Raw genomic sequence first — 72,089 nt, forward strand, 5'->3', positions numbered from 1 at the left:
AAACCACGTCCTTTGACCCCAGATATATCCCACATCATCATTTGTTACTGCTTCATTAAGACGCAAATTAAGATTTTTGATTGATGTGAGTTCATCCTGATCATCTTCAGCCTCGAGTTCTGAGTCTTCTTCATGTTTCTCTTATTTTAACCATTTTTCATCCACATTATCTCTCTCTACAGTGGGACGATGCCTTTTTTTACTGCTTGGAACCATGGCTCTTGCCTCAGGGGGGTGACTACGTATAAACCCTCTATATCACATGCATTCAAGGCCTATATTTAAAATCCCTTATCTGTAAAATTTTTCATTAATAAAATGTACCCCTTTTCTATACAAATCTGTAAATTTTTTCCAAAACTATTTTAAATAGTCCCTTATGTATATTTATTTCTGTAAATTTTAGAAATAAAAAATATCCTTCTGTTGAACTCACGCTCGGGGGGGTCACTCATCATATGTAACCCTATCACGTGAGTTCAACAGAAGGATTTTTTTTATTTCTAAAATTTACAGAAATAAATATACATAAGGGACTATTTAAAATAGTTTTGGAAAAAATTTACAGATTTGTATAGAAAAGGGGTACATTTTATTAATGAAATTTTTTACAGATAAGGGACTTTAAATATAGGCCTTGAACGCACGTGATATAGAGGGTTTATACATAGTGACCCCCCCGAGAACTCACGTGATAGGGTTACATATGATGAATGACCCCCCCGAGGCTCTTGCAATACTAGCCTTTTGCATTTCACGTCGTGGTTTGCTAGCAAGAGCTTCTAGCATAACTGTAGTGGATCGACCTTGATCTTCTTCAATTTTTTTTAATTCCCGTGCACTCAAGGCTTGTGTTTCATCATCCTTAGTTACATCCACCATTTCTTGCTCTGGAAGTTTGCACTCATGTTCTACACGTTTGTGACAGTGTGCGTGTTCTTCTTGTCCCTGCATCGAAGTCTGAGCTTTTTTATCTCCTTCATGTGAAGATCCTTGAATATGAGGAGCATATTGTGCATCCTCAAAGTACTCAAACATTATCTTTGCATGCATCCTTTTTGCCACCACACTAGGAAATTGCTCCCAAGTATATGCAAGAGCCTCCAATGCACTTTGCAGCTCTGGAAACTTTGATGGTTGAGGAGGAGGCATCACAAAGGTCTTTGAGACTCTCCTTGACACAACAATATGAAGACCGCCAACTTCAGGATCTGAACTCTTTGTGAAAATATCCATAAAAGTCTCTTTTGTCTCTATCATTATGCCTACTACATGGCTTGAAGTCATATCTTTTTTGAAGAAAGTAGCATCCCATGGATCTTCAACATCATTGAACTCCCTTTTTGACATAAGTAGAAAGAGTCTCTTTTCCTTTTGATGAAGAAACCAAGCTCTTTTGCCCATGTGATATCGAGTCCACCTACTAAAGCCATTGGGGCTATATGAACCAAACTAGATGGCTGGTAGCTAGCCAGCCTGATGAGTTTGTAAGAGCTCGTCTTGAGAGCATTTTGTTTTAGTTGTAAGTTGGTTGTTTTGATTAATATATAAGTAGACCTATTCAATTTAAAAAAAAACTAAGGATGGATTAGGTGGGAGAGCAAACATGGTATCATTCATGTGTTTAGAAGGTGGGGACAAGGACACATGTCATCATTCAATGCTTTGAAATCTCCAAAAAAGGGAATCCAATTTTGGCTTGTAGGGTCTTGAGACCATGATCTAGGATGGGAGAGAAAGTTTTTATTCCCATCCTAGACCCATCTTGGACCACTTCGTCTAGGATGAGAGTAATGATGACGAATGGATTCCCATCCTAAACGCTTAACGATTGCTACAAGTCCATAGCTGAAACTATTCAACATATTGATAATGTCTTGAGCCACACACCTTGGCACTCTCGGGGGGGTCACTATGTATAAACCCTCTATATCACGTGCGTTCAAGACCTATATTTAAAATTGCTTATCTGTAAATTTTTTCATTAATAAAATGTACCCCTTTTCTATACAAATCTATAAATTTTTTCCAAAACTATTTTAAATAGTCCCTTATGTATATTTATTTCTGTAAATTTTAGGAATAAAAAATATCCTTCTGTTGAACTCACGTGATAGGGTTACATATGATGAGTGACCCCCCTGAGTTGGCACTATAGGGCGGGGGAGGACACACGATACCATTTCATGTGTTGGGAACAAGTATACATGTCATCATTTCAAATCCGAAAAAAAGGGAATCTCTAAGGGTGATGGCATTGTTGGTTTATTGACTCACATCATCCTTTTGTTAGTGACTCTTTTTGTATGGTGGCTCCCTACTTCAACACTTACAATGGGAGGGAGAGGCTAGAGAAAGAGAGAGGTGGCAAAGGAGGTGCGAAGCACGGGAGATGGTGACAAAAGGGCAATGCAGGGGAGTTAATGGGGGGACAATAATTTAGGTTAATTGGTGCGAGCAATGATGAACCATTATTGCTTCAAGTGCACATCCGAAACTATTCATGGCACCTTGGCAACCATAAAGATAGTTTCCACTCGAATTCACTCTACACAACTTTGATCGAAGAATTTCTCGTCTGCACCACACATATCATTGCTCCTGCCCACCCTTGTAGTTCCTACATTGGTCATCACCTGCAAGATGGAACCGCAATCTGGATGTTGAACTACCGGCTTGTGTGGATGCTTTGAGGATTGTGGATCATATAAGAGAAAAACACTAGCTGCTTCTGTAATTGCCCTGGCATTTGTTTCACCGAAAACCATACGTCATGTTGAGCAAAATTCTGATATTGACATTGCAACCCACATATAAAATCTAAGGGGTGAAACTGCCAGGAGATGCTGATGATCAAAATATATGCCATCGGATGTGCAGGCTTGTGCATCACCTGCTGTCCTTGTGTTGTTGTGGGGCGCGTGGTCAGCATATTGGATCGCGGACAAACATGTGAGTCTCCTGCAATCTAAGTTGTAGAGGCTTCTGGGAATATACAACTGGATCACCTCGCCTTTTCGTGTTACTACTCTAGCATTCTAACTTTTGTTTGTATGGAATGACAGGGTGATCTAGGTGTGATTTCCTAGAATGCTAGAGTTCACTATACGCTCATACAACCCGATCGCATGTACACTCAATTGCTACTACTAGAATAGGCTTACCATCAAATCAAGGCTTTCTCATTAAGAAGGACAAGCAGCTGACGACTGATTTGAATTTTCCCCTCGATGCAGCTTGCTATGCTGGAGGGACGATTTACGTTCTTTTGCAGTACTTTACGGGTCTGGGTTGCCTTTATACGTGTAGCTACAGATCGACGTTACGGCAAAGTTATAGCCTTCGCGAAGAGCCTTGCAACGACGTCTCCATGGATTGCTTTTGTCTATGCTGCTCCATCGCGCAAACATATCGTGAGCTGAAAAATCAGAATGCGGATAAAGAGCTAGGTGTGTTTGCCGAAGATTGTAGATTATCAGATGGTAGAAAATGGGGAGTTTCAACTGATTATTATGTTATACAGATTATGCAGGTGGAAAGGCAAGCTTCAACCCACGCCATCTCAGGCCATGCAGAAATGAACTTTTACAACATTCTTTATAAACATTAGGAGTCATTAATGATGTACCCACAAGGACAAAGGAATCTTCATCGTGAGGTTATTTGCATGGATCTAATGGCATTATAGTTATTTACTCAATGGTACTTTGCAACTACAAGCCTTTATGCATGGACTTAGACTAGTTGCTCAATCAATTGAAGGAAAGCCTCCTACGACCCTTTATCCTTAGTCTACTTGGCAATTGCCATAGTTTATACTTTGGCTAAGGAAATATTTTAGCTAGCTGACTTGACTCTTGACTTGACTCTCCACTCTTTGAGCTCTTGTAGGGCTATGCCCATCCTTTTTGTCTACTTTAACAAATTACCTTTTATTTATTTTTTTATTTTTAAAAATTTCTAAGATGGCTATAATAGCCAAATGTTGGCAATGGTTGTATACTCAAACTTGGAAATACATTAATAAAACATTAAATGAAGAATTTTATCGATTGTTGCAATAGGTGAGAATGATAATCAGTTGAAAGGGGGTGAAGAGGGTGCCTCAGGGGTGCTCCTTAATTATGGCAACATGAGCCTTCAAAAACTTCCAAAAGAGATCATTATGGTAACCTTATGACGTACAATGTTCCAATCGTCCTTTACCATCCCGAGACCATCTCGTGTCTTTTTCCTTATGAAACTTTCCTTTTTTCTATAGTTGTGTCCATGATGTATGGAATAAGTAATGTTATGAAGTGCAATTTACTACAATGTATTCGGCAATTTCAAACACTAATACCGATGAAATTTGTGAAGAAAAAAAAAATTTCAAGTGTAAAAGCATATGTACATCCATTTGTAATTGACCACTGGCATATGCATGCTGCATCAATAAAAATACTAACGGAATTACCAACGAAAATATTAGCAGACACTATAGGGTGATGGTTATTTTCTGACATCTATATTATCGATGAAAAATACATTTGAATTTTAACTTTGGAAACAATAGTATGTCCATCGACGGTATGTTCATGGGAAGAGACACGTTGGTATGTGCATCAGGCATGGATGAAACCTAGAACATCAAATTTTTCAGTATGTTTGTTGATATAGCCAACAGAAACTGACAATGTGTTTTCTATATTAAAAAAATTTTGTGGAGGAGAATGGGGCTTGTTTCAGTCCCTTTCTACCTTACTATAATTGAAAGCTATTGTATCATATAGTTTAGAATTTTCCTTCAAAAGAGGTACAAAAATGAATATGTATATGCCAAAAGAGAGCTACACAATGACAGAAATACTAAATAAACTCTCACATCATGTATACAATAGTTTACTTAAAAAGAGGATAGTACAAAATGAACACATGGCAAAAGAGAGCTTCAAAATAACATATTGGTCAAAAGGTGACTATGTTCAAGATCATAGGTAAAAGTATCTATATATCTAAGTTAACAAATCTATTGATCATCCGGCTCATTCTCCTCATCATCCTCATCAAATTAGAGTTATGCGAATCTCCACCCTCACCTCTTCCCTTGTCGAAACCCTCCCTTTCAGCTCCAGATCCCAAGCCCTCACTTGTGTCCTGGATGGGTTGGCTAGTGCCCCCCTTGTGGCCTCATAACGTTGCATGTAAAAATGTAGAAAATACAACAAAATCTTGCCAAATGGGAACCCGCTAGGGTAACCATTTTGGCTACCCTCATGGAGCAGCATCAGAGAGCCAGTAAGGCTCTCAACATTAGAGTACATCACGGAATCCCATGCACATCGGCTATACCGATGGCAGATGCAATTGCTTTCATGGTCGGTACTCTAGGTGTGGCTGAGCACATGATAGAGAGGGCATGGCGAGTGGGGAGAGACCCCAACCGAGATCATACGGTTCCATGACACTCAGGCATGACTTTCATCTCTATGGTGCACATTTCTTGAAATTGAGTAGTCTAAAGTTAAGGATTATTGTAACATGACCCCATTTGGGTTTGGCAATTACCCCGAGGTCACTCATAAACATGTAACATAGCTCTTTAGTGCATTGAGGAGTATTTTTTAGTGGGGGGACTAACATGCTATTATGTGCATGAGGGGATTTACAAAATAGCAACTTAATGTAATTCGTATATGTAGATTTATGAAGGAGTGTCACAATTTTAAGATTCAAAATGTAACCACGTATAGGGGTTTAACCATTTACATGAGAAAATGTAAAAATGCAAGAATAGGGGTAATTTTTAACACATGCTTGCTTGCACATGCTTTATGGGTTTATGAAAAGTGATCCCAAGAGTGCAATTAAAATGTAGAGGATGTTAACATTTTGGTTTTTTTTTTCCAAAATAGGTAGTGTCTTCTTGCTCCCTATTATGGGAAACCTTACTTTGGACTTGGTGCAATAAATTGGACATAATTTCACAAAATTTATATTCTGATGCACACTTTTTTTTTAGATGGTGCAAAAAGGCATGATATCTATCTAAATCATGCCTTGTTATTTGATTTGATATGTAACATTATGCCATTTATATTTGACAATCAAAAGATGCAGGGATGTTAAATACGCATCTTTTTGGCCAAAACAATCAAATTTTGACATCTTGCAAAAATACAAGGATGTTAAAATGTCCTCTTTTGGGCCTGAAATGGGGGATTTCTAATTCTTTTATTATTTTTTATCGCTTGCTTTTTTTGGCTCGCTCGCTTTTTTGGAAATCCTCTCTGAGACCTTGTCCTGCACCATTTGGAACTGTAATGGTACCTTATGGTCAGAACCAAGGAGCTTCTTGGAATCCTATACAGATCACCACAATCAAAGACTTATACATGGTCATGAAGCTACCATCCAATCGATTGTAGTTCCCTCATGATCCAGCTTCTTCAAAGGAGTTTACATGCCCTGCTACTAGTATGCATAGTTATACTAATTTTGTTTAAAAAACTTCCCAATCGTCGATTTCTTTTGAACCAAATTAAAAAACACTACTACACACGGATCCTATTGCAACGTTTACATACTGATGTTTAGCGCCCGCTTAGCGTTAATCGTCGGTATGAAAAGCAGGTTTCGTAAAGCGTCGCTATATAGCGACGCTTGCTAAAAGTCGCTATATAGCGACTATTATAAAGGTCGCTATATAGAGACTTTTAAGTGTCGCTATATAGCGACACTGATATACTATTTTATAGCGACGTTTTCCAGAGAGGTTTTTTTTTAAATATAGGCCTTAAAAGTTAGTTTTTCCCAATGACAAATTTTTTTAAATTTTCATACATGTTTGATCTCATAGAGAATAAAAAAATGAGAGCATGTACATCAAGCCTTTTAAGCTCATATATTCATGTCCAAGTTTGAGATGAGGAAAATCAATTAAGAGCATTTACATCAACTGTTTTATCTTGAGCCAAGTCTAAGGTGCCAAACAAGTCTATTTCCAACTCTATACTGAGTTGATCTCCTATATCATCATCGTACTCTAGCATCGTACATTCACCTAAAAGTATTTGATCATCTTCTTCAATAAAGTGTGGTGATTCTTGATGATCGTTGTCTGCTTCCTCAATATAGTGATCTCCATCTTCCTCCCGTGTGATGTCATTATGCGCATCTTCCTCTTGGCTCATATGGTGATCTACATCTTCTTTGCTAGATTCATCAATTGGATCTGGCATTGGTAGTGGCATCTCCATATCCACATCTCGATCTTCAAAAATTTTCTTACTTTGTGGTGCAACTTGAATCACGTACCACCATCTTGGATCAGAACGATCCGGATGAAAAGCCACCTATATTGAAGATGGGTGCCAAATGTCGTCAATTATATATATGAAATTATGCTCAAGTACATGTATCAATGGACTTTAAAAATGAAAGCTTCGATTAATTAAATCATTAGTATGCACCTGCTCACAGTGCTCGGGAAGAACAAAAGTATCACTTTCATGAGTCCAATGTTTGGTGGAGTCTATTGCAAAGAGACCGCTACTATCTTTTCTCACTGTCGCATGGGGACTGTTGTAAATAGTTCTAAACCATTTTACATCAAGAATGAAAATACTAAATCGTCTGAAATCAACTTCATGGATGTCGTGTATGGTTCCACAATAATTAAACTGTGAGGAGAGAAGATTGGTATCCGAAGCACTTGCTCGGCTATCTTGTGTGAAGTTAGCCATGACTCCACAATCATACGTGACTCTCTTTGAATCGATGCGTTCCACGTGAAAATGTCGTCCATATGACCATAATGCGCTGTACTTTTTGTACTGTAAAAGAGCATCATTAAAACAATGAAGATGCATCTATTTTATAGCATATATTGCCACAAATAATTACTTAATTACGTCAAGAGGTAAGAAACTTACATGCACCATACATCCAGATGATAACTATCGCTCGCGTTCGTTTATTGTCTCTCCATCATGTTCGGCTTTACGTAGAGCCAGTTGTAGCCAATCAAGTGACATGTGAGTAGGGAAAAGAGCCAGATCCTGTGGATATGGTTGTGATCGCTTGTACATTACTTTGAATCTCGTCCTTGCATTTATTCTTTCTACTTTGGCCACTTCATATCTCTCAATCCACTTCTGCATCTCAGGGCTATTGAGGATACAAAACTTATTGAATTTCTCCATTTGCTCTTCGCTCATCTTTCTTTCAATCCCTTTTCCTTGGGGAACCTCGCCAATGATGCGATCATCATCCTTGTTATGCCAAGCTTGCGGCATATCGGGATCCGTGGATGCAAGAAACTCTGTGATATATACTAATGACTCTTGCACAAGCCATCCCTCTGCCATGCTTGCTTCCGGTCTTGCTCTTTGTCTTACAAATCCCTTTAAAGTTTTCATAAACCGCTCGAGAAAAAACATCCATCGACTATGAACGGTACCTGCTATAGCCACCTCATCAACTATGTGCACACGCAAGTGGACTTGAGTTGTCATAATGCTCGAGGGAAAGTGCTTCTCAAGCAAGCATACGGCTTTGATGGATTCCACCCTAGCCTTCTCGATGCTCGATATGGAGATCTCTTTTTGAGATATCCACCTATTTCACATGTCCATGTAAGATATTTTCATAATGAGTCTACAGATTAATCAGCTTAAATTGAAGAAAATACATTCAATGCGATTTGATAGAAAGCATACCTCACAATACCACAGATCTTGAATATAGCATTTCTAACATCTTCTTGTAAGCACCCTTTTATTGTAATTGGGAGGATGAACTATCAAAGCAACAATGAAGTCATGTCAACAATATAACATAATAATAATTATGCTAACGCATCACGATTATCGGTACACTAATTCTACTTAGAATACCTGTAAGACCTTGTGCCAATCATGGGACTTGAGCCCACTAAGCTTATTGTCCTTTGAAAATGCTCCTTTCAAGCAACGCATGTACCCTGTCGGTGTTTGAAAAGAGGCAATGTCTACCTTGGCCGCTGCCTCCTCCCTCGTAGAGAGGATCCCTGTTACTTTCGGGAGGACAACTTTTCCCGAAGCATGCACTTGGGGCCACAAACGAGACATCCTATTCATAGCACGCAAGTCTTCTTGCACTCCTCTCGAGTCCTTGGAACCAACCAAGTGTGCCCAAATAGTATCCCCCACATTCTTGAAGATATGCATGGGATCCAAGAGATGATTGATTTGTAACTGACCCCAATAAGGAAGCTCGTGAAAGATCGATAGCTTCTTCATACCAGGAGGAGGTTCCTCTCCATTCACCCTCCAAGCTTGATTCCAGTCACTTGCCTTCAAATATGATGGTGGTGGATCAAGCTAACCTCCATGTACGAGATGGTCGAGCGGAAGGTATCGAGCATGACCTTCATAAACATTTTTCCTCATATGTTTGGAGTAGCGTGCAAGCAATTTCAGAGCCGGTCCACAAACAGGACAAGCATGGTACCCACTTGTAACAAGTCCTGCAAGCGTGCATGAATGTGTTAGTACAAGACATGTGTGCGAAAGAGAGTCAAAAAAGCATAATCCCTCATTGTACATGTAAAGACACAACCACGTGCCTGCGCACTCTCCATATCCTGGGTAGTCATGCATGGTCCACATCAAGATACCCCTGACCAAAATATCATTGGTATGTCTAGGAGCTTTGGAAATATCAGAGACCTGCACTCCTCTCCATAATATCTGTAACTCCTCTATCAAAGGTGCCATGTACACGTCCATATTTTTTGCCTTGTACTTTCCTGGCACAAGTAGTGCAAGCATGAGGTGTCCCTTTTTTATTGTTAGCCATGGTGGGATATTGTAATTCACCACGACTATGGGCCATGTCGACCAAGATGTCGAGCGTAACTCGAAAGGATTCACACCATCCATGGCTAGCCCAAGATGTAAGTTGCGTGGCTCCCTCGCAAAGTCTGGCCACTGATTATCTATGTGCTTCCAAGCTGCACAATCTGCGGGAATCCTCAATGTGTCATCAGTGGACCGATGAGATGCATGCCATGTCATCAAATCTGCTATGGATTTGCATCGGAACATGTGTTGTATTCTTGCAATGATGGGAAAGTGTCTCAAGACCTTTACCAGTATCCGCTCACCCTCCAAGTCATCTCTATATCGTTGTTCCCCACACTTTGGACAACTAGCCAAATCTCCATGCTCACGACGAAAGAGAATACAATCATTACGGCAAGCATGGATGGTATCATAATCCATACCCACCATTGTTAGAATCTTTTTTGCTTCATCTCTTGATGCGGGCATGGTATTTGGTGTAGGAAACATCTTCTGGAGCAACCTATGACAATTCAAAACATACATAGGCTTCAAACAATGATGATTCGATATACACTATCCGAATGATGATTCTCAAAACAAACAATATCCAAATAATGAGTCAAATTAATGCAAGAGCTAACCTCGTTAAGGCCGAGACACTTGTATCCGACCACCCATACTTTACTTGTAGATTCAAGATTGAGAGACAAGCATGTAGTTTAGACATCCTAGCACCCTCGTACAATTGTGTTGATTGCAACTCTCGCATTTTGACCTCAGACTCTGACATCACGTGTACATGGGATGTAGTGCCCCTAAAAATGGAATCCATCATGTCGACCATACCCTCGTCATCATTCGGGAGACTATAGTCTTGCTGAAAGTGAGAAGGTATATGTGTACCCTCGTCACCCTCCTCATCCTGTTTTAAGATTTTGTGTAAATATAAGATCTTGTATTTCCTGGTATACAATAAGACTACAAACTTAAATAGCTTTGACTTACCGATGGTCCATCAACACGTGCAACACCAACAGTGGGTACTGCCTCCCCATACATCCGCAAGTGGTGCATGATAATATGATGTTGATGTCGTACTTCTTGCTTGCAATGAGCGCAATGACAGTATAACCTCTTCGTAAGCCACTTCGTGCTCCCAGGCATTGGCGCATCATCAGACGAGCTTCCACTCGTCCCTTCCATCTACACTTATAAAATCACAACATAAGCATGAAGAAGAGATATTAACAGTTATAAAATAACATCTATGAGCTTTTTTTCATGCTACAACAAAAAAGTGACTGTAAGCGTCGCTATATAGCAACCTTTTTGCTCTGTTCCGTCGCTATATAGCGACGTTTTTAATTAAAAACATCGCTATATAGCGACGCTGTGGGTTAAAACCCGAGAATCTTGTCACGCGGCGCTTTCTTTATCCTCTTCTCTAATCTCTCAAGTAAGCAATCCAATCTCTCCTCCCACCTATTTTCGAGGACCTCCCACCTATTTCCGACAATTTCCCACTCTATTCTCCACTCCTCACCCTTCTCCTAGCTCTTGTACTCCCTCTCTACCCTTTTCCCTCTTTGGTTTCTTGAAAGGAAGTTCTTCAAGAGGTGAGTTTGTTTCAATAATGTAGGTTGTTTGTTTGTTAGCTTTAGTTTTGTGAGTTCTTCTCCTTGTATTGCTAAACCTGTAAGCTAGTTTTCATGCTTGTTTTCAAAGGATTGAAATAAAAAACGAGATTTCAAGAAAGAAGAAAGACTCACCTCTTTTTTCTGTATTTCTCTTCCTTCTCTTTCTCCTTGTCTCCTCAATCTCCTCCTTTCCTTGTCTCCTCAATCTCCTCCTTTTCTTGTTTTCTCAATCTCCTCCTTTCAAGAAGTTACTTTTGTAATCTCCTCCTTCCTCTAACATCTTATTTGAAAAAATGGGTTGTTTCCTCTCTTTTGTAGGGCCAGTCCACAACACCGAGCGGGACGTACTATTTCAGGTAACTGCTTCCTCTTTTTTCCATTTATTATTTTTGTTATTTGCATTGGCCTGCAGCTAGCACCTTAAGCGCTAGCTGCAGTGATGGGCGTAGGAACCCTCTCTTCCCCTCAAACTCTTTCCTTCTTCCCTTCTTCAATCTATTTCCTCCTCTTTTTCCCTCTTTCCTTTTCCTCTTCTTCTCTCTTTCATTCCCTCTTTCCTTATTCATAAGCGAAGTAGACATATGCTCATGCATAAGCATGAGCATATGTCTCTTTTTCCCCCCTTCTCTTATTCTCTCTTTCCCCCTTCTCTCTTTCCTTTCCCCCTCTTTCCTTTCCCTCTTTCCTTTCCCTCTTATTCTCTATTTCCCCCTTCTCTTATGCTCATGCATAAGCATAAGCATGAGCATAAGAAAATGAGACATATGCTCATGCTTATGCTTATGCATGAGCATAAGAGAAGTAGACATATGCTCATGCATAAGCATGAGCATATGTTTCTTTTTTCCCCCTTCTCTTATTCTCTCTTTCCCCCTTCTCTCTTTCCTTTCCCCCAGTTTTCTTTCCCTCTTTCCTTTCCCCCTTCTCTCTTTCCTTTCCCCCTTTTTCCTTTCCCCCTTCTCTTATGCTCATGCTTATGCTTATGCTTATTCTTAAGCATAAGCATGAGCATAAGAAAATGAGATATATGCTCATGCTTATGCTTATGTATGAGCATAAGAGAAGTAGACATATGCTCATGCATAAGCATGAGCATATGTCTCTTTTTTCCCCCTTCTCTTATTCTCTCTTTCCCCCTTCTCTCTTTCCCCCTTCTCTCTTTCCTTTCCCTATTATTCTCTATTTCCCTCTTCTCTTATGCTCATGCATAAGCATAAGCATGAGCATAAGAAAATCAGACATATGCTCATGCTTACGCTTGTGCATGAGCATAAGAGAAGTAGACATATGCTCATGCATAAGCATGAGCATATGTCTCTTTTTTCCCCCTTCTTTTATTCTCTCTTTCCCCCTTCTCGCTTTCCTTTCCCCTTTCCTTTCCCTCTTTTTCTCTATTTCCCCCTTCTCTTATGCTCCTGCATAAGCATAAGCATGAGCTTATACTTATGCTTATGCTTAAGCATAAGCATGAGCATAAGAAAATGAGACATATGCTCATGCTTATGCTTATGCATGAGCATAAGCGAAGTAGACATATGCTCATGCATAAGCATGAGCATATGTCTCTTTTTTCCCCCTTCTCTTATTCTCTCTTTCCCCCTTCTCGCTTTCCTTTCCCCTTTCCTTTCCCTCTTATTCTCTTTTCCCCCCTTCTCTTATGCTCATGCATAAGCATAAGCATGAGCTTATGCTTATGCTTATGCTTGAGCATAAGAAAATGAGACATATGCTCATGCTTATGCTTATGCATGAGCATAAGCGAAGTAGACACATGCTCATGCATAAGCATGAGCATATGTCTCTTTTTTCCCCCTTCTCTTATTCTCTCTTTCCCCCTTCTCTATTTCCCCCTTCTCTCTTTCCTTTTCCTCTTTCCTTTCCCTCTTATTCTCTATTTCCCCCTTCTCTTATGCTCATGCATAAGCATAAGCATGAGCTTATGCTTATGCTTATGCTTAAGCATAAGCATGAGCATAAGAAAATGAGACATATGCTGATGCTTATGCTTATGCATGAGCATAAGCGAAGTAGACATATGCTCATGCATAAGCATGAGCATATGTCTCTTTTTTCCCCCTTATCTTATTCTCTCTTCCCCCCTTCTCGCTTTCCTTTCCCCTTTCCTGTCCCTCTTATTCTCTATTTCCCCCTTCTCTTATGCTCATGCATAAGCATAAGCATGAGCTTATGCTTATGCTTATGCTTAAGCATAAGCATGAGCATAAGAAAATGAGACATATGCTCATGCTTATGTTTATGCATGAGCATAAGCGAAGTAGACATATGCTCATGCATAAGCATGAGCATATGTCTCTTTTTTTCCCCTTCTTTCTCTCTTTCCCCCTTCTCTCTTTCCTTTCCCTCTTTCCTTTCCCTCTTATTCTCTATTTCCCCCTTCTCTTATGCTCATGCATAAGCATAAGCATGAGCTTATGCTTATGCTTAAGCATAAGCATGAGCATAAGACTTATGCTTATGCATGAGCATAAGCGAAGTAGACATATGCTCATGCATAAGCATGAGCATATGTCTCTTTTTTCCCCCTTCTCTTATTCTCTCTTTCCCCCTTCTCTCTTTCCGTTCCCTCTTTCCTTTCCCTCTTATTCTCTATTTCCCCCTTCTCTTATGCTCTTCTCTCATTTCCCTCTTCTCTTATGCTCTTCTCTCATTTTCCTCTTCTCTTATGCTCTTCTCTTATGCTCTTTTTTCCCCCTTCTCTTCCTCTTATGGTCTTCTCTCATTTCCCTCTGCTCTTATGCTCTCTTCCTCTTCTTCTCTTCCTCTTCTTCTCTCTTTCCCCCTTCTCTTATGCTCATGCATAAACATAATCATGAGCATAAGAATGCTTATGCTTATGCATGAGCATAAGAGATTCCTCTTCTCTTAAGCTCTTGTCTCATTTCCCTCTTCTTCAGATTCCTCTTCTCTTCCTCTTCTTCTCTTCCTCTTCTTCCTCTTCCTCTTCCTCTTCTTCCTCTTCTTTCCCTCTTTGCCTATGCCTATGCTTATGTTTGTTTTTTTGTTTTTTGTTTTCGTGTTTGTGTCTATGTTAGACATGGGATCACGTCGCTCATCCGATGAGTATGGACAGCCTTGCAGGAGAAGAGATCATGATCTTTATGCTCCAGAGGACTTTGATTCCTCTCAGGCAACTACCCCGAGGACTACCCCTGGTTCGACTCCTCTCGAACCTAGCACTACGACTACCCCTGGTCCGACTCCTCTTCCACGTAGCACTGCGACTACCCCTGGTCCGACTCCTCTTCCATGTAGCACTGCGACTACCCCTCGGGGAACTCCTTTGCTAGCCGTGCATGGCTTTGTCGGGAGTCCCGATGAGTTTGTAGTGCAGATGAGCGATGAGGAGGCAGCGAGATTCTTCTCTCTGCTATCTCAGAGGACCTCAGCAGTTCCCTCCCCTACACCGACAGGTGGACGTACTGCCCAGCCATCCCCTCGTGCCCCTTCGACCGAGTTGTCATCACCTGCGCATGCCTCTCGTAAGGGAAGGAAGAGTAGGAAGGGCAGCTTATGTTGTGCTGACTCGGGAGATGTAGACGAGTCAGCACACTCACGTTCCTACAGGTCTCCACTTGGTCCAGAGACACAATATTAGTCAGGTCCCTTTCCCTCTCCTACTCCCACTGCTACTCCTCGCTCCAAAAGTGCTGGCGCAGCTTCCACTCCTTCTGACTCTGCTACCGTCAGTCCTTCTTACTCATCAGGGGATCTCTCCTATCAAATCACAGCTGTCGAAGAGATAATAGAAGATAGAAAGGGCAAAGCAGTGATGGCCACCATGAGGAGGTTGATGAGCCATCACTCCAAGAGTGGCATTGCTACCAATTGGCGGTATCAAGATGGCCAAAAGAAGCAGGCGGTCATCGATGAGTTAAAACAAAAATACCCTAACCCGCCAAATTGGGAGTTTAATGAGGATTATATGCGAGAGCGCATGGGTTTGGTCTTGAAGCATCATCGATCAACAATGCATACTTCCATCACAAAGGGGTTGGCTAAACCCAGCTAGGCAGACAAAGTTGATTGGAAGTTCTTCAAGAAGCAAAATAGGGACCATCTTGAATTGTTCGAGGGTCAGAGGAGGGCTGCGAAGAGATGTACTACATATTACATGCACTTTAGCTAACTCTAACTCTCATAAATTGGATCCACAACAAGCTGCAATGGGTCATCTTCCTACAGATTTAGAGATGCGGCGCACATTTCGGATAGGAACAAAGCCGTGGTTTATTGAGCAAGAGGCAATGGGAGCGACGGTCGATTGGGCTGAGGTGGCTGCTCGCACAGTATAAGTTTACTTCTAATTGTAATCTCACTTTTTAAATTGTTTTATTCTTTAAGTTCCAATCTAATTTTTGATTTATATGGTTCACTCTTAGGGTCAAAGCTCAAGCGTCCCATCATCAGAGGTGAGCGATCAACAGGGCTAGGGATCAGATGCACGTGATGAGGATGAGGAAGAAGACGTAGCTAACGAGGACCAAGGAACAGGCCAACAAGACGAGGACAATTCAGATTCAGATGAGTAGTAGTAGTAGTAGTGGTAGTAGCATTTTCTTCGCCCTGTATGTCATTTTGTATATGCGCTCGTTTGAGCAATTTTGTATCGCCCTTTTGAAAGGGTAATTTTGTTACAAACAATGTTATATATGTCCATGTATATGCTTTTGTTGCTCAATCATTTCATTTGAACGATTTTGTATCACCCTTTTCGCAAGGGAAATTTTAGTATAAAAAAACTTTGTTTTGTAATTACCAAAAAAAAAAGGATTAGTGGGGCTAAACAGGGCCATAGCAAGCCCTGTTTAACCCCACTGACCCTTTTTTGTTAGTTCTGTTAATCATCGCTATATAGCGATGTTTACCAGTGTCGCTATATAGCGACGATTAACAGTGTCGCTATAAAGCGACGGTTCTTTTCTGACACTTTTAGCGACTCTTATAGCGACATTTGCACCCATGAAAAATATAATTTTAATGTAAAAAGCGTCGGTATTTTCGTCGAAAAATGGCCTATGCCTTATAGTGAACATTAGATGGAATGTACTCAAACTAAACTAAAAGTTACAAAACAAGTATGTAGCACACATGCTTTCCACGCATGCTTTGGTTTTGGGTCTCCATCGCTCGTGAGGTCATATAAGGAGCTTGGCTCTTTTTGACACACATACGGACACAAACACATTAGAATAATTTTTTTCTAAACATGAAAACATCAATAACTAATTCAGTATATCAATTGGAATGAGCATGTCGCTATGTTTCTCTATATGTCCATCGATATGCTTGTCAATATTCTCGTTGTTGGTATAGTCATCAGTATACACATTGGCATGCACATCGGTATGCATGTCATCACTAAATACCAATGCCATTTTATTTTTATGTTTTAAAACTCATGGAAAAAAATAGGACTTGTTTCAGTATTGGGTCAACGTTTGCTTGGGTGTAGCCAATCATGAAACTATTTTTGGGCCCAAACACAGTATTAGATAAAGTGGGACGAAAGTTGCATTTTGGGAACGACACCATTTTCTATGCTCTGATACCAAGCAAGCTCTCCTGTGCTTTGATACATACGCTCTGTGGAATCTTGATCTTCTTGGGTCTATTTATGGATTTTGATGTCCATGACCAGACAATTGCATCAATACAATCCCATACCTGTGGATCCAACCTATTCTCTGCCCAATACTTGTTCCAACAATCAACATAGGCATCTGCATCACTGAGCCCCTTTCTCTTAACTGATGGTGCCCAATACTGAATTAATAATTTCTTGAAATTAGGAGAAGCAGCATCCATCTCGGCACTTGATATGGCAACCCCAAGCCATATGGGGTATATAGGATCTGATGGCCTCACCAAGACGAAGTCACCTTGCTTAACATCCACCATTGGTCTAAACTCTTCCCTCGGCTTACCTTTTAGAGGCCCACAATAGTGATCATTCCATTCCTCATAGCCTTGGAAATCATTAATGCAAGCATCTATATCATCCTCCTCATCAGGAGATTGTGTTCTTGGCCAAAACTCTCTGTACACTCCTATCTCTGAGATGTTTTCCTGTTCGAGCTCACCGATCATGGTTTTCCAATAGTCTATCACTGGCCTAATGTAGGACTCATAGGATGCATTCTTTCCACTTGCACATTTCTCCCAAAACTTAATGTAATCCTTTATCCCTGATATTACTTGCAAGTGATCTCTCACAAATGCAGCCATTGGCAGTATATTCAGACAACCTGTTGGCAACAATGATTGACCCTCACTATCTTTCTTCCATAGCTCGATTCCCCCTTCAATGGGCATCCAATTCGGTGATTTTGGATGCACCTTGTATTGCATCATTGGTATGTCACCTTGCATGTAAAATCAAAATTGTAATGGCTTTGCATGTCCAACTAGCATTTCTTGCCCATCACATAGGTAGCCATCTACATAATCCTTGAAGTTAGGAACCCGTGTAAGAACAAATGGTGCCGGTGAAGATGATGTACATTTTTTGAATGTATCCATCAGATGCGGGAAAGTGAATGTTTGTCCCACCCGCAAGCTCTCAGAAAACCTGCTGAACATTGCATCAATGTCCTCATGTGTGTGCCCTACCATCAAGAAGCCCAATTGAACTGTCTTGAAAATGCCCCTTGCTACAAGAAGAGAAAGGTATGCAAACAAGTATCTATTTTTGTTCTCAAACCCACAATTATCTAGTTGGAGTAGCAAGTTCTCTGGCAACTTTTGGAATGGTGGCTCAATAGCAACACTCCCCTCTAAAGAGGGTGGGTTTTCTCTTGTATTTGATGGAAAAAAATTCACACATGTGTCTGTAGCCCTTGCAATGGAAGTTGGCATGGCCTCCGTGATAGACTTTGCGCCACTTTTCGAGACAGTTTCTAGATTTGCATTTGTGATCGTGACATCTACATTTTCAGACAAGCTAGCTCCACTTGTGGAAACATGTGCACCTTTAGAACTGTAATGGGAGTCCAAAGCGTTTCTTGAACATAGAGCATTCAAAAGGCGAGCATTGCTTCTAGGAATCCCATTGGTAGCAAGGTCTCCAAGGTCATGCATATCCATCCCCTCGAGGTTGCGCAAACAAATTGAGAGTGATCCAATCGACGGTTAGGTTGGGATCAGATGGCCACAAACCATTGAGGGTGAAGTGTCCATAATGACCATTTCCATGCCCATGGGTAATCATTCCAATGAGTGAAACCTGTAATTGCCATGCAGAATCGGTGTCCTTGGACCTCACCCGAAGTCTTGGAATTGCCGTCTTTTTTTGGTCCATCTTATCATGGATTATGCATACATACTTTTTTGGATCCATCTCGGAGTACCTACGCCATGCATAGTATAAGTTCCTACAACTTTGTTGCTGTATCATATGCATATTTCTCTCTTCCATCAGCGAATTGCGCTCATCTTGACTTTTTGTGGCTGCCAATTGAGAGCCTTGATCCGGCTGCATAAGCTACATTTAGAGAATTCACTCGTCTTAGCAAGGGCTACATTTTTTAAGTCTGATTTCCAAATCCTGCCAAATGTGGATGTGGATAGGCTCTGATAACCACGTTGATTAAGTGAAGTGTTGACCTCACGTAGGATGTCTATCTTCTTATACACTTCAGGTATCACTTGCTGTGTCTCTCTGGAACCATCCTGCATGGTTCTACTCTTGTGAGGCATTAGTGGTAATGTGCATTCTTCTATGTAATGATCACTCTCTCCGCTATGCAGAGATCATATGGAATTGTGCCAATCTCTGTGGAGAATGCCACAAGTGGAGAATGATAGTGGTGCCAATCTCATACCATGACCTGCAAACATGCACAAGGAATCCTATACACACATGTGCATTGGCACTTTTGCCATTATCCTACTGCCATTCTCTGCTAGTGGTAATGTGCATCCTTCTATGTAGTGATCACTCTCTCCGCTGTGTAGAGATCATATGGATTTGTGCCAATCTCTGTGGAGAATGCCACCAGTGGAGAATGGCAGTGGTGCCAATCTCATACCATGACCTGAAAACATGCACAAGGAATCTTAAACTCACATGTGCATTGGCACTTTTGCCATTACCCTACTACCATTCTCTGCTAGTGGTAATGTGCATCCTTCAATGTAGTGGAATGTCAATCTATAGGTTCAGTTTGTCTAGATTACCACTAGCGGAGACTGGTAGTGATGCCAATCTCATGCTTGCAACTACACTATGACACCACTCTCCTATGATCACTGGAATACCCCTCCTAGAATAGTAGGGTAAACATTTGTACAAGTGGAGAATGGGAGTGGTGCCAGTCTCTTATTAGGCCCCAAGAAATGGCATTGAGAAGCCTAAATTCACATGTGCAGAGATCACATGGAATTGTGTCAATCTATGTGGAGAATGCCACCAGTGGAGAATGGCAGTGGTGCCAATCTCACATGTGCATTGGCACTTTTGCCATTATCCTACTGCCATTCTCCGCTAGTGGTAATGTGCATTCTTCTATGTGGTGGTATGTCAATCTATAGGTTTAGTTTGTCTAGACAACCACTCAGGGGGGTCACTCATCATCTCGGGGGGGTCACTCATCATATGTAACCCTATCACATGAGTTCAACAAAAGGATATTTTTTATTCCTAAAATTTATAGAAATAAATATACATAAGGGACTTTTCAAAATAGTTTTGGAAAAAATTTACAGATTTGTATAGAAAAGGGGTACATTTTATTAATGAAAAAATTTACAGATAAGGGATTTTAAATATAGGCCTTGAACGCACGTGATATAGAGGGTTTATAGATAGTGACCTCCCCGAGCTCATCATATGTAACCCTATCATGTGAGTTCAACAGAAGGATTTTTTTAATTTCTAAAATTTACAGAAATAAATATACATAAGGGACTATTTAAAATAGTTTTGGAAAAAATTTACAGATTTGTATAGAAAAGGGGTACATTTTATGAATGAAATTTTTTGACAGATAAGGGACTTTAAATATAGGCCTTGAACGCACGTGATATAGAGGGTTTATACATAGTGACCCCCCCGAGGAAAACCACTAGTGGAAAATGGCAGTGATGCCAAACTCATGGTGGCACCTACATAATGACACTGAGATCATCAGACTCACATGTGGGTTGGAATCGGACACCACTCTCCTATGATGATTGGAATACCCCTCCTAGAATAGTAGGGTAAACATTTGTGCAAGTGGAGAATGGCAGTGGTGCCAATCTCTTATTAGGGCCTAAGAAATGGCATTGAGAAGCCTAAAATCACATGTGCATCCTTCTATGTAGTCATCACTATCTCCACTGTGTAGAGATCATATGGAATTGTGTCAATCTCTTTGGAGAATGCCACCAGTTGAGAATGGCAGTGGTGCCAATCTCATACCATGACCTAAAAACATGCACAAGGAATCCTAAACTCACATCTGCATTGGCACTTTTGCCATTATCCTACTGCAGCCAATAAAATTAGTGGAATGTCAATCTATAGGTTTAGTATGTCTAGACTACAACTAGCGGAGAATGGCAGTGGTGCCAATCTCATGCTTGCAACTACATGATGACACTGAGATCATCAAACTCACATGTGGAATGGAATAGGACACCACTCTCCTATGATCACTGCAATACCCCCCCTAGAATAGTAGGGTAAACATTTATACAAGTGGAGAATGGCAGTGGTGCAAATCTCTTATTAGACCCTAAGAAATGGCATTGAGAAGCCTAAACTCACATGTGCAGAGATCATATGGAATTGTGCCAATCTCTGTGGGGAATGCCACCAGTGGAGAATGGCAGTGGTGCCAATCTCATACCATGACCTGAAAACATGCACAAGGAATCCTGAACTCACATGTGCATTCTTCTATGGAGTGATGACTGTCTCCGTTGTTTAGAGATCAAATGGAATTGTGTCAATCTCTGAGATCATCATCACTCACATGTGGAATGGAATAGGACACCACTCTCCTATGATCACTGGAATGCCCCTCCTAGAATAGTAGGGTAGACATTTGTACAAGTGGAGAATGGCAGTGGTGCCAATCTCTTGTTAGGCCCTAATAAATGGCATTGAGAAGCCTAAACTCACATGTGCATTCTTCTATGTAGTGATCACTGTCTCCGCTGTGCAGAGATCATATGGAATTGTGTCAATCTCTTATTAGGCCTTGGAATGTCAATCTATAGGTTTAGTTTGTCTAGACAACCACTAGTGGAGAATGGCAGTGATGCCAAACTCATGGTGGCACCTACATAATTATACTGAGATCATCAGACTCACATGTGGATTGGAATCGTACACCACTCGCCTATGATCATTGGAATACCCCTCCTAGAATAGTAGGGTAAACATTTGTACAAGAGAATGGTAGTGGTGCCAATCTCTTATTAGGCCCTAAGAAATGGCATTGAGAAGCCTAAACTCACATGTGCGTTCTTCTATGTAGTGGTCACTATCTCCGTTGTGTAGAGATCATATGGAATTGTGTTAATCTCTGTGGAGAATGCCAACAGTGGAGAATGGTACTGGTGCCAATCTCATACCATGACCTGCAAACATGCACAAGGAATCCTAAACTCACATGTGCATTCTTCTATGTAGAGATCACTGTCTCCGCTGTGTAGAGATCATATGGAATTGTGTCAATCTCTGAGTTCATCAAACTCACATGTGGATTGGAATCGGACACCACTCTCCTATGATCACTAGAATACCCCTCCTAGTATAGTAGGGTAAACAGTTCTAATGGCAGTGGTGCCAATCTCTTGTTAGGCCCTAAGAAATGTCATTGAGAAGCCTAAACTCACATGTGCATTCTTCTATGTAGTGATCACTGTCTCCGCTGTGCAGAGATCATATGGAATTGTGTCAATCTCTGTGGGGAATGCCACCAGTGGAGAATGGCAGTGGTGCCAATCTCATACCATGACCTGAAAACATGCACAATGAATCCTAAACTCACATGTGCATTCTTCTATGGAGTGATGGAGTGTCTCCACTGTGTAGAGATCAAATGGAATTGTGTCAATCTCTGAGATCATCATCACTCACATGTGGAATGGAATAGGACACCACTCTCCTATGATCACTGGAATGCCCCTCCTAGAATAGTAGGGTAGACATTTGTACAAGTGGAGAATGGCATAGGCCCTAAGAAATGGCATTGAGAAGCCTAAACTCACATGTGCATTCTTCTATGTAGTGGTCATTGTCTCCGCTGTGTAGAGATCATATGGAATTGTGTTAATCTCTGTGGAGAATGCTAACAGTGGAGAATGGTAGTGGTGCCAATCTCATACCATGACCTGCAAACATGCAGAAGGAATCCTAAACTCACATGTGCATTCTTCTATGTAGAGATCACTGTCTCCGCTGTGTAGAGATCATATGGAATTGTGTCAATCTCTGATTCATCAAACTCACATGTGGATTGGAATCGGACACCACTCTCCTATGATCACTGGAATACCCCTCCTAGTATAGTAGGGTGAACATTTGTACAAGTGAAGAATGGCAGTGGTGCCAATCTCTTATTAGGCCCTAAGAAATGTCATTGAGAAGCCTAAACTCACATGTGCAGAGATCATATGGAATTGTGCCAATCTCTATGGAGAATGCCACCAGTGGAGAATGGCAGTGGTGCCAATCTCATACCATGACCTGAAAACATGCACAAGGAATCCTAAACTCACATGTGCATTGGCACTTTTGCCATTATCCTACTGCCATTCTCCGCTAGTGGTAATGTTCATCCTTCTATGTAGTGATCACTCTCTCCGCTGTGCAGAGATCATATGGATTTGTGCCAATCTCTGTGGAGAATGCCACTAGTGGAGAATGGCAGTGGTGCCAATCTCATACCATGACCTGAAAACATGCACAAGGAATCCTAAACTCACATGTGCATTGGCACTTTTGCCATTATCCTACTGCCATTCTCCGCTGTTTAGAGATCAAATGGAATTGTGTCAATCTCTGAGATCATCATCACTCACATGTGGAATGGAATAGGACACCACTCTCCTATGATCACTGGAATGCCCCTCCTAGAATAGTAGGGTAGACATTTGTACGAGTGGAGAATGGCAGTGGTGCCAATAGGCCCTAATAAATGGCATTGAGAAGCCTAAACTCACATGTGCATTCTTCTATGTAGTGATCACTGTCTCTATTCTGCAGAGATCATATGAAATTGTGTCAATGTCTGTGGAGAATGCCACCAGTGGAGAATGGCAGTGGTGCCAATCTCATGCCATGACCTGCAAACATGCACAAGGAATCCTATACTCACATGTGCATTCTTCTATGGAGTGATCACTGTCTCCACTATGTAGAGATCATATGGAATTGTGTCAATCTCTGAGTTCATCAAACTCACATGTGGATTGGAATCGGACACCACTCTCCTATGATCACTGGAATGCCCCTCCTAGAATAGTAGGGTAGACATTTGTACAAGTGGAGAATGGCAGTGGTGCCAATCTCTTGTTAGGCCCTAAGAAATGGCATTGAGAAGCCTAAACTCACATGTGCATTCTTCTATGTAGTGATCACTGTCTCCGCTGTGCAAAGATCATATGGAATTGTGTCAATGTCTGTGGAGAATGCCACCAGTGGAGAATGGCAGTGGTGCCAATCTCATACCATGACCTGCAAACATGCACAAGGAATCTTATACTCACATGTGCATTCTTCTATGGAGTGATCACTGTCTCCGCTGTGTAGAGATCATATGGAATTGTGTCAATCTCTGAGATCATCAGAGTCACATGTGGATTCTTCTACAAGTGGAGTCTGTCTAGACTACTACTAGCAAAGAATGGCAGTGGTGCCAATCTCATATGTGCATTCTTCTATGTAGTGATCACTATCTCCGCTGTGTAGAGTTCATATGGAATTTCAATCTATAGGTTTAGTTTGGCTAGATATTCACTAGTGGAGAATGGCAGTGATGCCAAACTCATGCTGGCCCTAAGAAATGGCCCTAAGAAATGGCATTGAGAAGCCTAAACTCACATGTGCATTCTTCTATGTAGTGATCACTATCTCCGCTCACATGTGGATCGGAATAAGACACCACTCTCCTATGATCATTGGAATACCCCTCCTAGAATAGTAGGGTAAACATCTGTACAAGTGGAGAATGGTAGTGGTGCCAATCTCTTATTAGGCCTTAAGAAATGGCATTGAGAAGCCTGTGTCAATCTCTGTGGAGAATGCCACCAGTGGAGAATGGCAGTGGTGCCAATCTCATACCATGACCTAAAAACATGCACAAGGAATGCTAAACTCACATGTGCATTCTTCTATGTAGTGATCACTGTCTCCGATGTATAGAGACCATATGGAATTGTGTCAATCTCTGAGATCATCAGACTCACATGTGGATTCTTCTAGTGGAGTCTGTTTATACTACTACTAGCAGAGAATGGCAGTGGTGCCAATCTCACATGTGCATTCTTCTATGTAGTGATCACTGTCTCCGCTGTGTAGAGACCATATGGAATTGTGTCAATCTCTGAGATCATCATACTCACATGTGGATTCTTCTACAAGTGGAGTCTGTCTAGACTACTACTAGCGGAGAATGGCAGTGGTGCCAATCTCACATGTGCATTCTTCTATGTAGTGATCACTGTCTCCACTGTGTAGAGTTCATATGGAATTGTGTCAATATCTGAGATCATCAGACTCACATGTGCATTCTTCTACAAGTGGAGTCTGTCTAGACTACTACTAGCGGAGAATGGCAGTGGTGCCAATCTCATGCTTGCAACTACATGATGACACTGAGATCATCAAACTCACACTACAGCCAATAAATAATCCTACAACAGCCAATAAATATAGTGGAATGTCAACCTACAGGTTTAGTTTGTCTAGATTACCACTAGTGGAGAATGGCAGTGATGCCAATCTCATGCTAGCAAATACATAATGACACTGAGACCATCAAAGTAACATGTGCATTCTTCTATGTAGTGATCACTGTCTCCGCTATATAGATATCATATGGAATTGTGTCAATCTCTGTGGAGAATGCCACCAGTGGAGAATGGTAGCATACCAAGACCTTAAAAATGGCACAAGGAATCCTAAACTCACATGTGCATTGGCACTTTTGCAATTATACTACTACAACCAATAAAATTTGTGGAATGTCAATATACAAGTTTAGTTTATATAGACTGCCACCAGTGGAGAATGGAAGTGATGCCAATATCATGCAGATAACTACATAATGACACTAAGATCCTCAAACTCACATGTGGATTGGAATCGGGCACCATTATCCTATGATCCTTGGAATACACCTCTCAAAATATTAGGGTAAACATTTGTACAAGTGGAGAATGGCAGTGGTGCCAATCTCTTATTGGGCCCTAGACAATGGCATTGTGATGCCTAAACTTAGAATAGTAGGGTAAACATTTGTACAAGTGGAGAATGGCAGTGGTGCCAATCTCTTATTAGGCCCTAAGAAATGGCATTGGGAAGCCTAAACTCACATGTGCATTGGCACTTTTGCCATTATCCCACTGCCATTCTTCGCTAGTCGTAATGCGCATTCTTCTATGTAGTGATCACTGTCTCCGTTGTGTAGAGATCATATAGAATTGTGTCAATCTCTGTGGAGAATGCCACCAGTGGAGAACGGCAGTGGTTCCAATCTCATACCATGACTTGAAAACATGCAAAAGGAATCCTAAACTCACATGTGCATTGGCACTTTTGCCATTATCCTACTCGGGCCAATAAAATTAGTGGAATGTCAATCTATAGGTTTAGTTTGGCTAGATATTCACTAGCGGAGAATTGATGCCAAACTCATGCTGGCCCTAAGAAATGGCATTGAGAAGCCTAAACTCACATGTGCATTCTTCTATGTAGTGATGACTGTCTCCGCTCACATGTGGATCGGAATCTGACACCACTCTCCTATGATCATTGGAATACCCCTCCTAGAATAGTAGGGTAAACATCTGTACAAGTGGAGAATGGCAGTGGTGCCAATCTCTTATTAGGCCTTAAGAAATGGCATTGAGAAGCCTGTGTCAATCTCTGTGGAGAATGCCACCAGTGGAGAATGGCAGTGGTGCCAATCTCATACCATGACCTGAAAACATGCACAAGGAATGCTAAACTCACATGTGCATTCTTCTATGTAGTGATCACTGTCTCCGCTGTGTAGAGATCATATGGAATTGTGTCAATCTATGTGGAGATTGATATTGTGTATATTTGCTTGCTGTGTTGGTATAGTTTTTCATAAGGCATATATAAGTTGCTTCGCCTTGGTTATTTTGTTAATAGAAGTTGCATTGTGGTTGTAATATTTCCTACTACAGTTATGATTTTCTATTATACATTTTCATTGTGTCCTTGGTTCTTTTGTTAACAAAACATTGCAAGAATGGCTAGCAAGGGAAAGCGAAAGGTTCGAGAGTTGTCAGTTTATGATGGAGTTAGTTCTGGAAGAGGATGGTTTTTGGATATATACAATAACGAACTCCAAAAACTTCATAAAGTGCATTGTTTTGTGAACATCCAAGGAAAAACTTTTGAAGATGTTGGACAAGTTCAAGAGATGGAGGATACCAAGAAAGACAACGTTCCTTGTCTCCAAATTCATACATTGGGAGGCAATGTGTATCAATTGGATCCTGCTTATTTTGATCATGCGAGGATGAATGCTACTGGGGAGGACATGATGATATCTAGGGGTTGGATTAATGAGCCAGAAAATTATACCAACCAACAGATATTAGAAAGCTTTGATTTGGTAACAAAAGGGATAAAGCAAGATTTAAAAAAGAGTAGAAAAGTTTCGAAAAGAACCAAGAAAAGTGATGTTGTTGGATCAAGCTCTCAAGTGTCTCAGAACACATTGAAAGAGAAGGCTAGAGAGACCGGTGAGGAGGAAACAACAGGTGAGAAGGAAATAAGGTCAGATGGAAAAACAAGCATTGGGGATAAACTAGATGCTAAAGACAAAGAGACAACTTTAGGAGGAAAACAGGGAGGTACGGGAATAGTCACTGATGGAATTGGAAGTGGAGGTGATGCAACGGGGAGTGGTGAGACACATATAACAGGACATGGTGAGAAATCATCTGAAGCAACTATCATCCTATATAAGAAAATCCAGCCAGATGTTGACTTTAAGGCACTACAAAAGAAATTGGAAAGGAAGGACACAAGTATGACAGGCTTGATGGAGTACGTAGAGTACTTCCCATTTGGTTTGGAGTTGGAGGTGTTGATCCCAGTGATGAATTTCTTTAGAGCACCAAGCCAATATGTGTACAGGACGTTGACCCTCAGCTATGTCAGTGACTTGGTCAAGAGTTTTGCTATGAATGCACGACCTCCTGCAACATGTGCATATCTTATGCCTTACCACATAGGCACAAATACTCCGATGTGCAAGGAAGAGACAAAGTTGGGATGTAAGTAATAAACTTTGTTTTGTATGCATTTTTTATTTCAAGAATGTTTATGGCTTTGTAAAAGAAATGATAGTAGTGTCAATTCCCTGATGTGAGAATGGCAATAGTGCCATTCTTCTAGTTACCAAGTCATGCTTTTGACATGGTAATGGGAGAATCGCACTAGTGTCATTATTATCTCTATTACATGATTTGGATTAGAAGAATGTCTAAGATGATTTTGATTTTTTTATACAAAATTTTGTAGGAGTTGTAAGCGTATCGATGGGCGCAAACTTTGCTACCAAGGACACACACATGGTCACATACGATGATGACATCTACGAATAATGGATTAGGATTTTGACATTGGTGAAGCAGGGTGATCTTGAGGGTCAAAATCCCACAATAACATATATGAGGTGTCTGCTAGGATTGGAAGACGAAGATGTACGTGCACTTCAAGCAGAGATTGAGTCTAAAGAAATAGTCTTGGTCAAAGCATAGACAAGGACTCCATTGAAATGTCTCAATGGGCAATGGAGATTAAGCATGATAGAGCCCTGAAAGAAGCGCTCATCAAGGAGTTCAACTCACGTCACCCTTCGCCCCAACATCAAACATGGGATGCCCTTGCAACTTACTTCAAAATTGATTCAATTGTTTATCAGAGCTTCAAGGGTTCATGTGAGTCATGGGTCAAAGAGAAGCTGCAAGTTGGCAAGTCCACACCTGATTTCCCAAAAGCCGCATCAATCTATGTTTATTGGGTGATTAGTTCAATAGAGGGTAACAAGTCTACATCGCAATCTTGTTTTCCTTGGACAATTATTCAAGTGAACATGGAGATGGAGGGGGAGAGCTTTCTAACACGTCACTCCAAGGGACAACTTCCAATCAGCTTGTGTGTGCTTGACACCTCAGAGTTATCTGCCAAAGGCATGTGTTGGGATAAGGCTGCCTTCAAGAAGTTGCTCTGTGGCTTGATGGAGACCATTGCCACTCCATCACAGTATGTATTGCTATCATTTATGACAATGACAGAGATGGTAAATCTCAAGGAAGCAATGATAGAGGCTCGATTTTGGCATAGAAGGTTTGTGGGTGTTATCCATGAATCGGATAGTGCACAAAAGGGTTTGTCTGAGACCTTCTGTTTTTTGTCATTTGTCAGCTCACATGATGGGTTTGATGGATTTGAGCACATGTTAGAAATCACAAGGCCATTCCATATAACAAAGAAAGGGAGGCTCTCATTTGCATAATTTTGTAGCTTTCCTACCATATCAAGTACGTTATGCTCCATCGCAGTTGACCAGATACCTACATTAAATCTTTGTAGCAAGATTTTAAGAAATTCTATGCACCCAGGACGAACAACCATATAACTATTTTTGCCATGCATAATAGACGGATGTATTGGAGACTTGAATAGGCAGCGACTTAATAATAGGCCATTCAAGTCTAATATGATTGTTAATCGTGGCATATCCAAAGAAATTGTATGTGGATATAGCTAGATCCAAATTCTCCTTGAAGTTGCTGGCTTCTGACTCATTCAAATTGTCAGGTGCTATGATTTCATGCATGTTTGCAACAACAATAAGATTATCTAGTTTTGTCCCCAATGTTGAGACAGTACGTTCATCCATGTTCTCTTCTAAGAGTATAGGATTCGTGATATTCCTTGCAATTTTCTCCATTTTTGGGGTTATGTTTTCTTCTATACCTCCTGCATCCATCACGTAATTGATAGTCCCCATAACTGGTGGTATGTTGTCCTCTACATTCGATGTCTCCACATCCTTCCATGCATCATTGGTCCCTGTGGAAGTTGAGGAATATAGAAATATTTTGATTCTTTAGAGTGTATTCAACAATGTCGAAGCACAAAAGCATATAAAACTAATAAATAACAATAAAGTATGAACATTATCCATTGTCGTTCACTGATTCCATTGTATTTTCATTGCAATACTCATGGTTATTAATTACACTCTACATTTTTTAAACCGTGTTTTGGAGATTTTCAAATGAGAATGCTCACAACAAAAACGAGTCTCAATATCAATGGAAATTCCAAAATTATGAAGGTGTTTTTGAACATCACTATGGCTCACGAGATGAATCTAACTCAAATGGGTTTCAAAGTTTATTATTTTTTTGATGATAACGTAGTTTAGACACTGATATTCTATTTATTATTTGAGAATGTAGTTGATATTTCACACTTCATGAATGGCTATCTAGTCTATTTTCACATATTTCTCCTATTTTTTCATTGAGGGGAGCTACAATTTCTTCCAAAACTGCCATTCTGGAAATTGGGTTTTTCCCCGAATTGGGAATTGGAAATGGCATTGAGAAGCCTAAACTCACATGCTCATTATTCTATGTAGCGATCACTGTCTCCGCTATGTAGAGATCATATGGAATTGTGTCAATCTCTGTGGAGAATGCCACCAATGGAGAATGGTAGTGGTGCCAATCTCATAACATGACCTGCAAACATGCACAAGGAATCCTAAACTCACATGTGCATTCTTCTATGTAGAGATCACTGTTTCCGCTGTGTAGAGATCATATGGAATTGTGTCAATCTCTGAGTTCATCAAACTCACATGTGGATTGGAATCGGACACCACTCTCCTATGATCATTGGAATACCCCTCCTAGAATAGTAGGGTGAACATTTGTACAAGTGGAGAATGGCAGTGGTGCCAATCTCTTATTAGGCCCTAAGAAATGGCATTGACAAGCCTAAACTCACATGCTCATTCTTCTATGTAGTGATCACTGTCTCCGCTGTGTAGAGATCATATGGAATTGTGTCAATCTCTTATTAGGCCTTGGAATGTCAATCTATAGGTTTAGTTTGTCTAGACAACCACTAGTGGAGAATGGCAGTGATGCCAAACTCATGGTGGCACCTACATAATTATACTGAGATCATCAGACTCACATGTGGATTGGAATCGGACACCACTCGCCTATGATCATTGGAATACCCCTCCTAGAATAGTAGGGTAAACATTTGTACAAGAGAATGGTAGTGGTTCCAATCTCTTATTAGGCCCTAAGAAATGGCATTGAGAAGCCTAAACTCACATGTGCATTCTCCTATGTAGTGGTCACTGTCTCCGCTGTGTAGAGATCATATGGAATTGTGTTAATCTCTGTGGAGAATGCCAACAGTGGAGAATGGTAGTGGTGCCAATCTCATACCATGACCTGAAAACAAGCACAAGAAATCATAAACTCATGTGGATTTTCAGTTTTGCCATTATAGAATGCCACCAGTGGAGAATGGCAGTGGTGCACAAGGAATCCTAAACTCACATGTGCATTCTTTTATGTAGTGATCACTGTCTCCGTTGTGTAGAGATCATATGGAATTGTGTCAGTCTCTAAGATCACATGTCGATTGGAATCGGACACCACTCTCCTATGATCACTGGAATACCCCTCCTAGAATAGTAGGGTAAACATTTGTACAAGTGAAGAATGGCAGTGGTGCCAATCTCTTATTAGGCCCTAAGAAATGTCATTGAGAAGCCTAAACTCCCATGTGCAGAGATCATATGGAATTGTGCCAGTCTCTGTGGAGAATGCCACCAGTGGAGAATGGTAGTGGTGCCAATTTCATATCATGACCTGAAAACATGCACAAGGAATCCTAAACTCACATGTGCATTGGCACTTTTGCCATTATCCTACTGCCATTCTCCGCTAGTGGTTGAGAGTTTCTTTGGAATCATGATTTATTTCAGGGATTTCAATGGTGTATCAACAAGTTGTTATGTTTCAATCCTAAAGTGTACTTTTTTACTTTGCAATGAGTAATCAACATGACATGTAAAGTTATCATTTTACAATAATGATAGTCAGTCCAAAAATTGAAAGTGCACAATAAATGATTGTCATTGCCACCTAAATTACATCAAATGCTTGTCATTGCCCATTGATTTTCCATCAACTACATATCTTGCATACATTCTCCTCAACTACATATCTTGATTTTCCATCAACTACATATCTTACTAAGTTAAAGAGCCTGTGCATTTTCATTGCAATACTCATGGTTATTAATTACACTCTACATTTTGTAAACGGTGTTTTGGAGATTTTCAAATGAGAATGCTCACAACAAAAGCGAGTCTCAATATCAATGGAAATTCCAGAATTATGAAGGTGTTTTTGAACATCACTATGGCTCACGAGATGAATCTAACTCAAATGGGTTTCAAAGTTTATTATTTTGTTGATGATAACGTAGTTTAGACACTGATATTCTATTTATTATTTGAGAATGTAGTTGATATTTCACACTTCATGAATGGCTATCTAGTCTATTTTCACATATTTCTCCTGTTTTTTCATTGAGGGGAGCTACAATTTCTTCCAAAACTGCCATTCTGGGAATTGGGTTTTTCCCAAATTATCTAATACGGTCTTCCCATTTTGGGGCCGTGACGCGATGCACTTCTGGGTGAATATTTGAATTTTGTATAGACCAGCACTCTCATGACCGGAAATTTTCATGATGTCATGAAGGCGAACTGACGTAATAATGAGACACAGTCTTTTTGTTCTGAACACCACATAGCTCAATAGATGGCATCTTTGCACTGCTTTGCACAGTGCAATCTCTGGCCTAAGCCGCCTGACCACTTATCATTACGCTGCCTTTTGCTGCAGCTTTTCCACCTGTCATGGCTTAGAGAGACCACCACGATGGTTCTTGGCATAATAATTAGATGCAATCTATCATTCTTAACACCGTCGTAGCGCAGTCCCTGCTGACCACCTATCATCGTGCAGGATTTTGCCGCATCTTTACCTGCAGCCCATGCAAATCATAGGTTGGCTTGGAGAGACCACTGCGCTGGTCTCAGCGTCACCTCAGCACAGTCTCTAGACTGCCGACCTGTCATCACCAAGAATTCAAGGTTTTCTTAGAGAGACCACCACGCTGGTTCTTGGAGTTCTAGCTCTGTTTCCTTTTTTTACATATTACAGGTGGAGGTCTATCATGAGCAGCGCATTGGCAAAAAGAAGGAGATCTATGGTAGCCACCACACTAGTTCTTGGAGTTATATATTTGTGTACCAAGAAAATGTATTCCGTTGTGCATCCAAGCAAAATGCAATTGACGATATGGCCCATGAGGGGTCCCCTTTAGGGGCAAGGGCAATATCTACATGCCAGTTCTACCCAGTGGCATCCTGGATATTGTATAATGCATGTTGATATGGCCCTTGCCCCTAAAAGGGATCCCTCAAGGGCCATATCGCCAATTGCATTTTTTGAAAGTTTAATTGTATTTTTCTAGACGTATCTCCATGGAACCACAACGGTGGGTCGTTGGAGTTATTTTAGCGCTATTTTGGTCATAAGCAAGGAAATTATAATCCTTCTTTCCTAGTATTTTAGTCCTTGTTGCATTAAATATAAATGAGGGCAAAAGTATAATTTATCAAGTGAAAATTGAGCAAAAGAGATTACAATGTACATATATGTCCAATAATGTTATATAAAAAATCTATGTCCAATAATGTTATATAAAAATTAAAAACTTATACTGAGCAAAAATTGAACATAGGACATTACATTTATAAAAACTTGACAATTGTTAAGAGCCTTAAAGGCCGAAGTATTACAGTTATCGACCATAACCATTCAAATATAAAAGTTAACAACAGTACATACTAAGAGCCTCAAATTGAACAAAAAGAGATTACATAAATGTAATAAAAACTTAGCAATTGCTGAGAGCCTTAGAGACCAAAACATTACATCCAGTGAGCCAAAAGATCATTGAGAGCCTTTGAGGCTAAAAGATTACATCTAGCCATTGCTGAGAGCCTCATCTGAGCAAGAGGGAATTTATACAACTCAGTTTTCTGCCAATCTGCTTGTTGCATTAAAAATTTATAGGGATCCAAAGGAGGATACGCATCTGTTTGTGGCAAACAGCTGTTTGTGGCCCATCTCCCCTCTTCATGAGTATATGCATTATCTCTTGGAACATCAACGGGTTCCACTCATCAGGAACCTGCGGCCCCAAGAAGATGGTGCTCAGACAGGAGCCCCAGCTAGCCTTGGTGGGAAGGGTAGATGTGCTCCTATTGGAGGAACACAAGCTTTCAGCTTCTCAGACTAGTAATTGTGGGAAGGTCCTCACAGGACACTCCCACACCTATTGGGAACCTTTGATTGGTGAGCAGGGGAGGAGCGGGGGTGTCTGTACCTCCATCGACACTTCTCTAGTTCAGCATGTGTGTGGTTTTGGCACCCTGATCCCAGGACAAGCACTTTGGGTGGGCTTGAATATTGAGGGATCCTGTATCGGCATCCTCAATATCTATGCCCCGACCAACCTCAGACGGAGAGCCGCTTTTTGGAGCTCTTTGATAGACTTATTGCCAGAGATGGATTCTTGGATTGTAGGAGGGGACTTCAATAACCTTGAGAGCTTAGAGGATCAGCAAGGACGGGGCCCAGAGTTCCTCGGTATAGCTCAGGCAGAGCAGGCAGATTGGGACTCCTTCTTGTTCGCAGTGGGAGGTCAGGACAGCTGGAGGGAGCCTTCCTTTTGCAGATGGACAGGGAGTCTGGACTTCTCTTGGGGTTACAAGAGGGAGGGAGGCAGACTTCTGGAGCTGTTGAACCGCTTCTATGTCAGCGATTGGGTGCTTGGCAGAGGTGGAGAGTCAGGAGTGGTTCCAAGGATGACACTCTCTGACCATGCCCCAGTCATCCTAGTCCTGGACTCCAGCCTCTCACTCCTCACCTCCACGCTCATGTCGGATCCCAGACTCCATCTACTCCAGAGCAGCGGTTTGCAGTAGGATATAGTGGACCTGTGGGAGCAAAAAAAGAGGCCCAAAAAAGGGCAAAAATGCCCGGAATGGAGGATTTGCACAAAAACACGATTTGGCCAGCTAGAATATTCCCTCAATATTCCATGGACGACTAGTCAATTCCATCGACTAGGTTGATTGGTCAGATTCACTGACTAGGTTGACTGGTTGGTTCCACCAACTACATTGATCCGACTACCGCCTCCCTCATAGCTATAAAGAGGCGACCTCCCCAGTCCATTGTACCAAATCAGATCTTCAAGCTAGTAGCTCTTCACCTAGTATCTGTCTAGATTGCCATCTAAGCTCCACTATGGGAGTGCACGGGTGGATGGAGCCATCATCTGTACTACATCAGTATTGAAGGAAAATGTTATTCATCTCCAGTTTGCTCTCTACTCTCTATTCTTTGGTCAGTTTCTATTCCACTGCACTGTGTAATTTAACATGGTATCAAAGCCTCCTAATTCCGACCTTCTATGAGCTTGGAAACCTAGGAATGTAGATCCTCTGTGTGCCTTGGTTACAAGTACTATTGATAGTGTTTTGACCTTGATTCAGCATACATCTAAGGCAACTGTGGCCTGGAACATATTGAAGAGTCAGTATGAGATGCGGAATCAGACAAGGATAATCCAGAACCTGGAGAATCAACTCGCAGCTGAGAAGTTTAATGAAGGAGAGAGACTAGAGGCGTTCATAACCCGAATCAAAAATCTGTGTGACCAAATGGCTCGTGCTGGGATACAAAAGACAAGCAAAGAGCTAGCTCGACGGTGTCTCCGAATATGTCCACCAAGGTTTGATGGACTGGTAACAGCACTTAACACTCAGGTGAGACCCCAACCATTGTCATTTGAGGAGTTTTTTGCTTTACTTATGGAGGAGGAATTGAGGCTTAAAGCTCAAGATGGAGGCGGCAATGGGGATGTTGCGTTCTCTACCACTGTGACAGGCAAAGGTGGTTCCTCCACCAAAGGTGAGTCCTCTATTAGTGGTGACAAAAAGAAGAAGGGCGGAAAGAAGAAGTTTTAGAAAGCTCATAGAAGGCTCTCAGCAATTGCAGGGTTTTTATAAATGTAAGATCCTCTGTTCAGTTTTTCCTCGGTATAAGTTGTTAATTTTTATATAATGTTATTGGACATAGATGTACATTGTAATCTCTTTTGCTCAATTTTCACTTGATAAATTATGCTTTTGCCCTCATTTATATTTAATGCAACAAGGACTAAAATACCAAGAAAGAAGGACTACAATTTGTGACCTGTATAGGATTCTGAGAACTTCCTTGGTTCTGACCATACTTGGTACCATTACAGTTCCAAATGGTGCAGGACAAGGTCTCAGAGAGGATTACCACAAAAGTGAGCAACAAAAAGCGAGCAAGCCAAAAAAAGCAATCGATAAATAATAATAAAAGAATTAGAAATCCCCCATTTCAATAGGAAAAAATAATAACTTATTCAAAAGTCCATATGTTTCCTCAATGCTAAAAGGTTAAATATGCATATAACTTTAAAGTCACTAACACTATTTTCACATCATCCATGAGACAGTTTGTATGTTTGATTTCCATATCATAGTTTGTATCAAAGAAAAACCCTATTGCAATCAAGTTCTCTCTTTCCACTAGAGTAATTGAGATCATCAATGCAACCTTCCACACAAGTGGGATGTTTCCAAGGACTCCTTGCATGGATTAGTCTAGATTCCATGCATATGTAAATGCTTAGCTTTTTTAACTTTGTTCACTCTTGGAACAAAACCCATGTTTCTTTGTTACTACAAAAATATTCTTCCCTAATGATTTATTCTTACCTCCCACTCATCTTACCAAAGAAACAAATTGACCATAAATTCATATTTTGGTGCATTAAATTTTCGTACATGGTGCACAAAGACATGATAATCATCTAAAGTACGCCTTGCCATTTGATTTGATATGTAACATGACCCCATTTGGACTTGTAAATCAAACGATACAAGGATGTGAAAATGTCATCTTTTGGGCCAAAACAGGGAGCGCGTTAACGCACTCCCTGTTTTGGCCCAAAAGAGGACATTTTCACATCCTTGTATTTTTGCAAGATGTCAACATTTGATTGTTTTGGCCCAAAAGATGCGTTTTAACATCCCTGCATCTTTTGATTGTCAACTATAAATGGCATAATGTTACATATCAAATCAAATGACGAGGCATGATTTAGATGAATATCATGCCTTTTTGCACCATCTAAAAAAAGGTGTGCATCATACTATAAATTTCGTGAAATTCTGTCCAATTTCTTACACCAAGTTCAAAGTAAGGTTTCCCATAATAGGGAGCAAGAAGACACTGTCTATTTTGGAAAAAAAAAACAAAATTTAACATCCTCTACGTTTTAATTGCAAATGCTCTTGGGATCACTCTTCATAAACCCATAAAGCACATGCAAGCAAGCATGTGTTAAAAATTACCCCTATTCTTGCATTTTTACATTTTCTGATGTAGATGGTTAAACCCCTATACATGGTTACATTTTCAATCTTAAAATTGTGACACTCCTTCATAAATCTACATATATGAATTACATTAAGTTGCTATTTTATAAATCCCCTCATGCACATAATAGCATGTTAGTCCCCCCACTAAAAAATACTCCTTAATGCTCTAAAGAGCTATGTTACATGTTTATGAGTGACCTCAGGGTAATTGCCAAACCCAAATGGGGTCATGTTACAATAGTCCTTAACTTTAGACTACTCAATTTCAAGAAATGTGACACATAACCACCATTTTGAATACTTTGTACTTCAAGCAATTATTTTATACTCATTTTATAAAACACTTAGATTCTTTCTTTGCTTGCTTGATTTTCCAACCACTCAACTAATTGTTGCTTGCTTTTTTGGACTTGCTTGCTTTTTCTCGCTCGCTCTATTGACTGCCTCGGTTTCAAATATCTGAGTTTGATAGGCCTCGCTTCCCTATGTAGGGGATGTTGAGATATCGAGCTCCACTCGTGATATGCCAGGGTGACTGTTGTGCATTTATGTCACCGACTTGTTAGCTGGAGATGCGGTTGGTACACCGCCCACGAATAATAGCTAGATGACAGCTATCCTTATCTACACTAGTTCGTGGCTCAGTTAGTATGCCACCTTAGTTAGTTGAGTTTGGCTTGAGACCCACATATAGGGTCCTTCTATTTCTTTGTACTAGAGTTCTTTTGGCTTACACAACTAAGAAGATGAAAACTGTTTTTAGCCTCCACCTTTGTGTGTATTCCCCCATTGGTATGTGAGAAAGCTGCAAGTGAGACTCCTTCCCTCTCTCCCACTATCTTCACGTGGTATCAGAGCCTTGTTCATGGTAAGGAGCTCAAGAAAGCAAACCAAGTTCGCAGTGTCCTAGTAAGAGGACAAGTGTTGCTTTCCTTTTTCGAGTTTGGGAGCAAATCTCTGCAGGTAGCACAGCCGGAAGTGCAAGAGTGCACTGTCTCAGATTGAGACGCCCTTCACGGTGTGGCGAGAGGGCATTATATGCTGTGACTTTATTTTTCTGATTCGAGGTCATTTCGGGGCCCGTTTTGGAGGCGAAAGTTCTCCACAGGCACTCAGAAAAAGGCCCTGTTTTTGTTGTGCGACCACTGCTCGGCTAGTTGGTGAAAAGTTGCCATAGAAATTGCATCGTATGCCTGTGCGCAGAGATATTGGGAGTTGCAGAATCATCCTTATTGCCTGTTGATGCAAAATCGTCGCTAGGAAGTGACTGTGTGGTCAAAAACCTCTTTCGTCAGGTTTGCGGATTTGCCCGTGTGAGGCAAAAGCTGTGTTTTCTGCAGTGACAGAATATTTTGCAGTGTTTTGTAATGGCATGTGATTCTCTTTCACAGATTGTCACTGAAAATCTTGACAAGAATAACTTCCAAGCATGGAAGTTTAGAATGACGAATTTCTTGATGGGAAAAGGCTATTGGGAGTTCATTACAGGAAATGAAGAAGAACCAGTTCTTCCTAATGTTCCCAATCAACAGGAAATGCAGGCATTTAAAGGATGGCATGAGAGAGCCAGAAAAGTTATGTACTGGCTGTCTATCAGTATTTCAGACTCAATGATTGTGCATATTCAGGATGCAAGTATGCCAAAGGTGGCATGGGATACTTTGGCTAAAATGTACAGCACAAATACGCAGGCCAGGAAAATGCAGCTCAAGTAGGAGCTGCACAATGTGCAGAGAGAAAATATGAGCATCAATGACTACCACATGAAGGTGAGAAAATTGCGGATGCACTTGCTTCCATTGGGTCGCCAGTGGATGATGATGATTTAGTTTCTGTGACCTTGAATGGTCTAGGAAAGGATTATGCACAGTTTCGGACATCCATTGCCATCCGTGAAAAATTTCCTGATTTTGAGGAGTTGATTGCTCTTCTAATTTCTGAAGAGCAGAGAAATGGGGGTGCATCTTCTTCAGCAGGAACTTCAAAAGAAACTGTCTTCTACTCAAATGTTGGCAGAGGTAGAGGCAGAGGTAGAGGAGGCCGATCTGGAGGCCGTGGTAGAAGCAAACACAAGAAAGCCAGTCCTATGCAGGAGGACGTGGTAACTCTAGAGGCAGGGGGAGCCAAAGAGGCCGTGGTGGATGGCAGAGAGGCCAAAATGCAAACAGCAATGTTGAATGCTACTATTGTGGCAAAATAGGTCATATGGCTAAGGATTGCTATAAAAAGCAGAATGACATTATGAATGGAAAACTGCAGCAAGGCAATTATGCATCCTCTAGTATACAGGGTGATGACAGAAATGAGCATTTGTTTATGGTACAGCATATGACAAATTCTGTGACAGGTGCAGAAGAAAGCAATGATGTGTGGTATGTTGACTCAGGTACGTCAAACCACATGACAGGTCATGCTGAATGGATGCAGAATGCATTCTCTCGGGATGCTCAAGGTCCTCATTTTTAGTAGCCATGGAAATGTGCTGCAGACAACTCTCCTTTTAGAGGATTCAATGACATCCAACCTCTAAAATTGTCACACAGCTCATAGCTTCGTCTGCACGTGCCTTCTTTTGCCGCCAGATGTTGCTCCAAAATCCTCAACCAAATGCATACCTCAAAGAAGCTCACTATCAAGCTTGCTACCCCTATCCCAACAATGTCTAGCACTAAGAGACTCTGCCCATTTGTGGATGGTAGGGGAAAACCAAATAGGTGTGTCTTGCCATTGAAAGAACTAGGAGCACCTATTAGACTATAGGATAAGATGCCAAGAATGGGTCCCAACAAGTCATAGGAGGAGTGTTAACAGTTCAAGATGAAGATCCACCCGAGACATTTGCTGGGAAAAGGAGAGAGGAGCAGGGAAGGAGGCGAATTAGAGGAGCCTAAAAGACTATACCTCAAAGCCTTTGAAGGGAGATGGTGGAGGTTTGAGCTTATAGCTTTTAAGGCTAGCTAGCAATTCAATCAATAACCAGTTCACAAGCAAGTGATTCATGCACAAGTAGAGAGGGCACATCAAAATGCTTTTGATAGTTGAAAAAGCCCAAGCATGATTTCTTGATGTGAAAGTGATGCAGATGGGACTGACTCGCATTGCAGATTCTAACATCGAAAGCGAGCCAAGCCTTTCTCTGCCCAGCCATAAGTCAAGTATGATGCCTTGACATCAATACTCGAGTGATTCACACCCATAACCATGCAAAGGACAAGACAGCCTCACCTCAAATGATGAGGTGCACATGCTCTAATGAAACTAGTTTTGTATACAATGATACAAACACTCGAAGCAATGTGTAAAAACCACTTAGATCAAATCATGGAATAATTGAGTAGTGGTGGGAAGAGCTCGTAGAAAGATGTAGAAGAGGCTATATAAAGTAGTAAATGCTCTCTTAAAATTAAACAAAATGGAAGTGATTTAGTGCAAATAAACCAAAGGGGCTGGGCAAAGAAAATTAAGTTTTCAGGATTGCTGACCAGCATCTCTCACCCCTGATTTTCAAATGTAAAGCCACCATCAAACTATAGCAATCTCTCAGCCTTGCAGCACTACAAATTAACACGAGCAATTTCCTACAAGTTTGCAAACCTCTACAAGCACCAATAAATCCCCACAGATTCAAAACAGTCCAAGCTTCATATTGAGTATACTGAAAGTTTGATTCATAGCCTTGCATGCAAACTTTCCTCTAACACGGAGATGACCTAGTGTGCACATATAAATACTTACGTAAAAGGTTGAATCACTGTACAGTCTAGACAAGCTACATCATGAATCTAAGATGTCATCCAACACATTTGAGACATTGATATTCCCAATGAAGTCTGCAAACTCTTTTGCATTGCGACCATGGTTGCCACGCAAGAATTTAGAGGCTCTTGCTCTTAAGAGTTGATGTACTACATCTTCTTTTCCCTTGAAGCATGCATCCATCAATGCAGTCATCCCTATTGCATCCCTCTACACCCAAACGAACATATTGAGAAAAGAAAACATGACCATGCAACATGCTAAATAGAAGAACAACATGCATACCTCAATGAGTTTTCTTTTTTTTAAAAGCAAGAAAGCATACCCATGCAACATGCAAAATACAAGAACAACATGCCGGCTTCATCAATGTATACTTAATTTTTTTTAAAGGCATGTAAGGAACAGCATGCATACCTCATTCGGAGAGGCTCTTGCTCTTAAGAGGTTGTGTACTGCATCTTCTTTTCCCATGAAGCATGCATCCATCAATGCAGTCATCCCTGCTGCATTCCTCTACACCCAAACGGACATATTAAGAAAAGAAATCATGACCATGCAACATCCTAAATAGAAGAACAACATGCATACCTCAATGAGTTTTCTTTTTTTTTCGAAAGAAAGCATACCCATGCAACATGAAAAATACGAGAACAGCATGCCGGATTTATCAATGTATACTTATTTTTTTTTAAAGGCATGCCATGCAACGTGCAAAATAAAGGAACGGCATGCATAGCTCATCCGGATGTGCTCCTCCTTGCAAAAGGAGCTCTAATCTCTTTGATTTGGATTTATTGATTGCATCTACAAGAGCATGCCTTCACAATTCAAGAACTCCACCTTGACTCTCAATATAATTTGCTATGCTGTCATAACCTTCAGTGCTTGTAGCTAGCTCTGGATAAACTCCACTGCATTGTATGATGCATGCATGCTTCATGGAAAAAGAAGATGCAGTACACCAACTCTTAAGAGCAGAAGCCTCTAAATCCTTGCGTGATGGCTGTGGTCGAACTACAAAAGAGTTTTCAGACTTCATTGGGAATATCAATGTCTCAAATGTGTTGGATGACATTTTAGATTCATGATGTAGTTTGTCCCGGTTGTACAGTGATTCAACCTTTTATGCTAGTCTTTATATGTGCACACTAGGCCATCTTTGTCTTGGAGGCAACCACTACATTCATTCATCACACAACACTTTTTGCCAATGTAGCTTCAAGAATCTACTAGCACCTTCGATAAAGAAATCACTTCTTACCTCTATAAAGACTTTGAGGGCATGCACCTCCAAAGTCTTCTGATGCAATTCCTCGCCATACATGGGCTCCATCAACCTCTATCAAACCACTAGAACTTAACATGATCAGCACTGGCTGATTTGGAAGCCTGTTGCTGACCTTGACTGCTGCTGATAATTGTAGAGCTGCAGAATAACCAATTGCCCAATGAAGTCTGAACTTATGCCAGAGGGCATCGTTACATACAACCTGTCATTGGCAATGTCAAACTTCAAGCTCTGGTTATACAAGGATGAACAAGGATCCCTGTACCTGGCCCTCAACTTCTACAATAAAGCTAATGGAGCTCTGCTACTATCTTCTATCAAGTAAAATTCTAGACAATCTCCATATCTAGTATCATAGCTAGCATCCAGCTGAACATCTGGGGAACTGTGAAGTTGTTTCCCCTAAAGTTTAACCTTAATTCATCTTGAGTAAGCCAAAGGAAAGAAGAAGGGTAGGATGTTTATGTTGGATGTGGACATGCCTGAATTGAGTGCAGTAATGTTTGCACATGGGACCGGTGTAGTTGCAGATATTGATATTTGGCATAAACGCATTGGTCATGTTAATGTACAGCGACTTAAATCAATGCAGGCCCAAAATATTGTTGCAGGATTGCCTAAATTCAAGGTTGCAGAAATTCATAAGGTATGTGAAGCCTATCAAATTGGAAAACAGGCAAGGAAACCATTTCCTAGACATGTTCAAGAGAGTAAGAAGCCATTGGAATTAATCCACTCTGATGTGTGGACTACGAAAGCTGCATCTATTGGAGGCTGTCATTATTTTGTCACTTTTATTGATGACTACAGCAGAAAAGTTTGGGTGTATTTTATGAAAAAGAAAAGTGAAGTGTTTGGGCATTTCAAAGCTTTTAAAGCTATGGTTGAAAAAGAAACAGGCCTGCAAATAAAATGCCTAAGGTCAGATGGAGGGGGAGAGTACCTCTCAAATGAGTTTGCAAGGTTCTTGCAGGAGCATGGCATAAAGCAGCAATATTCATGTAGTCATACCCCACAGCAAAATGGACTTGCAGAAAGGAAAAACAGGCATATTGGAGAGGTATCTCGGGCCATGCTAAATGAAAAAGACCTACCAAATTATTATTGGGCTGAAGCAGTTGCTACAGCAGTTTACATAATGAACAGGACTCCCACTACAGCAATACATGGCATGACACCAGAGGAGATGTATACTGGTAGGAAACCAGATATTTCTCATTTGAAAATTTTTGGTTGCATTGCCTATGTTCATGTGCTAGATGAGTTGAGGTCCAAGTTGGATCCAAAAGCTGAGAAGTGCATCTTTATTGGTTATTCTCTGCAGCAGCACTACAAGGCATAGGCCATTTTCCGACGAAACTACCGACACTTTTTACATTAAATTTTTTTTTTTCATCGGCGCAAATGTCGCTATAAGAGTCGCTAAAATCGTCGAAAAAGAACCGTCACTATAAAGCGTCGCTATATAGCAATGATGATAAACATCACTATATAGCGACAGTGTTAATCGTCGCTATATAGTGACACTAGTAAACATCGCTATATAGCGACGATTAACAGAACTAAAAAAAAGGATTAGTGGGGCTAAACAGGGCTTGCTATGGCCCTGTTTAGCTCCACTAATCCTTTTTTTTTTGTAATTACAAAACAAAGTTTTTTTAAAACAAAATTTCCCTTGCGAAAAGGGTGATACAAAATCGCTCAAATGAAATGATCGAGCAACAAAAGCATATACATGTCGGACATATACAACATTGTTTGTTACAAAATTACCCTTTCAAAAGGGCGATACAAAATTGCTCAAACGAGCGGATATACAAAATGACATACAGGATGAAGAAAATGCTACTACCACTACTACTACTACTCATCCGAATCCAAATCGTCCTCATCTTGTTGGCCTGTTCCTTGGTCCTCGTGAGCTGCGTCTTCTCCCTGATCCTCATCACATGCGTCTGATCCCTGGCCCTGTTGATCGCTCGCCTCCGATGATGGGACGCTTGAGCTTTGACCCTAAGAGTGAACCATATAAATCAAAAATTAGATTGGAACTTAAAGAATAAAACAATTTAAAAAGTGACATTACAAGTAGGAGTAAACTTATACCGTGCGAGCAGCCACCTCATCCCAATCGACCATCGCTCCCATTGCCTCTTGCTCAATAAACCACGGCTTTGTTCCTATCCGAAATGCACGTCGCGTCTCTACATCTGTAGGAAGACGACCCATCGCAGCTTGCTGCGGATCCAATTTATTAGAGTTAGAGTTAGCTAAAGTGCATGTAATATGTAGTAAAACAAATAGAACAATACATTAAATGAGAAGAAGTAGACTTACCACGATTGCCTCGAACGCCAACCATCCGCCTGCACCAAAGTGCGAAGTACCTACACGTCCAGCCATCTCTTCGCAGCCCTCCTCTGACCCTCGAACAATTCGAAATGGTCCCTATTTTGCTTCTTGAAGAACTTCCAATCAGCTTTGTCTGCCCAGCTACGTTTAGCCAACCCCTAATTCTCATTAAACTCCAAATTTGGCGGGTTAGGGTATTTTTGTTTTAACTCATCGATGACCGCCTGCTTCTTTTGGCCATCTTGATACCGCTAATCGGTAGCAATGCCACTCTTGAAGTGATGGCTCATCAACCGCCTCATGGTGGCCATCTATCTTCTATTATCTCTCCAACAGTTGTGATTTGATAGGAGAGATCCCCTGATGAGTAAGGAGGACTGATGGTAGTAGAGTCAGAAGGAGTGGAAGCTGCGTGAGTGCTTCCGGAGCGAGGAGTAGCAGTGGGAGTAGGAGAGGGAAAGGGACCTGACTGATACTATGTCTCCAGACCAAGTGGAGACCTGTGGGAACGTGAGTGTGCTGACTCGTCTACATCTCCCGAGTCAGCACAACATAAACTGCCCTTCCTACTCTTCCTTCCCTTACAAGAGGCATGCGCAGGTGATGACCCCTCAGTCGAAGGGGCATGAGGGGATGGCTGGGTAGTACGTCCAGCCATCATTGTAGAAGAGGGAATTGTTGAGGTCCTCTGAGATAGCAGAGAGAAGAATCTCGCTGCCTCCTCATCGCTCACCTGCGCTACAAACTCGTCAGGACTCCCGACAAAGCCATGTGCTGCTAGCAAAGGAGTTCCCTGAGGGGTAGTCGCAGTGCTAGGTCTGAGAGGAGTCAGACCAGGGGTAGTCATAGTGCTAGGTCCGAGAGGAGTCAGTCCTCAGGGTAGTCGCCTGAGAGGAATCAAAGTCCTCTAGAGCATATAGATCGTGAGCTCTCCTCCTGCGAGGCTGTCTGTACTCGTCGGATGAGAGATGTGATCCCATGTCTAACATAGACACAAACACGAAAACAAAAAACAAAAAAACACATATAAGCATAGGCATAGGCATAGGCATAGGCAAAGAGGGAGAGAAGAGGAAGAAGGGGAAGAGGAAGAGGAAGAAGAGGAAGAGGAATCTAAAGAAGAGGGAGAGAAGAGGGAAAAGAGAAGGGGGAGGAGAAGAGGAAGAAGAGGGAAAGGAAAGAGGGAAAGAAGAGGAGAGAAGAGGGAAAGGAAGAGGAAAAAGAGGAAGAAGAGGGAGAGAAGAGGAAGAAGAGAGAAAGAAGAGAGAAAGAAGAGGGAAAGGAAAGGGGAAGAGAGGAGAAGAGAGAAGAAGAGGAAGACGAGAGAAAGAACAGAGAATAAGAGAAGGGGGAAAAAAGAGACATATGCTCATGCGAATGCATGAGCATATGTCTACTTCTCTTATGCTCATGCATAAGCATAAGCATTCTTATGCTCATGCATATGTTTATGCATGAGCATAAGAGAAGGGGGAAAGAGAGAAGAAGAGGAAGAGAAGAGGGAAATGAGAGGGAAGAGAAGAAGAGGAAACTGAAGAAGAGGGAAGAGAAGAGGGAAATGAGAGAAGAGCATAAGAGAAGAGGAATCTCTTATGCTCATGCATAAGCATAAGCATTCTTATTCTCATGCTTATGTTTATGCATGAGCATAAGAGAAGGGGGAAAGAGAGAAGAAGATGGAAAGGAAAGAGGGAAAAAGAGGGAAAGAAAGAGAGAAGAAGAGGGAAAGGAAGGAGAGATTGGAAAAGAGGAAAGAGGGAGAGAAAGAGAGAATGGGGAAAGAGAGAATAAGAGAAGGGGGAAAAAAGAGACATATGCTCATGCGAATGCATGAGCATATGTCTACTTCTCTTATGCAGCTGCATAAGCATAAGCATTCTTATGCTCATGCTTATGTTTATGCATGAGCATAAGAGAAGGGGGAAAGAGAGAAGAAGAGGAAGAGAAGAGGGAAATGAGAGGGAAGGGGGATATGCTCATCCATGTCTACTTCTCTTATGCTCATGCATAAGCATAAGCATGAGCATATGTCTCCTTTTCTTATGCTCATGCTAAAGAAAGAGAGAATAAGAGGGAAAGGAAGGAGAGATTGGAAAAGAGGAAAGAGGGAGAGAAAGAGAGAAGAAGAGGAAGAAGAGAAAAGAGGGAGAGAAAGAGAGAAGGGGGAAAGAGAGAAAGAGAGAAGGGGGAAAGAGAGAAGAAGAGGAAGAGAGAAGAAGAGGGAAAGAGAAGGATAAGCATAAGTATGCTCATGCTTATGTTTATGCATGAGCATAAGAGAAGGGGGAAAGAGAGAAGAAGAGGGAAAGAGGAGGATAAGCATAAGCATATGTCTACTTCTCTTATGCTCATGCATAAGCATAAGCATTCTTATGCTCACGCTTATGTTTAAGCATGAGCATAAGAGAAGGGGGAAAGAGAGAAGAAGAGGGAAAGAGAAGGAGAGATTGGAAAAGAGGAAAGAGGGAGAGAAAAAGAGAAGGGGGAAAGAGAGAATAAGAGAAGGGGGAAAAAAGAGACATATGCTCATGCTTATGCATGAGCATATGTCTACTTCTCTTATGCTCATGCATAAGCATAAGCATGAGCATATGTCTCATTTTCTTATGCTCATGCTTATGCTTAATCATAAGCATAAGCATAAGCTGATGCTTATGCTTATGTATGAGCATAAGAGAAGGGGAAAATAGAGAATAAGAGGGAAAGGAAAGAGGGAAACTCGGGGGGGTCACTATGTATAAACCCTCAATATCACGTGCATTCAAGGCCTATTTGCAAAATCCCTTATTTGAAATTTTTCCATTAATAAAATGTACCCTTTTTCTATATAAATCTGTAAATTTTTCCCAAAATCAATTTAAATACTCCGTTATGTAAATTAATTTCTATAAAATTTAGATATTAAAAATATCCTCCTGTTGAACTCACGTGATAGGGTTACATATGATGACTGACCCCCTCGAGGAGGGAAAGGAAAGAGAGAAGGGGGAAAGAGAGAATAAGAGAAGGTGGAAAAAAGAGACATATGTTCATGCTTATGCATGAGCATATGTCTACTTCTCTTATGGTCATGCATAAGCATAAGCATGAGCATATGTCTCATTTTCTTATGCTCATGCTGATGCATAAGCATAAGCATAAGCTCATGCTTATGCTTGTGCATGAGCATAAGAGAAGGGGGAAATAGAGAATAAGAGGGAAAGGAAAGAGGGAAAGGAAAGAGAGAAGGGGGAAAGAGAGAATAAGAGAAGGGGGAAAAAAGAGACATATGCTCATGCTTATGCATGAGCATATGTCTACTTCTCTTATGCTCATGCATAAGCATAAGCATGAGCATATGTCTCCTTTTCTTATGCTCATGCTTATGCTTAAGCATAAGCATAAGCATAAGCTCATGCTTATGCTTATGCATGAGCATAAGAGAAGGGGGAAAGAGAGAATAAGAGGGAAAGGAAAGAGGGAAAGGAAAGAGAGAAGAAGAGGGAAAGAGAAAAGAGGAAAAAAGAGACATATGCTCATGCGAATGCATGAGCATATGTCTACTTCTCTTATGCTCATGCATAAGCATAAGCATGAGCATATGTCTCCTTTTCTTATGCTCATGCTCATGCTTATGCTTATGCATGAGCATAAGAGAAGGGGGAAAGAGAGAATAAGAGGGAAAGGAAAGAGGGAAAGGAAAGAGAGAAGAAGAGGGAAAGAGAAAAGAGGAAAAAAGAGACATATGCTCATGCTTATGCATGAGCATATGTCTACTTCTCTTATGCTCATTCATAAGCATAAGCATTCTTATGCTCATGCTTATGTTTATGCATGAGCATAAGAGAAGGGGGAAAGAGAGAAGAAGAGGGAAAGAGAAGGAGAGATTGGAAAAGAGGAAAGAGGGAGAGAAAGAGAGAAGGGGGAAAGAGAGAATAAGAGAAGGGGGAAAAAAGAGACATATGCTCATGCTTATGCATGAGCATATTTCTACTTCTCTTATGCTCATGCATAAGCATAAGCATGAGCATATGTCTCATTTTCTTATGCTCATGCTTATGCTTAAGCATAAGCATAAGCATAAGCTCATGCTTATGCTTATGCATGAGCATAAGAGAAGGGGGAAATAGAGAATAAGAGGGAAAGGAAAGAGGGAAAGGAAAGAGAGAAGGGGGAAAGAGAGAATAAGAGAAGGGGGAAAAAAGAGACATATGCTCATGCTTATGCATGAGCATATGTCTACTTCTCTTATGCTCATGAGCATAAGCATAAGCATGAGCATATGTCTCATTTTCTTATGCTTAAGAGAAGGGGGAAAGAGAGAAGAAGAGGGAAAGGAAAGAGGGAAAAAGAGGGAAAGAAAGAGAGAAGAAGACGAAAAGGAAAGAGGGAAAAAGAGGAGGAAATAGATTGAAGGAGGGAAGAAGGAAAGAGATTGAGGGGAAGAGAGGGTTCCTACGCCCATCACTGCAGCTAGCGCTTAAGGCGCTAGCTACAGGCCAATGCAAATAACAAAAATAATAAATGGAAAAAAGAGGAAGCACTTACCTAAAATAGTACGTCCCACTCGGTGTTGTGGACTGAGAGAGGAAACAACCCATTTTTCAAATAAGATGTTAGAGGAAAGAGGAGATTACAAAAGTAACTTCTTGAAAGGAGGAGGTTGAGGAGACAAGGAAAGGAGGAGATTGAGGAGAGAAGGAGAAAGACAAGGAAGAGAAATACATAAAAGAGGTGAGTCTTCTTTCTTTCTTGAAATCTCATTTTTTGTTTCAATCCTTTGAAAACAAGCATGAAAACTAGTTTACAAGTTTAGCAATACAAGGAGAAGCACTCACAAAACTAAAGCTAACAAACAAATAACCTACATTGTTGAAACAAACTCACCTCTTGAAGAACTTCCTTTCAAGAGACCAAAGAGGGAAAAGGGTACAGAGGGAGTACAAGAGCTAGGAGAAGGGTGAGGAGTGGAGAATAGAGTGGGAGGTTGTGGAAATAGGTGGGAGGTCATCAAAAATAGGTGGGAGGAGAGACTGCCTTACTTACTTGAGAGATTAGAGAAGGGGATAAAGAAAGTACCGCGTGATGGGAGTCTCGGGTTTTAACCCACAGCATCGCTATATAGCGATGGAACAGAGGAAAAATTCGCTATATAGCGACGCTTCAAGTCACTTTTTGTTGTAGCATGAAGGGAAGCTCATAGATGCTATTTTATAACTGTTAATATCTCTTCTTCATGCTTATGTTGTGATTTTATAAGTGTAGATGGAAGGGACGATCGTATGATGATGCGCCAACGCCCGGGAGCACGAAGTGGCTTACGGAGAGGTTATACTGTCATTGCACTCATTGCAAGCGAGAAGTATGACATCAACGTCATATTATCATGCACCACTTGCAGATGTATGGGGAGGAGCCGGAACCAGTACCCACCATTGGTGTTGCACGTGTTGATGGACCATCGGTAAGTCAAAGGTATTTAAGTTCGCAGTCTTATTGTATACTAGGAAATACAAGATCTTATATTTACACAAAATCTTAAAACAGGATGAGGAGGGTGATGAGAGTACACATATACCTTCTCACTTTCAGCAAGACTATAGTCTCCCAAATGATGACGAGGGTATGGTCAACATGATGGAGTCCATTTTTAGGGGCACTACATCCCATGTACATGTGATGTCAGAGTCTGAGGTCAAAATGCAAGAGTTGCAATCAACACAATTGTACGAGGGTGCTAGGATGTCTAAACTACGTGCTTGTCTCTCAATCTTGAATCTACAAGTAAAGTATGGGTGGTCGGATACAAGTGGACCATGCAGGGGTATCTTGATGTGGACCATGCATGACTACCCAGGATATGGAGAGTGTGTAGGTACGTGGTTGTGTCTTTACATGTACAATGAGGGATTATGCTTTTTTTGTAGAACTATCCATCACACACACACATATGCACACACACCACTCCTCTCTCTCTCTCTCTCTCTCTCTCTTTCTTTTTTAGGTCCATTGATATTGTAGTATACCTTGTCTTTATCATTGAAAACCACGTGCCTCTTTCTCATGTTTAAAAATTGCATGCTCCATCTCATATTCTTGCCTACCTCATAGTAGGGATCATATAAGGATGTTATGTTATCAACCATACCATCATCGGTGACTTTTAGAATCCTCATCTGTGCGAATGACCATTGCTCCACTTGTTCAAATCCCAATACTTCACCTTCTGCTACAATCTTATTTGCAAATGATCTCATTTGTAAAATGTCCCCTATAGTAAAATCCAAGGTGGTGCACTTTCTATTCTTGATAATGTCTGTTGCATAAGTCTCATCTTTGTCCCATGCTATTAATGATTTGTTGGATGTATTGTAGGGCATAACATCTCCAAGTGTTTCCATATCTCCACATTTATACTTTAGCTCAACATGTGCGCGAAGAATCTTTGATACAGTAACTGCCACCTTATCTTCCCCAAGTCTTCGAAAGTGGCAAACTGAATTGGGATCACTATCGTGGATTGTAGCAAATGCAACTACTTCTCTTTTGCTACATAAAATCACATCCACCCTGGAACAAAATCTATAGCCATCTCCTTTGTGAGAGTCCTTTGCAAGCAAGCTGCAACAATTACATAAATATTAGTCTCTTTTTAATAACCTACTCATTTATTATAATTTTTAATTAGTACTTAATTTATTGGTGAGAGAAGTTATCCGATCAAGTACTCAACCGATGGACACGCCAAGTTATCCTTTGCATGGTTGATCGAGCATTAAATACTATTTTTGCTCTAGTGTCATGCACATCCGTAAAAAAACACGATGCTAGGTATGTTATCCGATCAAGTACTTATGGGATGGGCATGCCACTTTGCATGTAAGTCAGTTCCACCTAGTACTTATGCGATGGGAATGCCACTTTGCATGTAAGTCAATTCCACCTAGTTGAAGGTGTGTGCAAAGTATTGTGCCCATCGGATATGCTTTGCATTGTCGATCAAGCATAAAACACCATTCTTGCCTTAGTGTCATGCACAATCATAAAAGAACACGGTCCTAGGTGTGTTATTCAAACAAGTACTTATCGGATGGGGGCTCCACTTTGCACGCAAGTCCGTTTCAACTAGGTTGAGATGCGTGCAAAGTATTGACACCATCGGATATTCTTTGCATGGTCGATCGAGCATTAAATACCATTTTTGCCTTAGTGTCATGCACATCCGTAAAAAACACGCTGCTAGGTGTGTTATCCGATCAAGTACTTATGCGATGGGAATGCCACTTTGCATGTAAGTCAATTCCACCTAGTTGAATGTGTGTGCAAAGTATTGTTCCCATCAGATAAGCTTTGCATTGTGGATCAAGCATAAAACACCATTTTTGCCTTAGTGTCATGCACAACCATATAAAAACACGGTCCTAGGTGTGTTATTCAAACAAGTACTTATCAGATGGGGGCTCCACTTTGCGCGCAAGTCTGTTTCAACTAGGTTGAGGTGCGTGCAAAGTATTTTCACCATCGGATATGCTTTGCATGGTCGATCACGCATTATACACCGTTTTTCCCCTAGTGATATGCACATCCGCAAAAAACATGCCCTTAGGTGTGTTATCTGACCAAGTGCTTATCGGATGGGTGTGCCTCTTTGAGAACATTTCAAGACCACCTAGTTTGAGGCATAGGAAAAGTGTTGTGCCCATCGGATATCCTTTGCATGGTCGATCGAGCATTAAATACTATTTTTGCTCGTGTCATGCACATCCGTAAAAAAACACGCTGCTAGGTATGTTATCTGATCAAGCACTTATGGGATGGGCATGCCACTTTACATGTAAGTCAATTCCACCTATTTTAAGGTGTGTGCAAAGTATTTTGCCCATGGGATATGCTTTGCATTGTCGATCAAGCATAAAACACCGTTTTTGCCTTAGTGTGATGCACAACCATGAAAAAACACGGTCCTAGGTGTGTTAATCAAACAAGTACTTATCGGATGGGGGCTTCAGTTTGCACGCAAGTTCGTTTCAACTAGGTTGAAATGTGTGCAAAGTATTGTCACCATCGGCGGATATACTCTGCATGGTCGATTACGCATTATACAACGTTCTTCCCGTAGTGATATGCACATCAGCAAAAAAACACGCCCTTAGGTATGTTATCTGACAAAGTACTTATTGGATGGATGTGCCTCTTCGAGAACATTTCAATACCACCTAGGTTAAGGCGTAGGAAAAGTATTGTGCCCATCGGATATGCTTTGCATGGTCGATCGAGCATTAAATACCATTTTTGCCTTAGTGTCATGCACATCCGTAAAAAAACACGCTGCTAGGTGTGTTATCCGATCAAGTACTTATGCGATGGGAATGCCACTTTGCATGTAAGTCAATTCCACCTAGTTGAAGGTGTGTGCAAAGTATTGTGCCCATCGGATATGCTTTGCATTGTGGATCAAGCATAAAACACCGTCTTTGCCTTAGTGTCATGCACAACCATATAAAAACACGGCCCTAGGTGTGCTATTCAAACAAGTGCTTATCGAATGGGGGCTCCACTTTGCACGCAAGTCCGTTTCAACTATGTTGAGGTGTGCGTGCAAAGTATTGTCACCATCGAATATGCTTTGCATGGTCGATCACGCATTATACACCGTTTTTCCCCTAATGATATGCACATCTTCAAAAAAACACGCCCTTAGGTGTGTTATCTGACCAAGTACTTATCGGATGGTGTGCCTCTTTGAGAACATTTCCGATAAACCATGCAAAGGATACTTTTCCTACGCCTCAACCTAGGTGGTATTGAAATGTTCTCGAAGAGGCACACCCATCCAATAAGTACTTGGTCAGATAACATACCTAAGGGTGTGTTTTTTTGCGGATGTGCATATCACTAGGGGAAAAACGGTGTATAATGTGTGATCGGACATGCAAAGCATATCCGATGGTGACAATATTTTGCACGCACTTCAACCTAGTTGAAACGGACTTGTGTGCAAAGTGGAGCCTCAATCCGATAAGTACTTGTTTGAATAACACACCTAGGACCGTGTTTTTATATGGTTGTGCATGACACTAAGGCAAAAACGGTGTTTTATGCTTGATCCACAATGCAAAGCATATTTGATGGGAACAATACTTTGCACACACCTTCAACTAGGTGGAAGTTAATTACATGCAAAGTGGCATTCCCATCGCACAAGTACTTGATCGGATAACACACCTAGCAGCGTGTTTTTTTACAGATGTGCATGACACTAAGGCAAAAATGGTATTTAATGCTCGATCGACCATGAAAAGCATATCCGATGGGCACAATACTTTTCCTATGGCTTAACCTAGGTGGTATTGAAATGTTCTTAAAGAGATACACCCATCCGATAAGTACTTGGTTAGATAACATACTAAGGGCGTGTTTTTTTGTGGATGTGCATATCACTACCTGAAAAACGTTGTATAATGTGTAATCGACCATGCAGAGCATATCCGATGGTGACAATACTTTGCACGCATCTCAACCTAGTTGAAATGGACTTGCGTGCAAAGTGGAGCCCCCCCCGGGGGATTCACAAGAGGAAACTTATGATATCACGTGAGTGTACAATAGGGGGGTTTTTTTTAATGAGGCATAAGCTTATACATTAGGGGTGGGGGGATTTTTATTTTTTTCCAATATTTAATTTAAGTTAGGGGGGCCATTCCATATTCAAGAGGGGGGGACATAGTATAGGCTACCTTGGGTGACTAGTCCAAACAAGTTTGGTTTTGTGTATGGTTTTAAATCATCATAGGGAAAGTAATCTAAATTTGCTTATTGTGTGATCTAAATGCTTGAGAAAGAATGTAGATTTAAGGAAAGGGGGGACATAATAGAATTTTAGTGGTATCTTATAAGCTTAAATAGGAGTGTTTTATCATCCTACATGGATCTTAAATAGGGGGTTTTCTTGAAGTTCATGCACGCAGGTGACGTCCCCCTTTCATGAAGAGTGAATCCCCTGGGGAGCCCCTATCCGATAAGTACTTGTTTGATTAAAACTCGAGGGGGTCACTCATCATATGTAACCCTATCACGTGAGTTCAAAAGAAGGATATTTTTTATTCCTAAAATTTACAGACATAAATATACATAAGGGACTATTTAAAATAGTTTTGGAAAAAATTTATAGATTTGTATAGAAAAGGGGTACATTTTATTAATAAAAAAATTTACAGATAAGGGATTTTAAATATAGGCCTTGAACGCACGTGATATAGAGGTTTATACATAGTGACCCCCTTGAGGATTAACACACCTAGGACCATGTTTTTTTATGGTTGTGCATGACACTAAGGCAAAAACGGTGTTTTCCTACGCCTTAACCTAGGTGGTATTGAAATGTTCTCAAAGCGGCACACCCATCCGATAAGTACTTGGTCAGATAACATACCTAAGGGCGTGTTTTTTTGACGATGTGCATATCACTACCGAAAAAATGTTGTATAATGTGTAATCGACCATGCAGAGCATATCCGATGGTGACAATACTTTGCACGAATCTCAACCGAGTTGAAACGGACTTGCGTGCAAAGTGGAGCCCCCATCCGATAAGTACTTCTTTGATTAACACACCTAGGACCGTGTCTTTTCATGGTTGTGCATCACACTAAGGCAAAAATGGTGTTTTATGGTTGATCGAAAATGCAAAGCATATCTGATGGGCACAATACTTTGAACACACCTTCAACTATGTGGAATTGACTTACATGCAAAGTGGCATGCCCATCTTATAAGTGCTTGATCGCACAACATACCTAGCAACGTGTTTTTTTATAGATGTGCATGACACTAGAGCAAAAATAGTATTTAATGCTCGATCGACCATGCAAAGGATATCTGATGGGCACAACACTTTTCCTATGCCTCAACCTAGGTGGTATTGAAATGTTCTCAAAGAGGCACACCCATCTGATAAGTACTTTGTCAGATAACACACCTAAGGGCGTGTTTTTTTGTGGATGTGCATATCACTAGGGGAAAAACGGTGTATAATGCGTGATTGACCATGCAAAGCATATCCGATGGTGAAAATACTTTGCACGCACCTCAACATAGTTGAAACAGACTTGCGTGCAAAGTGGAGCCCCCATCCGATAAGTACTTGTTTAAATAACACACCTGGGACCATGTTTTTTCATGGTTGTTTATGACACTAAGGCAAAAATGGTGTTTTATGCTTGATCGACAATACAAAGCATATCCGATGGGCACAATACTTTGAGCACACCTTCAACTATGTGGAATTGACTTACATGAAAAGTGGCATGCCCATCCCATAAGTGCTTGATCGGATAACATACCTAGCAACGTGTTTTTTTACAGATGTGCATGACACTAGAGCAAAAATAGTATTTAATGCTCGATCGACCATGCAAAGGATATCTGATGGGCACAACACTTTTCCTACACCTCAACCTAGGTGGTATTGAAATGTTCTCAAAGAGGCACATTTAATGCTCGATCGACCATGCAAAGGATATCTGAGGTGCGTGCAAAGTATTTTCACCATCGGATATGCTTTGCATGGTCGATCACGCATTATACACCGTTTTTCCCCTAGTGATATGCACATCCGCAAAAAAACACGCCCTTAGGTGTGTTATCTGACCAAGTACTTATCGGATGGGTGTGCCTCTTTGAGAACATTTCAATACCACCTAGTTTGAGGCATAGGAAAAGTGTTGTGCCCATCGGATATCCTTTGCATGGTCGATCGAGCATTAAATACTATTTTTGCTCGTGTCATGCACATTCGTAAAAAAACACGCTGCTAGGTATGTTATCTGATCAAGCACTTATGGGATGGGCGTGCCACTTTGCATGTAAGTCAATTCCACCTATTTTAAGGTGTGTGCAAAGTATTTTGCCCATGGGATATGCTTTGCATTGTCGATCAAGCATAAAACACCATTTTTGCCTTAGTGTGATGCACAACCATGAAAAAACACGGTCCTAGGTGTGTTAATCAAACAAGTACTTATCGGATGGGGGCTTCAGTTTGCACGCAAGTCCGTTTCAACTAGGTTGAAATGTGTGCAAAGTATTGTCACCATCGGATATACTCTGCATGGTCGATTACGCACTATACAACGTTGTTCCCGTAGTGATATGCACATCCACAAAAAAACACGCCCTTAGGTATGTTATCTGACCAAGTACTTATTGGATGGGTGTGCCTCTTCGACAACATTTCAATATCACCTAGGTTAAGGCGTAGGAAAAGTATTGTGCCCATCGGATATGCTTTGCATGGTCTATCGAGCATTAAATACCATTTTTGCCTTAGTGTCATGCACATCCGTAAAAAAACACGTTGCTAGGTGTGTTATCCGATCAAGTACTTATGCGATGGGAATGCCACTTTGCATGTAAGTCAATTCCACCTAGTTGAAGGTGTGTGCAAAGTATTGTGCCCATCGGATATGCTTTGCATTGTGGATCAAGCATAAAACACTGTCTTTGCCTTAGTGTCATGCACAACCATATAAAAACACGGCCCTAGGTGTGTTATTCAAACAAGTGCTTATCGGATGGGGGCTCCACTTTGCACGCAAGTCCGTTTCAACTATGCTGAGGTGCGTGCAAAGTATTGTCACCATCGGATATGCTTTGCATGGTCGATCACGCATTATACACCGTTTTTTCCCTAGTGATATGCACATCTTCAAAAAAACACGCCCTTAGGTGTGTTATTTGACCAAGTACTTATCGGATGGTGTGCCTCTTTGAGAACATTTCAATACCACCTAGGTTGCGGTGTAGGAAAAGTGTTGTGCCCATTAGATATCCTTTGCATGGTCGATCGAGCATTAAATACTATTTTTGCTCTAGTGTCATGCACATCTGTAAAAAAACACGTTGCTAGGTATGTTATCCGATCAAGCACTTATGGGATGGGCGTGCCACTTTTCATGTAAGTCAATTCCACATAGTTGAAGGTGTGCTCAAAGTATTGTGCCCATCGGATATGCTTTGTATTGTCGATCAAGCATAAAACAACGTTTTTGCCTTAGTGTCATGCACAACCATGAAAAAACATGGTCCCAGGTGTGTTATTCAAACAAGTACTTATCGGATGGGGGCTCCACTTTGCACGCAAGTCTGTTTCAACTATGTTGAGGTGCGTGCAAAGTATTTTCACCATCGGATATGCTTTGCATGGTCGATCACGCATTATACACCGTTTTTCCCCTAGTGATATGCACATCCACAAAAAAACACACCCTTAGGTGTGTTATCTGACCAAGTACTTATCGGATGGGTGTGCCTCTTTGAGAACATTTCAATACCACCTAGGTTAAGGTGTAGGAAAAGTATTGTGCCCATTGGATATGCTTTGCATGGTGGATCGAGCATTAAATACCATTTTTGCCTTAGTGTCATGCACATCCGTAAAAAAACATGCTGCTAGGTGTGTTATCCGATCAAGTACTTATGCGATGGGAATGCCACTTTGCATGTAAGTCAATTCCACCTAGTTGAAGGTGTGTGCAAAGTATTGTGCCCATCGTATATGCTTTGCATTGTGGATAAAGCATAAAACACCGTTTTTGCCTTAGTGTCATGCACAACCATATAAAAACACGGCCCTAGGTACACGTGTTATTCAAACAAGTGTGGATCAAGCATAAAACACCGTTTTTGCCTTAGTGTCATGCGTAACCATATAAAAACACGGCCCTAGGTGTGTTATTCAAACAAGTACTTATCGGATGGGGGCTCCACTTTGCATGCAAGTCCGTTTCAACTACGTTGAGATGCGTGCAAAGTATTGTCACCATCGGATACGCTTTGCATGGTTGATCATGCATTATACACCGTTTTTTCCCTAGAGATATGCACATCTGCAAAAAAACACGCCCTTAGATGTGTTATCTGACCAAGTACTTATCGGATGGGTGTGCCTCTTTGAGAACATTTCAATACCACCTTGGTTGCAGTGTAGGAAAAGTGTTGAGCCCATCGGATATCCTTTTCATGGTTGATCGAGCATGAAATACTATTTTTGCTCTAGTGTCATGGACATCTGTAAAAAAACACGCTGCTAGGTATGTTATCTGATCAAGCACTTATGGGATGGGCGTGCCACTTTTCATGTAAGTCAATTCCACCTAGTTGAAGGTGTGTGCAAAGTATTGTGTCCATCGGATATGCTTTGCATTGTCGATCAAGCATATAACACCGTTTTTGCCTTAGTGTCAAGCACATTTGTAAAAAAACACGGTCCTAGGTGTGTTATCAGATCAAGTACTTATCTAACCAACATGCCGCTTTTCATGCAACTCAACAACACCTAGGTTGAGGTGGGTGCAAAGTATTGTGCCCATCGGATGTACTTTGCATGGTATATCACGTATTAAACTCCGTTTGTGCCTCAATGTCATGCACAACCATAAAAAAACACGCTTTTAGGTGTGTTATCCGACCAACTGCTTATCAGATGGGTGTACCACTTTGCATGCAATGCAATACCACAATTTTTGAGACTCATGCAAAGTATTGTGCCCATCGGATATGCTTTGCATTGTCGAACAAGCATTAAACACTGTTTTGGCCTTAGTGTCATGCACAACCGTCAAAAAACGCGGTCCTAGATGTGTTATTCGACTAAGTACTTATGGGATGGGCATGCCACTTTGCATGTAAGTTAATAATACCTAGGTTGAGATGTGTGAAAAGTATTGTGACGATCGGATATGCGTTGCATTGTCGATTAAGCATATAACAACATTTTTGCCTTAGTGTCATGGACAACAACCAATAAAAAACATGGTCCTAGGTGTGATATTCTAAAAAGTACTTGTCAGATGGGGGAGCCACTTTGCAAGAAAGTCAATTTCAACTAGGTTGATGTGCGTGCACAGTATTGTGTCTATCGGTTATGCTTTGCATGGGGGATCACACATTATACACCATTTTCCCCCTAGTGTTATGCACATCCGTCAAAGAACACGCTCTTAGGTGTATTATCATACCAAGTACTTATTGAATGGGTGTTCCACTTTGCATGGAACACCATACCACCGCTTTTGAGGCACGTGCAAAGTATTGTGCCTATCGGATATGCTTTACATGGTAGATTGAGTATTAAATACCGTTTTTGCCTTGATGTCATGTACAACCGTCAAAAAACACGATCCTAGGTGTATTTTTCAAACAAGTACTTATCGGATGGGGATGCCACTTTGCACACAAGTCAATACTGCCTAGGTTGAGGAATGTGCAAAGTCTTGTGTCCATTGGATATGCTTTGCATAGTCGATCGCACATTATACACCATTTTGTTCCTAGTGTTATGCACAATCGTCATAAAATACGTTTGGAGGTGTGTTATCCGAACAAGTACTTATGGGATGGGTGCACCACTTTGTATGCAAGTCAATATGACCTAGGTTGAGGTGTGTACAAAGTTTTGTGCCCATCGGAGAAATGTAGATGCGATAATATTAGAAAATTCTCCGTATGTGTATATGTGTGTGTGTGTGGCAAACAATTTTGATACAACAAAGTAAACACCTAGTGCACAGATTATGCACTTCATACCTTGAGTATTGTGTCAAAATAAAAGCTGAAATAAGCTTGTTGATGAGGATAAATACGCCCTTGAATAAAAGCACAGTTGTTGTATGACCACAATAGGATCGCTTTGACACCTGTGATTTTGCCCACATGTAAGTTTGCAAATAGTATAAAAAATCATATAATAATATATTAATAGTTTGCAAATGTGTATAGCAAGTCAGTAATGGGAAGTGGGAGTGGGAGTGAGGAGGGAGGAGTGGAATGGGAGAGGGAAGTAATAGGGGTGTATGATAATAAGTATAAAAAATAGTATAATAATATGTTAATAGTTTTCAAATGGCAAGTGAGTAATGGGAAGTGGAAGTGAGAGTGGGGAGGGAAGAATGGAATGGGAGAGGGGGAGGTAATAGGGGAGTAGGATAATAAGGGAGTGAAATGAGTGAGGGAAGTTAATAGGGGATGAAAAAGAGGAGGGTGAGATGGGGAAATATGGGATTTTGGGAAATGGGAGGAGTATGGGACATGGTGGAAATGTGGGATGGGAGTGGTGGCAATGGGGGAGGAAGAAGAAATGGATGGGGGGAGTGCCAATGGAAGATTGGGATGAGGGATGGGGGTCCAATGGGAGAGGGGGAGTAATGGGAGCCAATGGGAGAGGGGAGAAATGAAAAGCCAATAGGAGAGAGGGGAGGAATGGAAAGCCAATAGGAGAGGAGGAGAAAAACCTAATTTTTCTTATATATAGTCTTCATTCTTCATTCATTCTCCCCTCATTTCATTCATTGAAGCAAGAAAGCAAGAAAGCAAGGACGAGCAAGAAAGCAAGGAAGGAAGAGCAAGAAAGCAAGAAAGAGCAAACTTACAAACTTTTTCTAGGTACTTGTAAATTTTTTTGATTAATTCTTTATCTAGATTTTTTTTTTTGAATTTGAAGAGAGAGAAAGAAAGAAAGAGAGAGAGGAACTAGAGAGAGAGAGAGAGAAAGTTTAGAGAGAAGGAGAGAAGCCTTGGAGGCTGCGGCCTCCAGGAGGAAGAGGGAAGTGGAGGGGGATGAGAGGGAGGAGCCAAGGAGGGAGGGAGGAGTGACGGAAGAGGGGAAGGAGGAAGAGGGAGAGAGGGAGGGAGGAGCAGAGGTAGGGGGAGAGAGGAAGGGAGGTAGGAGGAGGGAGGAAGAGGGAGGGAGGACGGGGCGGCATCGAGAGGGGGGGCAGCGTCGAGAGGAGAGGGGAGGCGGCTGGTCGAGAGGAGGGAGGGGTGGCGGCGAGAGGGGGGGAGGCGGGGAGGGACGGGAGGGAGGGGGAGGGAGGTGGGGGCGGCATCGAGAGGAGGGGGCGGGGTCCAGAGGCGGGGGCAGCGAGGGGGGGCGGCGTCTAGAGGAGGGGAAGCGGGGTCCAGAGGGGGGGGCAGGGGGGGTCCTGGCAACCATGGCCGCCAGGACGGGAGGGAGGCAGGAGGGAGGGAGAGAGAGAGGGGAGGGAGGGAGAGGATGGAGGGGGGGGTCCTGGCGGCCACGGCCGCCAGGACGAGAGGGAGGGGAGGGAGGCAGGAGGGAGGGAGAGAGAGAGGGGGAGGGGTGGGGGGGAGTCCTGGCAGCCGCGGCCGCCAGGACGGGAGGGAGGGAGAAGAAGAAGAAGAAGAAGAATATATTATCGTCCTCTGAAGACCAAAAAATCGACCTATGGGCTCGAGAGAGAGAGGGGACGGGAGGGAGGGGGGTCCTGGTGGCCGCGGCCGCCAGGACGGGAGGGAGGGGAGGGAGGCAGGAGGGAGGGAGAGAGAGAGGGGAGGGAGGGGAGGGAGGGGTGGGGGGGGTCCTGGCGGCTGCGGCCGCCAGGACGAGAGGGAGGGGAGGGAGGCAGGAGGGAGGGAGAGAGAGAGGGGAGGGAGGGAGGGGAGGGAGGGAGAGGGGGGGTCCTGGCGGTTGCCAGGACAGGAGGGAGGGGCGGCGAGGGGGGGTGGCATCGAGAGGAGGGGGGTAGCCGCGACCGCCAGGACGAGAGGGAGGGGTGTAGCCGTGGTCGCCAGGACGGGAGGGAGGGGCAGCGAGGGGGGGCGGCGTCAAGAGGAGGGGCGACTGGGTTGGGAGGGAGGGAGAGGGCGGTCCTGGCGGCCGCAGCCGCCAGGACGGAAGGGAGGGGAGGGAGGCGGGAGGGAGGGAGAGAGAGAGGGGAGGGGAGGGAGGGGAGGGAGGGGGGGTCCTGGCGGCCAAGGCCACCAAGACGGGAGGGAGGCGGGAGGGAGGGAGAGAGAGATGGGAGGGAGGGATGTGGGGGGTCCTGGCAGCCACGGCTGCCAGGACGGGAGGGAGGGGAGGGAGGCGGGAGGGAGGGAGAGAGAGAGGGGAGGGAGGGAGGGGAGGGAAGGGGGGGGTCCTGGTGGCCGCGGCCACTAGGACGAGAGGGAGGCGGGAGGGAGGGAGAGAGAGAGGGGAGGGAGGGGAGGGAGGGGTGGGGGGGGTCCTGGCGGCCGCGGCCGCCAAGGTAAGAGGGAGGGGAGAGGAGGGAGGGGAGGGAGAGAGGGGGGAGAGGAGGGAGGGGAGGAAGAGAGAGAGAGGGGGGGTCCTGGCGGCCACGGCCGCCGGGTGAGAGGGAGGGGAGCTGAGAGGGAGGGGAGGGAGAGAGAGAGAGAGGGGGGGGGAGAGAGAGAGGAGGGAGGGGAGGGAGAGAGAAAGCGAGAGGAGGGAGGGGAGAGGAGGTAGGGGAGGGGGGGTCCTAGCGGCCGCGGCCACCAGGGTGAGAGGGAGGGGAGAGGAGGGAGCAGAAGGAGAGAGAGGGGAGAGGAGGGAGGGGAGGGAGAGAGAGAGAGAGGGGGGGAGGGAGAGAGAGAGTGAGGGGAGGGAGAGAGAAAGCGAGAGAGAGAGTGAGGGGGGGGTCTTGGCAGCCGCGGTCGCCAGGGTGAGAGGGAGGGGAGAGGAGGGAGGGGAGGGAGAGAGAGAGAGAGAGAGGGGGGGGCTTCTTGGAGAGGGAGGGGAGGGAGAGAGAGAGAGAGGGGAGGGGGTTCTGGCGATTGTGGCTACCAGAGTGAGAGGGAGGGGAGGGAGAGAGAGAGAGAGAGGGGGTGAGAGGAGTGAGGAGAGGGAGGGGAGGGAGAGAGAGAGAGAGGGGGAGGAAAAGGGAGGGGAGAGAGAGAGAGGAGTGAGGGGAGGGAGGGGAGGGAGGGGAGGGAGAGAGAGAGAGGAGAGATGAGAAGACTTGAGGGAGAGAGAAAGGTACGCGATTAGAGGAAGGTTGGGAAGGTATGGGACTAGAGAGAGAGAGATATGCGACTAGAGAGGGAGCTCCATTAGAGAGAGAGAGAGCCCACTACATAGAGAAGAGGAGTAGAGGGAGAGAGGTCGAATTCTTACAAGAGCGACAAATAAGATTTGACTTAGGAAAAGAATGAAAGGGACTTACGAGAAGAAAGTATCAAGAAGAATGTTGAACACAAATTTGAATTCTTACAACTAAGAGTAGAACTATCATGAGCTCTTCAACAAAAATTTGAATTCTTACAACTAAGAGTAGAACTATCACGAGCAAGAGCGACAAATAAGATTTGACTTACTATCACGAGCAAGAGCAACAAATAAGATTTGACTTATGAGAAGAATGAAAGGGACTTACAAGAAGAAAGTATCAAGAAGAATGTTGAACACAAATTTGAATTCAAAAGGAACGTACGAGAAGAAAGTATCAAGAAGAATGTTGAACACAAATTTGAATTCAAATGTATAATGAATTCAAATTTCCCTCTCTTTTTTAAAAATTCAAATTTATGCGTGGGAGGAGTGGGCTAGTTTTTCTTATATATACTCTTCTTTCCATTCATTCATTCTCATTCTCTCCTCATTTCATTGAAGCAACCAAGAGCGGAAGAGAAAGGATAAGCGGAGCCTTACTTTTTTCACTTTTTCCAGGTACTTGCATTCTTTTTCATTCGTCTTGTAATTTTTTTTCTTTACTTACAATTCTTTTTCAATTAGTTTCTTGTTAAAGTTTTTGAGTTCTATTTCTTAAAATTCGTCTTGTAATTCTTTTTCTTTACTTACAATTCTTTTTCAATCAGTTTCTTGTTAAAGTTTTTGAGTTCTATTTGAATTAATTTCTTATTGGAATTTGTGTTCTAAATTTGAAAAGAGAGATAGAGAGAAAGAGAGAGATAGAGAGAGAGAGGAGAGAGAGAGTGTGTGTGAGAGAGATAGCACGAGATTAAGAGAGAAAAGAAAGGAGGGAGAGAAAGTAGGAGAGAGAGAGAGAGAGAGAGAGAGAGAGAGAGAGAGAGAGAAAGAGAGAGAGAGAGAGAGTGAGAGAGAAAGAGAGAAAGAGAGAGAGAGATTAAGAGAGAGAAGAGGGGCGGAGGGAGAGAGAGAAAACTCTTGGCGGCCATGGCAGCTAGAGGAGGGGGGTTTTTTAGAAGGCATTACAATTCTTTTCAAATTAGTTTCTTAGTTTTTGAGTTCTATTTTAATTAGTTTTTTATTTATATTTGAGTTTGTAAATTTGAGAAATGAGAGAGAATAGGGAGGGAGAGAAAGAGAGAGGAGAGAGGGAAAGAGAGAAATTAAGAGAGAGAAGAGGGGCTCTTGGCGGCTGTGGCCGCCAAAGGGAGAGAGAGAATAGAAATGAGAGAGAGAATGAGAAATGAGAGAGGAGTAGGGAGGGAGAGAAAGAGAGAGAGGAGAGAGGGAGAGAGAGAGAGAGAGATTCAGAGAGAGAAGAGGGGCTCCTTAAATGAGAGAGAAGAGTAGGGAGGGAAAGAAAGAGAGAGAGGAGAGAGGGGGAGAGAGATTAAGAGAGAGAAGAGGGTCTCCTGGCAGCCGTGGCTGCTAGAGGGAGGGAGAGAGTAGGGAGAGAGAGGAAGAGAGAGAGAAAGAGAGAGAGGGAGAGAGAGGGAGAGAGAGAGAAGTTTAAGAGAATGAAACATGGCAAGAGGAGAGAGGGAAAGAGAGAAATTAAGAGAGAGAAGAGGGGCTCTTCGCAGTCGTGGCCGCCAAAGGGAGAGAGAGAGAATAAGAAATGAGAGAGAAGAGTAGGGAGGGAGAGAAAGAGAGAGAGGGAGAGAGACAAGAGATTAAGAGAGAGAAGAGGGGCTCCTTAAATGAGAGAGAAGAGTACGGAGGGAAAGAAAGAGAGAACTGAGAGAGGGAGAGAGAGAAGAGAGTCTCCTGGCAGCAATGAGAGAGAAGAGTAGAGAGGGAAAGAAAGAGAGAGCTGAGAGAGGGAGAGAGAGAAGAGAGTCTCCTGGCGGCAATGAGAGAGAAGAGTAGGGAGGGAAAGAAAGAGAGAGCTGAGAGAGGGAGAGAGAGATTAAGAGAGAGAAGAGAGTCTCCTAGTAGCCGTGGCTACTAGAGGGAGGGAGAGAGTAGGGAGGGAGAGGGAGAGAGAGAGAGAGAAGAGAGGAGGGAGACTTAGGGAGAGAGAAAGAGAGAGAGGGAGAGAGAGAGAGAGGGAGAAAGAGAGAGAGGGAGAGACAAGGAATGAAACTTCTGTGCTAGAGGGAGGGAGAGAGTAGGGAGGGAGAGGGAGAGAGAGAGAGAGAGAAGAGAGGAGAGAGACTTAGGGAGAGAGAAAGAGAGAGAGGGAGAGAGAGGGAGAGAGAGAGAAAGAGAGAGAGAGAGAGAGATGAGAGAGAAGAGAGGAGGGAGACTTAGGGAGAGAGAGAGGGAGAGAGAGATAAAGAGAGAGGGAGAGAGAATGAAACTTCTAGCGGCCGTGGCCGCCAAGAGAGGGAGGTAGAGAGAGAGAGAGAGAGAGAGAGAGACTTCTCACGGCCGTGGCCGCCAAGGGAGGGAGGGAGGGAGGGAGAGAGAGAGAGAGAGAGAGAATGAGAAATGAGAGAGAAGAGGGGAGGGAGAGAAAGAGAGATTAAGAGTGAGAAGAGGGACAGAGGAGAGAGAGAAAGGGAGAGAGGGAGGGAGGGAGGGAGGGAGGAAGGCTGGGAGAGATTAAGAGAGAGAGAATTCAGAGAGACATAGAGAGGGAAAGAATGACAAATCCTAGCGGCCAAGAGGATAGAGGTAGGGAGGTAGAGAGGCTAAGAGAGAGAGAGAGAGAGGGAGAGAGAGAGAGAAGAGGAGAGAGAGAGAGAGGAGAGAGGTGGAGAGAGAGAGAGAAATAATTACAAATCCTAGGGAGAGAGAAAGAGATGAAGAGAGAGAATGATAAATCTTAGCCGCCATGGGAGGGAGAGAAAGAGAGACTTGAGATAAACTAAGAGAGAGAATGAGTGGGATGAGGACAGAGAGGGAAACACATAAGAGTTGTCAGAGAGAGAGAGAGAGAGATTAAGAGCGAGAATGAGGTGTCTTGACTATGGCTACAGAGAGAATTAGGAGTCGAGAGAGAGAGAGAGAGAGAGAAAGTTCAGAGGAAAGAGAGAGTTTTATATATTTACATGTTTTATATTATACTTTTAAAAAATTATAAAAGAGTGAATTTATGGTTTGTTTTGAAGGTGAGATAATATTTATATATATATTCATCTTTTAAATTGAAAAATGTTAACTTTTCTTTAGATAATTGTTCTTCATTTCTCTCACATGCAGGTTTAGCCTCTACATCAAAACCCCTTCTTTTGCATATTTAAGCCTCTTAAACCCCAGCACATTAAAATGAACATAGAAAAAGAAATTATTTATTGCTTTTCTTCGCTTCGACGGTTGGTTTAGCATAGTTTAGCATAGATTAGATTGCCTTAGAGGAGAGACAATTCTCCAAGTTGCCAATCGAAGCCATGCTTAAATTTTTCTAACGAGTTCCTAATCATTGTCAGTCCCTTCGCTCACATGCGGTTTAACACTCATAACATGCTATTAAATAAGACCTTTTACCATTTACCAAGAAGTTTATCAGTGGGCAGATTGCATGAGCAGATATCAGTGGACAGATTACATATATCAGTGGACAGATTACATGTCATGGGACATATTGGAGCTTGATGATTATTGGTTATTTTTATTGCATTTGTATAAATATTTAAGCTCATTTATTGTCATAAAAAACCTTGTAAAGCCTTCTAGGCTATTTTTTACATTTATTGTCATATGAAGCGCCTTGTAATAAACTCGACCATCTCGACCATTCACTATTTAACGAGTATCAGTGGGCTGCATAAGTGGATATCATGTGGGCTGCATAAGTGGATATCAGTGGAACAGTTTAGTGGGTAGATTGCATCAGTTGGGTATTAGTGCACAGATATCAATGGATGGATAGATTACATGTCATCACGAAGATTGAAGGATTTATCACTAGAGGGCAAATCAATGGATGGACAGATTACATGTCTTCACGAAGATTGAAGCTTTATCACTAGAGGACATTTTATTTCATTGTAAAGCTTTATTGGCTAATTTTTTTACATTTGTACAAATATTTAAGCCTTGCAAAGCCTTCTAGGCTATTTCCCACATTTATTGCTATAAAATACTTTGTAAAGCCCTCTCCGCTATTGGTCACATTTATTGCCATATGAAGCCTTGTAAAGCCTTTTGGGCTATTTCTCACATTTATTGTATCAAGCGTTGTATATTGTACTTTACTTGTATGTATCTAAATTCTTCATTATCTTTTCTTGTAGGATTATGGAGCAATCAACTAATGTGGGGGCTATCCTAAATGTCTATGAGATTAGAGCATGGGTCTCTGATGTCACTTTGAATTTGAAAGGAAAGGAATATAGCCCCAATGGCTTTAGTAGGTGGACTCGATATCACATGGGTAGAAGAGCTTGGTTTCTTCATCAAAAGGAAAAGAGACTCTTTCTACTTATGTCAAAAAGGGAGTTCAATGATGTTGAAGATCCATGGGATGCTACTTTCTTCAAAAAAGATATGACTTCAAGCCTTGTAGTAGGCATAATGATAGAGCCAAAAGAGACTTTTATGGATATTTTCACAAAGAGTTCAGATCCTGAAGTTGGCGGTCTTCATTTTGTTATGTCAAGGAGAGACTCAAAGACCTTTGTGATGCCTCCTCCTCAACCATCAAAGTTTCCAGAGCTGCAAAGTGCATTGGAGGCTCTTGCATATACTTGGGAGCAATTTCCTAGTGTGGTGGCAAAAAGGATGCATGCAAAGATAATGTTTGAGCACTTTGAGGATGCACAATATGCTCCTCATATTCAAGGATCTTCACATGAAGGAGATAAAAAAGCTCAGACTTCGATGCAGGGATAAGAAGAACATGCACACTATCACAAATGTGTAGAACATGAGCGCAAACATCAGAACATGAGCGCAAACTTCTAGAGCAGGAAATGGTGGATGTAACTAAGGATGATGAAACACAAGCCTTGAGTGCACGGGAATTAAAAAAAATTGAAGAAGATCAAGGTTGAGCCACTGCAGTTATGCTAGAAGCTCTTGCTAGCAAACCACAATGTGAAATGCAAAAGGCTAGTACTGCAAGAGCCACAGTTCCAAGCAGTAAAAAAAGGCATCGTCCCACTATAGAGAGAGATAATGTGGATAAAAAACGGTTAAAAGAAGAGAAAGATGAAGAAGACTCAGAACCCGAGGCTAAAGATGATCAGGATGAACTCACACTCGGGGGGGTCACTCATCATATGTAACTAAGGATATTTTTTATTCCTAAAATTTATAGAAATAAATATACATAAGGGACTATTTAAAATAGTTTTGGAAAAAATTTATAGATTTGTATAGAAAAGGGGTACATTTTATTAATGAAAAAATTTACAGATAAGGGATTTTCAATATAGGCCTTGAATGCACGTGATATAGAGGGTTTATACATAGTGACCCCCCCGAGAACTCACATCAATCAAAAATCTTAATCTGCATCCTAATGAAGCAGTAACAGATGATGATGTGGGATATATCTGGGGTCAAAGGACGTGGTTTGTGAATGCCAAAGATGTGGAAGCTGCAGCTGTCTTTACTAATAGCCAAAGCCTTGATATATCCTATGCACTACAAATATATGAGGCTTTGAGAGATGGTAAGAAACCTGTGGCAAGCAATGTGGTCCTGTGCCCAATAATGTTTGTCCAATCAAAAATAGTTTTTTGGATCAAATAATATTTACAGGGCCTACACATTTCGAGGAAACCTTCAGTCGATTCTTTAAAGACACTCTTAAAAATATTCCACATAAACAAGGCGAAGAGGCACAAGGTGAGAATATGCTAAAGGAAGCAAAGAAGGAATTCCTCCTTCATTGCAGATTCCAACCCATTGATGGTCAACATTGGGCTTATGCTTGTAATCAGATCGCAAAAGAAGCAAAGGAGGTCAAAAGACTCACTTCAGAACAATTTGCAAAGATAAGCTCATTCCATTATTATCTTGCAACAATCTGTATATTCAAGCATGAGATCAAGTATTTGATTGAGTCCGAAAGACTTAATCATTATGTCCATGGAAAGCGTAAGATATCCTCAACATCAGAGGTCTTACAGAAGGCAAGGGTTATATGGACAACATTTGGTTCTCCAAATCCTGATTTGAAGCGAAAGGTCACAAACTTCTATACTTCTTTGAGTGCAGTTGTGCCTAGGGGAACTCAAGAGCGAGAAGAAAATATGACAAGCCTCAAGGTGGTGAGGGACAGATATGCCGACTACACTTCTATCATATTTCGTCCTGTTGAAGTGTTCAATGAGATGCTTGAAATGTGCATTACTTGTGAGCGTGGACAGTTGACCTATGAAGCTCCTTTGTTTATCTTCGAAAAGTCAAAGGTAATGGATAAGAAGGAGTTGACGGCAAGGATGTGGAGGCCTATAAAGTACTTACCTGACAAGTATGCATCCATGGCATCATAAAAAGATAAGAAGGAGTTGACGGCAAGGATGTGGAGGCCATAAAGTACTTATCTGACAAGTATGCATCCATGGCAACACAAAAAATTTTAAAGAAAGAATGGTTTTTTGGAAAGAAAGACAAAGACCACTGCATGGAAGAATGCATCATGTACAGGTGAGGCATGATGCAGTGCATAGTAGAGAAACGAATTCCACTTACTCATTGTAACATTGACTATAATGTGGTCAAGCATATAGCTTCTTTGTCAACACCCAAGGTAAAGCTATGGGCAAACAGGTGGATTAAAAAGGATAAAGATGGGTCAGAAATAGTAACCTCTTACATGAGAAAAGAAATCCCACAACAGGTGGTTGCATATGTGGAAAGATTAATCAGCGAGATAAGGATACCGATAGATATGCACCAAAGCTTTCAATTCAATGTAGAGGTTACGGCAGAGTCTAGAAAGCTTGTGAACTTCAGGGGAGTTTCAAAAGATGACTTCATCAAGAGTGAGTCAGCATGGGATAAGCCACAACTATTCTTTATCAATGAAGTTTCTAGCGATGATATCCATAAGTTCATTGATAGAATAGTATATACCACCATTAGCAAAGTGGCAATTTGCAACATTGTCATTTTTGTTGATAAAAATGACAAAGAAGCCATGCAGGTTACTCTAGAGCGAGCATATTCTTCAGATTTGAAGATCTATAGTGGTGTTTATGCAGCAAAGAGAGGCAAGAGAGAATGTGGCATAGTGATTCAATCTCTTGAATCATTCTTTTTGTGTATGCGGAGTCCCAACCCTGATCACTCCTTACAAAAGAACATAAGAGGGAATTCAAATAATTTGAGATTGATGCTAGAAGAGCAAGATATTCCCAGGTCCATACATTATCAAAAAAACAACTATGGAAGTCCTGCAAAAAGTGGGAGTCTCTTGCTTACCATGATGGAGAATTTGCTACCAGCAGGTTGGGAGGTCACCTTGTGTAGGATGGGATATTTATTTGAGGATCTCCTCAGAAAAGGGAACTCCACAAATATTATTGAAAACAAGCATTTCATGGCTTATTTTCAGCTTCAAGCAGATCTAACCACAGGCTATGAAAAAGAGATAGAGCACAAGGACACTGATGACATGGATGATTACCTTGAAGATCATAATGTCCCAGTTGATGATGATGAAAAGATGGACTTACATGACCCGTTCAAAGAGAGGTTGGTGGATGAAGACAAACATGATGATGCCTTCTTTGATAATTATGGCTCGTAGGGTTATGTAAAAAGGCCACTATGACAATACTTAGCGGTATGAACGCTCTATTTCTCAACTAAATACAATTTTTAAAATAAGATTTAAATTTAAAGATAATGAATCTAATCTCTCATATTTATTTACAGGCAATAGAGGGAGAAGAAATGGATGAAGTCAATATGGAGGCACTCCCTTCTACTTCAGCAATGCAACCACCTCTAAATTTGATTGAAGAATCCCATGAGCACAAGAGCTTTAAAGACACCATGGAAAAGCAGAATGACCGCAAACATAGAATACAAGCTATGACAGAGTCCCATTCTGCAAATTTAGCTGCATTGGATAAAATGGAGAGCTCATTTGAAGTTAGGATCGTTTTGAAACGGAAACCTCAGTATTTGAGCTTTGGTAGAGAGGAGGTTATGCTCTCCTTTCTTCTATTCTTAGCTCTCCTCAAAAGCCTATAGAAGATGTTTGTACCTAGTTAAGCCCTTTGAATTTAGATGGGGTGCGAGTCATCTTTATGCCTTATCATGAGGAGTAAGTATCAACTCTAACCTTATTTTTACTATTTCTTTGGCAAGTTTGTGTAAAACAATAATCATTTTTATTCTGGTCGTGTAGCTCACATTGGAGTCTGATCCCTTGGCACCTTGAAGTCAACCGTTTATGGTTTGTGAATTCAATGGAAGGCTATCATGCCAACTCCCCAAGGTAATTATTCTCTTAATATTTTTGTTACTTTCTTATTTTGTATCTTATGATCATGACATATTAATATATTTAATATGTCATGATGGACAGTGCTCCATATCGGCTAGTATCTACTGTCAGAACAACCACGGAGCAACAAGACCAAGTAGAATTCGAACGACGTCTAC

This window comes from Dipteris shenzhenensis, chromosome 26, assembly GCF_047967505.1.
Source record: "Dipteris shenzhenensis isolate YYH24624 ecotype China chromosome 26, Dip_SZ_1.0, whole genome shotgun sequence".
Lineage (NCBI taxonomy): Eukaryota > Viridiplantae > Streptophyta > Polypodiopsida > Gleicheniales > Dipteridaceae > Dipteris > Dipteris shenzhenensis.